Consider the following 70,733-nt stretch of genomic DNA (forward strand, 5'->3'; position numbering starts at 1 on the left):
CCGCTAGGCGCAACACCGCTAGCGGGACTTCTCCCTTCCATCTTGCAAGCGAGTCTCCGCTAGCGGAATGTCTCACTTCATCTTACAACAGTCTCTGTTGAGCGTAACACCGCTCGCTGAGCTTCAAACCAGAAGGTCCCCACGATGCTTCTTACCGCTTTTTATCAGCGGATGGACTTCCGCCAATGGCGATTCCCAAGGCAACGCCTCATTCTGACAACGACCGCCACGCGGCATTGCAGTCAAGCTACGTCCCTCTAGGCCAAGTAAGGGGACATATCAATCGTCTTCGGCGGCCCTGATCAGGCACGTTGACCCCCGACACTCTGGTATCAAAGATTGGGCTCGCTACCCAACACCCTCTGTCTAGTACAGATCCCCCTCATCAAACAATATGTCGGCCAAACGGAGGCCCATCTTAGCCGGGGAGTAGGGGACTCCCTGGGGGGCCTAGCAGGGGCCTACCCAAAAGGGTATAAAGCGTTCGCTCAGAGAATCCATGGTTAACAACGCACTGACGCTAATTATGCTATCGCAAGTCTAGCAGAAGTAACGCTTCGAACCGCTAGGCAACTCCCCAACCAAGATTGCCCTCCTTAACTGGGGACTTGGGGGACTTGTACTTACATGAGCATTTGCTAAACATATAATTAGTTATAATGAGCCACGCTCATGCTACCGCCAGCGGTACCAACTACCACCAACGGTGTGACCTACGAAAACACAGCCAAGCAGGCTACCGCCTGAGCCCCTGCTCACCCCCAGATCACCGCTGAAGCGCCACCACGCGCCGCTCCAAAACAGCACCAGAAGCTCCACAAACTGGGAACTGAAGCATATCAGTCCCACATCGAAAACAAGGAAGAGGTCAGCCTCTTCCCCACCTATAAAATGTTCACTCCTCTCTCCTCATTAATTACGCATTTACTACTTACTTACTGTTATACTGTCAACATAAATACATTGACTAACTTAGGTATCGGAGAAGAGAAGATCGCCCAACGCGGTCTCCCTTTGACATCACTTTATATTTTATTTGACAGATAGCGGAAGCTCCGAGAATACCACAAGGTCCGCCCACCGGACCCTCGTTAACCAAGATTAGGCTACTGCCCGATCTTAGATATTAACAATGGAGGTGGTTGACGTCGTCAGAGAAGGTTGGTGGTGAAAAGAAAGGTAATTAAAGATTAAAAAGAGAGAAAAAAATGGTGGAGGAATTTTTTTTTTTTTAAAGAATAGATAATTTCATTACTTATCTATGGCTAGAAGGTACGTACATCAGATGCTGTTTTATATCAAAATCAAAATGGCACAAGTCGCCAAGCAAAAGATAGGTAACCTTCACTGTTAAGAAATGCGCAATGCCACTACAAGAAAAAACCCTTTTAGAGACAAAATTATTTGTGACAAACTTAAATTTTGTCCCCTAAACATCTGATGGGCGACAAAATCCTAATATTGTCACCAAAATTTTTGTCTTATATATAAACATAATTCACCGCTTTTTCAGTGACGAATTATTAGCATAGGGGACAACTATTTTTTGTCACTGAAAGCGGAATAGGGGAGGCAATAGGACGTGTCTCCTATTGCATAATTTTTTGTCGCTAACTCTATTTTGGCAATAAGATACGATGTCGTAAGGTTTCTTGGTGTTGAGAAAACAGTTAAATAAGTTTTCTTTTTAGGAAGAGTTGTCGCGCCCACTCCTCATGTCTCCCACTAACACTGCTGAGTGTTGCCTGCTCTTTGACGAATCAACCTCGAATGCCCGTTATTTCTGATTTTCCATGTTGCCGTGATCGTCAGTTGTCTTTCCTCTCCTCTCCTCTCTCATGCTCATTGATTGTGTTGATCTTTGATTATAATTTAGTATTGTCAATTGTGCGAATTTGATTCGAAGTGGGGTGGATTTCGTTTGGGTCTGTTTAGGGCTCAAGATCTAATTTTGATTTGGTTTTCTTTCTGGGTTTTCATGGTATGATAACACTGTTTCTATGGCGTGGAAACCCATCTTGATCAAGCTCAAGGATTTGCAGAAGGATCCCCTACCTCGTGCAGTGCTTTAGGATTTGGCTCATTTGATGGTGATGGCTGCTGGGGTCTACAGCAAGTCGTTGGGTTATCGGGTTTATTGGTTTCAGTGATCAAGTTACTCCTTTCTATAATTTTATTCCTCCAAATCTTCTTGATTCAATTAGAATAATGATGCATCATGGTTTTATTGATGTGTTTTAGGATTTGGCTGGTGGAGGCTGCAGTCCGGAATTGGAATGGGTAGAGCTTCGGCTTTATTGGTTTCCACTATCTAGCTTTCAAACTTTTTTCTTGTACTTGCCTTTTTGGCTGCCTACTATGATCTGAGTTATTTTGATTTGTGGTGGTGATGATTTACAGTAGTTTTTGTTCCAGGTTTTATTGGCTTCACCATTTCAGTGATCAACTCATTCCTTCTCATTTTATATTATGCTTCCTTATTTTGGGCCACATCTTAGATTTCAGTGGATTAAGTTTCCATTGCTCTGTTTTATGCTGTTGGTTATGGTTAGTTCCATGTGCTGTGGCTTTTTTGGTTCCATTCGATAGAATTTCATCTCCCTATGCAGGTAAATATCTTGGCGAATTTGGGTAGAATTTGGTCTATGATCCTAGAGGCAGAGATCTCTTCTTCTGAGCTGACAAGTACAATGGAAAAGCTTTCGAGGAACATGGAGCAGATTGAGGGTCAAGTTGCTACCGTCCAAGGCTATGCTGTATATAATTATGGTGATGGATGATGATATGCCTAAGGATAAGGACGAGGAAGAACACGAAGATGAGGAAGTAGTTTATAAGGCCACAATTTTAATATTTTGACTTGGTAGTATCTTTTAGTGAACGTGTTTATGTTGTTGTCTATTTAGTACATTGATGTTGGATATTGGTTAATCAATGCTACATCTCCATATATTTTTTCTTGGAATAAAAGTGAACGCTTCAATTTGACTGTCATTTGATTTCAATTTTGTTAATGTTTCAAGTTAACATAAATACAAAAGTATATATGTACTGAATTAAAATATTAAAAAAATGGCCTTCGAATTCAGTTTTCCCGCAATCTAGTTTCCCGCCATTTAGGATTTCCCGGTAATTGTGAACAATTTTAGGAGACAAAATATAGGTGTATAGGTGACAAAATTTACTTGTCGTCACTGATAAGAATCTGTCACGCACTATTAGAGACGAAATTAGAGACAAAATGATTTTGTCACCCATACCAATGGGTGACAAATTTGTTTGAATGGGAGACAAAACTGGTTTGTCATTAAAGGGAAAAATTAAAGGGGTTTTCCCTTGTAGTGTGCGCTCGATTATTAAGTCTAAAAACAAGAAAACAAATCCTTACTACCTAAAACAGCAGAAATTCTTTTTATTGAATCTCTTGTAATCCCATCATCAGCAGTTCCATATATGTGCTACTAGGAAACACAATTAGTTATGCATATAACTCTCGTGCTAAGCAGCTAAGGTAAAAACCTTGGGCATTTTACTGGCAAAATTAGACTGAAAAGAAACCTTTTAACGTTTAGATTCTTCTTGGTGTTGACGTGACAGGTGACGTTATATAAAAGATTTAGCATTAATATTAAATACAAATGCTTAATGCAGTCCATAGTTTAAGCTCGAGGAGCCAACCAATTTCTGCGAAAACTTGTGATGTTGCGTCCATGGTAACAGACAAGGAGAGAGACGAAGGGTTGCTTTGCCCCTCTAATTTAAAAAAACCATTTTAGTTAATTGTATACTAATTATTATAAACCTCATCCACCACTCTAACAAAAAACTATAATTTGTTCTAATATAATTGTGATTAACTCTGTATTATTATTCTAATTCATCTTCTTCCTTGTTCTATGCTCTGGCACTGTTTCTCCACGTTTAGAAGTCAAACCATATTCTCAGATCTCTTCTCTCTCCTATTCTGAAAAACCCTTTTGATACCCTTTTGTCCCTGCAGCTCTCGGATCATATTCCATTGAAAACAAAGCTAGAGAATTTCTTTGTTACATATTTTAGGTGTTGGTAGTGATCAAGGTCTTTTGTTTTAACTGTTACATCGAAGCCGGTGTTTAAGATTTTGGTCAAGTTGGTGGAATTGCAAAACGAGATATGTTGGATTATTGATTATGAGCTTTATAATCAAATGGGGAGACTTTGGATTGTGATAAAAGGATGATGAAGCAATTAAACATTTGGGTTTTAAGACTGACAGAGTTCTTCATACTTTGCCTCTTCATTTTTAATCCATTGACTTATGCAGATGAAGGTAAGTTTGTGAGCAAAATTTAGTATCATGAAGAAAGAAGTTCTTAAGGGTTTTCAAATTTTGTATATAATTTTAGATCAGTAGAAACATATTGGTTGAACAAATTGGGGCTAGAACCCAATTATTCATGATCTGACAGATCAGTATATTATGTATTCCATCACCTAAGCATTATGCAAAGACATGACTATTTTCATCTTTCTGTTCAGATCTCGAAATTTGGTTAGAAATTTGATTTTTCTAACATGGTGTTCTTGTTAACCATGATCGTTTTAACAATAAGATCTAATTTGATTTTTTGCTAATTAAACAATGCAGGCAGTAATTCAAGCAGCTTTGTGAGTATTGCATGCTGCTCAGAATCTAATTTTACAGATAGAAGAAACATAAGTTGGGTAACAGACTTTAATGAGTTTCGTAATAGGCTAAGTTGTGAGGACAGAAAGCCAATTGCGATTGATTATGTTAACAATAAAACAAGGGTGTTTCACGTTGGTCCAGATCAGAAAAGATGTTATACCTTACCATCAAAAAAGGGTGAAGACTATCTAATAAGGGGTATTTTCGGAGGCATCTGGGGAGTGAAATTTACAGTTGCCGTTGGTGTGACCACAATTGGAGTAGTAGATACATCCGATGATTTTGCGGTTGAGGGAGTCTTTAGAGCTACCAAGGACTACATACACTTTTGCTTGGTGAGTGACGAAGGAGCACTGTATATTTCAGAGATTCAGTTGAGGCCTCTGTGGAACTTGGGTTACTATCTAGAGGACTTCTCTTCAAGTGTTCTGGAACTGCTTAAAAGAACTAGTTTTGATGATATAAGCGCAGAAAAGTTCATCAGGTATGTTTTCTCTATTTGATTTCTTTAGGTTTAAGAAAGAACTAAATATAGAAACTTAAGAGACTTGGATGAATTGTAGCTTAAGTAATCACTAAAAATGATCTTCTACAGTCTGGGTGAACCCTCATTGTGTAGTCTTGCTTTCTTTTCTATACTGGTGGCACGTGATCACGTGGCAATGCATCTGGGAATGAGTAATGAAACAGAAAGAACAATGGCATATGCATATAAAATTACGACACATTAAACTGGATCTGTTTGTTCTCTGTAGTTTTCTTAATGTAGGGGGGACATAATGGATCCTATAACAAACATTCTTCTAACAAAATCTAAATGTGTCATATCCATTTCCCCCACTTAAACAGTTTGCAGGACCATGTGATACAAATGACAACAATATTTGTGTAATAGTCATACCATGTCAATATGGTAAACAAGCTAGATCACATGCTAGATTTAGCTACTGAAAAATTAGTCATACAAAAGACTACCTACTAAAACAAGAGTAAGAAGTACACAGATGATAATCAGTTTGGTTAGAAGTATCTTCTTTTAGTAGGTAATTTTTCGTATGACTAATTTTTCGAAGTAGCTAAATCTATCATGTGAACATATTTATCATATTGACATCGTATGATGAGCATGTTCAAAAAACACATTGATGATTTTTATAAATTAGTCATGCCTACTAAAATTAATCATACAAAAAAAATTCCCTATGAATAGTTAGCTACTTCAAAAAAACATTACATTACAGACTTACAGTAAAAACAAACTCAGATTTCTTTCATACTTTACACAAAATATAAATATGTATAACCAAAGAGAGTAAGAAGTAGACCAACTATAGCTAGGAAGGAGCAATCTCTTCCCACTGAGGTGTTCAAAGTTTGAATTTTCTTCTCGAGTTATAGAAACATTTGTAGTGTTCAGTATTTGAATCTTTTTTTACGGTTACGGAAACACTTGTGTTTCTTCAAATATGATCATTTATCATATGCTTTTACATGAATCGCTTCCAAGTAACTATGTAACCTTTCTGTTTCTAGATTTTTTTTTTTTTTTGTTATTCTAATTTAAAAGGGCTACTAAAAAGTGCTTATCAAAGAAAAGCGCTAGCTCGTTAAAAAAAAAAAAAAAAGTGCTAGCTAGAAAAGCTGTTGCTTGGAACCCAAGGGCCCAATACAGGTCGGGTCGGAGTCTGTACCAATTTAGAGGAACAAACCCGCTCTAATGCATAAACTGCTTGCAAATTATTCTCATTATTTCAGGTACGAAGCTGACCCGAGTGACAGAATCTGGTTAACAAACTCAACTGTCGACCTGGGAACCTTCCACATAACAGAACCCAATGTCAACGTTCTGGGCGTCACAGATGCTCGAGTACCCATTCAAGTCCTCCAAACAGCTCTAGCTTCTTCAGACCGCTTGGTCATTCTTCACGATGGCCTGTCCTCAACAAACAATCACTACCTTTTGTTCCTGTACTTCTATGAAGTCAATCAAACTGTTCAAGCTGGGAAGAGGGTTTTTGATGTTTACTTGAACAGTGAGCTGAGACAACCCGGATTTGATGTTATGGGTAATGGGTCAAATTACAGGGAGCTTGCTTTGAATGTGACAGCAAATGAGTATCTGAATCTGACTCTGGTTAGGGCCTCTGAGTCTGAAAATGGACCCATTTGCAATGCCTATGAGATTTTGCAGGTGCACCAGTTGGTTCAGGAGACTAACACAGATGACGGTGAGTTTGCTTTTGACTGCAATGGAGTGTTTTCAAGTGGGTTTTTGCAGTATTTTAGTGGGTCTTTGATTGTTTCTTGAACTGGTGTAACATTTTGTTTCACTTATGGCACATTTATAGTGGAAGTGATTTTGGAGGTGAGGAGTGAGTTGCTGGAGAATAATCAGATGAATGAAGTTTGGGAAGGGTGGACTGCAGACCCATGTCTTCCTGTTCCCTGGAATGGTATAGGTTGTGAAACTGTTAATGGTGTCATTGTCATTACCAAACTGTAAGTTTTTTTTATTTCCCTTTCTTTTCAAATTTCTGTGTATTAAAGGTGAGGATATGGCTTTTGTATTGAATTGTGCAGTTTCAGTGTTGTGGGATGATTTGGGTTGCAAAGTTTACACCTTTATTGGTTACATTCATTAAAAGTTGATACTTTATTGGATATTGATAGTCTTTCATATATAAACTTGGTTTCTTGTGTGTATTTTCCATGTTTAGCTTAATTCATTATTATCAATTTCAGGGATCTTTCTTCTGGCATTCAGAGAGGGTCTGATGAAGAACGCAAACTTATAGGATCATTTCCTAAAAGCATCACTAAGCTGACTCACCTAAAATTCATGTATGTTTAAAGCACTTATTGTTGGGTAGTTATTGTTGCACTTTCCCTTATAAATGCTGCTCTAATTGCGGTTCATTACTGTTTTTTGCTTTTGATTTGTAGGAACCTCAGCAACAATGGGTTTACTGGCCAAATTCCAGAATTTCTTGAACGTTCCATGTTGATTTCAGTGTAAATTTCTCTTTAGACTCAAGTTTGGAATAATGGCATGCATTTGCAGTTGGTGGATTTGTATGTTTTCAACTACACATCTGACTTATACATTGTAAAAGTTCTCTAGCATCTAGTTGCATGAGCCAATGACATTATGCTTTTTAAACTGCTTAATCCCTCCATCCACCATTAGCTTTAGGCGAGGGAAGTGTCTTTGTCTTACATCCTGTGGAGGGCATATAACTAGGAAGATATACCCCTCATTATCTGTTGATAGTGAATATTTATCTTATTACTGCGGAATACTGCCTAGTATCATTTGGTCTAGTGGCATAAGTCTCCCTTTTGTAAGTGGGAGGTCGTGAGTTTGACTCACAAAAGACTAGTTGTTGATATGATCAACCGAAAAAAAACAAAATCTTATTACTTATCCAATATTCGTACTTATATGAAAACACACCATATCTACTAGAATGCCATGTAAGTTGAACTGTCAGGATGCTGTGTTTGTTTTTTTGTTTTTCATAGCAGAATTACTGTATTTAGATTTTAGATGATTGCTCGTCTATATAATTCAACAAAACAGAGATGTAAACTTAGTGGCTTATTGTTTTCTTCTTTAAGCTTGACACGTTTTCTCTACTTCTCTTCAAAAATAAGATTCAGGGCAGTCAGGTGATACAGTCGTTTGTTGGACTCTTTTGCATGTTTTGTTTTCTTATTGAGTGATTTTCCATCATATCATCAGGGATCTGAGCCATAATAATCTTTCGGGGCCACTTCCAAATTCTCTTGCCTCACAACCAAATTTGGAAACACTGTAAGCTCTAATTGTATATGGGTTTGACAAATACTCAAATCTGACCTAGCATGTACTATGTGAATTCCATTGTATGCTGTTGTAGATTCACTGTCATTTGCTTTCTCTGCAGAAATTTTGGCTGCAATCCTTTGCTTACCAAAGTTAGTCCATCAACCTTCAATGGCTTAAAATTTACAACAGAGTATGAGTCTACTTGTATCTGCATTGAAACAAACTGTGTAAATTGAAGAATAACTAAAGGTATCCAGAAAATCTGAAATTACTATGTCTATACTGCAGCCATGGAAATTGTGGTGTGACTGGTGTCCAAAAATTCTCCAAACGAGGAATCATCATTAGTGCTGCTGCTGCATCTGGATCTTTACTAGTAACAGCTGTAGCCGGGATTTTTTTTTTCATGTGGAGAAAAAAGTTTATGCCTCGAGGAAAATTTGATAAGAACCCGTATCCCATGGCAAAGAGTTAGTGCACTAATCGCTTTATTACTCTTGTTATTCCGACTTACATATTCTGAGATTCTAGGAATAAATTTCATTTCGGGTTTTTGACTTAATAAACACACCCATTCCAAATGACTTATACAGTTGTAGTTAACTTAGTATATAAATTATAAAGTCAATAAGACATTGTATTTTAAGATATGCAGACTCTGAACAAAGTTATCCTGAAATTGCAGATTTAATTTTCTCATTACCTAGCATGGATGATCTGATGATGAAATCAATAGCAATAGAGACATTTACTCTTGAGTACCTAGAGGCTGTCACCCAAAGTTACAAAACGCTGATAGGTGAAGGAGGTTTTGGGTCTGTTTACAGTGGCACTCTAACTGATGGTCAGGAAGTGGCAGTGAAGGTTCGATCAGCAACATCAACCCAAGGGACTCGGGAGTTTGATAATGAGGTGGGATATTTTATTATTTTTTAGCACTCCTGATTATAGTATTTCATACTCTTGTATAGCACTTATACAGTTCCATCCAGTTTGTGGTGGTAATACTCTAGTGGCTCATTACTCAAGTACTACTCATGTTTATGAAAGTCGTTACTTTATAAAGTCCCATCTCTAACTGTGTCTACTTGTTCACAGATCAAGAAATGACTATAACGTATTAATCTCTCCATTCTATTTAATGCCATAGTCATATATAAAGATATTAGTTCACAATGCCTGACAATTGTATGTCATTTACAGCTAAATCTTCTGTCAACTATTCGGCATGAGAACCTTGTGCCTCTTCTTGGTTATTGTAACGAAAAGGACCAAGAAATTCTTGTTTATCCATTTATGTCCAATGGCTCTCTGCAAGATCGCCTATATGGTACTGCTCATGTCAATGATATTTTTACTCATGCTTGTTAACACTAATTGTTTACTGAAAATCACTTTTTAAAAAAAAAAAAAATTTATACAAAACTGAAAACCATATATTAACAGGGGAAGCAGCAAAAAGAAAAATTCTGGACTGGCCAACAAGACTATCAATTGCTCTTGGTGCTGCTCGAGGTAATGATATGAGAATTCAATTTAATTATTGTATTCGACCTTCTTGTTTCCTTAAATCTTCAAATGTGACTAGTGATGATGAATACATAGAACTTCCATATGATTGAAGGAAATTGCGAATCCTATTAAAGAAAATAGAAAGGCAACATCGAAATCTGAAGGACCTTGGTTCCTTGTTTTGAAATTCCACCTATATTGGTATTTAAATATTTAAGGCATACCAGCTTTAGAATATTTCTGATGTGAAAATTCCATTTACTTCTTGTTTTTCTGATTCCTCCATTTCTTTTGTATAAACATTTAGAATATCAGAATGCTTGAAGTTATGCGTTCACTGTTGTAGGTTTGACACATCTGCACAATTTTGCTGGGCGTTGCATTATACATAGGGATGTGAAATCAAGTAATATACTTCTGGATCACAGCATGTGTGCCAAGGTGGCAGACTTTGGTTTTTCAAAATATGCTCCTCAAGAAGGTGACAGTGGTGCTTCTCTGGAAGTTAGAGGGACAGCTGGATACCTGGATCCAGAGTAAGATTGGTTCTCTAGCCTAAGTTTGATCTCCACGTTTCTTATTTTAACTTACAATGATGTTGGACTACAAGTACACTGATATAGTGATATCAGTCATATGAAGTATTTGCGATTTAGATTATTAGAGTTGATTGCTAGGTTATTTGAAAGTAATTTACATATTTTATCATTTTGGTAGCCTGAAGAAATAGACGGTTGCTATAATATGGTTTCTAACTTTGGCATATACATTTGAGAATAATCTAATTTTTATATTTTTATGTATTGTTCAGGTACTACACAACCCATCATTTATCAGCAAAAAGTGATGTGTTTAGCTTTGGCGTGGTTCTACTTGAAATTGTTACTGGTCGGGAACCTCTGAACATACACAGGCCACGTCCCGAGTGGAGCTTAGTCGAATGGGTATGTTTTACTGTGTTTCATGACTCCAATATGTTGATGCATATAGTTTCTGAGTTGGACGTTTTATGTAAAGACCAACGACCATTTGCATCACATAACATTGACAAACTGCTGGAAGAAACTTCACCAATGGAGATTCAAATGTCATTTTGAAAAAGCGTAATAGTCCATAAAGTACTAATTAACAAAAATACATTTTCTGCATGCAGGCAAAACCCTATATAAGAGAGTCAAAGATTGATGAAATTGTGGATCCAAACATAAAAGGAGCATACCATGCAGAAGCTATGTGGAGGGTGGTGGAGGTAGCATTGTCATGTATTGAGCCCTTCTCTGCTTACCGACCAGGCATGGCTGACATTGTTCGCGAGCTAGAGGATTCTCTGATAATAGAGAACAATGCATCAGAATACATGAGATCCATAGAAAGTACTGGTTCTAATCGCTTTTCCATAATCATGGACAGATGGATACCGCCACCTACTCCTTCGGAACCCTCAACTATTTTGACACAAATGGCCCCTCCAGAGCCAAGATAGTGAATGGTTTTATGAGTTTTTCATCAAATTGTGAATGATTATTTTAGTTGCATTGCATAAGTGATGGAAGAGAAAATGAGGATAACTTCACAAAGCTCTTTTTGAAATTATGCACCTTGTGTAATATATTTTTTCCTAACCTTCCTTTAAACTTTATGAATTTACTTAACGTTGTCATACTTCTCATGAACCTTTTGCATTGTTTGCCTGTTCTGAATAAACTGATAAAACAGCCTACCAAAATCAGTGTGGTTGACAATTTGAAAATTATCCTATAGATTAGAAATTGGTTGACCATTTGTTATTATGATTATGTTGAATGGTTTGATATAAACATTTTTGTCATTATGGTTAAATGAGTGAATGGTCGAACCCAATGCAATACTTTTGATTTACATTACCCAAAATGATGTCACCAACTAGCTTAAAATGTGCTCATTTTGTATTTAGATTCAAACATTAGGCATCACCCAGCGGTGTGATGAGAAAGGCAACTAGTATTTGAAGCTAGTTGGTGACATCATTTTGCAGTAAAATATAAGAGCTACATTGTAGAGCCATCGTTCTTTGAACTAGCTCGGGACCATCCTTGGCATTCTACTATTTCTTTGCAGGAAAACATATCCAATGTTATGGTCTTACGTATTCTTCAGTATTCAATCTTCATTTTAATGGGATCGACATAGAAATTGTCATCAAGTTTGATATCTAGCTCTTCTTTCATTTTCTCCTCTCATTCTTAATTAGGCTCGACACAGAAACTGTGATTTAGGTGGACTTGGTATTCCTCTGATATAGTAGTCTTCTCCTTCTCGTGCTTTATTTGCTCTCTTTGTACCTTCCTTTCGCATTACTTTCTCATGTCCTTATCCCTTATCCACATAGAGTTGGTCTTCCCTATTTTTCCTTTGGACATTCAATTTGGGATCAAGAATTTCCAATCAGATTAGCTTAACAAATGGTTGTTTTGATTGAGATATCGGTAAATTGGTTATATCAGATACTCGGATAGAAGGTAATTAAGGCTCAAGATAAGGAGCCTCATCTTGCGATGAAATGCATTGTTACTTGCAATGTAACAAAGAATCCTCTGGACAATGATTATATAAGCATTTATAACAACGATTATCTGTGTAGGTGCAGCTAGAAAACAATAAAGATGCACGCAAATTGCAAAATTATATAGAAAGGGAATCGATCGAATCCCATGGAAGTTACACTGAAAAGCTATGGGGGAGTGAACCACTGATCATGACCAAAGAAAAGAAGTGTTAAAAGGGAGAGTCACTGGGACAGCCGCTGATAAAGGAAACTTGTTTCTTAGTGCATGCCTGTGGTTGCGAACTAGTCCCCTGCTGCCTCCTCCTTGTGTAGTTGTTGTAGTTGATCCTCCTCCTCCCCTTGGATCTGGACATTTCACCTTGATGAATTGAGGAAGACAGAGTTCTTCCCTTCTTCCCTTGGCCAAGAAACTATCCCGCCTATAATTTTCAGCAGGAATCCATTCCCATTCTTCTTCATCATTTTGTTTTGGGGTAGACCATTCTTCGGCATCTTCACCAAAACACTTGCAACATATTATATTGTTCCGAGAACAGAAATCCCTATATTTCCAGCTTCCTTTTTATCTTCTTCTTCAGTTTTTTCCAACTCTTCTAGTAGTTGGGATACAATACAAAGCTGGGAACTGAACTGTAGTTTCGTAAAGCTCGCTTTAAACCTTCGGACTCTAAAATCCTCTTCACTCTCATAAGGCAGTTTCTGAATTACATCACATCCGAATTTTTCAAGGGCAAGTGCAACTTGATCTTCAGCATCATCGGAGCACTGAGTTCTGATACAAAAAGTTGACAAACCTAAGAAAAATTCAGCATAGCGGGACTGACTGATCATCGCCAGAAAGTTCCCAAAGTCGACTGAAACCTTCCCAATGCCAAGGAAATGTAGCTAGCAGCTCTGTAAATGTTCCGAGTCTTATGAAGGCCTCACTCTCAGCAGGTAGTCTATCGATAGCGGAATCTCCGACGTCTACTTGGCAGTAGTTCACATCATCAAACATATTATTGATAAGCCGTTGCTGATCTGTGGAGCAGAGCTGCCAGAACCACAATATCAACTCTCTGCGGAAGAACTTTATTGCAAGTTTTTGGAAGAAAACAACTCTGCAAAAGTATGGAAGTTTATCATATAGCTCTGTAAAGGTTCTAGTTCCGAAATCTTTCTCACCTGCCTCTGCAGGTGTTTTGATAACAATACCTTCAAGTTCATTCATAGACATCATTTCTTCAATCATCAGTTGTTTATCACGGATGAATAGTTGACTTAACCCATAAGTTGAAAGACGTGAGAGTATTTGAGCATGTTCAACGGTACCGGCTGAATCTGGCACCGTGTGCGATAGAGGATCCGGAGTCGGAGACGATGAATTATTGGCGTGCAACATTACAGATGAACTAGTGCAAGTCTTTTGACATAATATGCATCAACAATAACAGAGCCAGGTTGTTATATATGTGCAATTAAAAATTCTATTAAGACCTAAAAATTCTATTAAGACCAGAATCATGAAAAGTCAAGTTGGAGATATTCCAGGTGATTACAAATTCAGTTTTAAGGTAATGGTATAGCATGAATGGAAGTTTAAACCGACAGAATACCAAATACCAACTTAGGCCCCGTTTGGGATTGCTTCGCTTTTAAAAAAAATCAGTTTTTGTTCAAAATTTTAGATTTTATTGTGTTTGGTAAATAAATAAAAAGCAGGTTTAATTGAAAGTTATAGGTCACTGGCAGCAGCAGATTTTAGAAGCAGCCTAGATGTTGCTTTTAGAAGCTGCTGTGAATCAAAACACACTTTGCAGTTGTTTTACGTACTGACAACACTTTTGAAAATATTATTTACTAAACACGAAACTGTTTTAATTCACAGCTGATTATTCTCACAACACAGCAGCAGCAACAATTTTTTTTTTTTTAAAAGTCACAGTAATCCCAAACTAGCTCTTAATTATCTCATTTGACCCGAGAAACGACAATTGGAACGATATTACTCTTTGAAATGAAAAACAAAATTATATATTTTACAAGAGCTGTGAGTTTCATTGACGAGCTGGCATTACAGGTCTATCATTAAATATAAAGAAGGTCGTATATCTTTCGGCATGGCATCACCAACTAATGGAAAGTACCACCATGAAGGTCCATAGTACGCAATACTGTTATAGAAAGCTATCTCATATTAATCGGGCAATGCCTTGTAAACCAGATGCGAATATGGCCAGATTTCTAAGTAAACCACCTTAACCACAGTATGATCTTATATCAGACGCTTAAAAAAAAAAACAAAAAAACACTTGCCTTCTTCCAGCACCCCCAACGACGTTTTTAAAACGACAACCCTTCTTTTCAAATTTTATTATCTGAGAAAGGAAAACCTTCTCTCCAGCTTTCTTTTTGTCTCGTTCTCCTATTTGCGGATGGGATTTTGAGTTAATTAGTCGGGAAGAGAGCGTTCTTCTCATATCACACACATCTCGAAAGAAGTAAGCCGGGCACATAATAAGTTGTTGGGAACTTGACTTCAATATCTTGAACATGTCTGTGAACCTCCCGACTCTAAAATATTTCGCGCAGTTTCGGAGTTGGAACAAATTCAAAATTTTGGAACAGAACTTCAAATTGATCGGTCGGTGTCAACAGTGAATCGATTTTTTGATGCAAATAGTTGAGCAAGCTAACTGACAAGAAAGATTCAGGGTAACGCGACTGATGTCTGATTCTGATACTACCAGCAAGTCCCCAGAGCCGTGAAATAGTGAAATCTTCCCAATACCAAGGAAATATAGTTACCAGCTTGGTAAATATTCAGAGTCTGAAAGCAGCCTCACTCTCATCGGGCATTTTCTCAGCTATGGAATCATCAATATCCCCTGATCTTGAGTAGTTCTCATCATCAAACATAATTACGATAAGCTGGTATTGATCATTGGAGAAAAGTACCTGGAACCCAAAAATCAACTCTCAAGCAGACTTTTCCTATAAGCTCCTTGAAGAAGAGAACTCTGGAAAGTTGCGCAGGTTTATCAAAATAGCTCTGTAAAAGATTTCATTCTGAAATAATTCTCACCAGCTGACCAGCCTCTGCTGGTGCTTTGATTACAATACCCTGAACTTCATCTATGGACAACATTTCTCCAATCATCTTTTGTTGATCACCAACCGATAGTCAACTGATCCATAATTTGAAACATGCAAGAGTAGTTGACCATGATCCATAACATTCTGAATTGATTGATACTGACATCTAAGGCTAATAGCCTAATACAATATCTTCTTTTCAGGAATTTTAAAGACAAACCATGGAAACATAATTTATAATGATGAAATAATTTAACGATTTGGACTATTTGGGCAAATCCTATGCAGGTAAGAATAAACAAATAAATAGAAAGTTGAGCCTGAGAATCAACAAAACAGATAATTCAATTATTCATTAGGATCATGACAAAAATGGAAAGATGCTATCACAAGTATCCGTTATAGCAAGGTGTTCTTCATTTCATTTTAACTGGGTACATGTTCCAAATCTAGTATTGGAGAGATTATGCGGATTGGAAATACATCCCTGCCTTGATGTGTTTCTGTCAATTTGGTAATCAGATTTAAGTTACGGAACAACAAATTGATGGGATGAACCGAATTGGTTAATGGAGACAAACACAAGAACCAGATTGGGAGAGGCAAGGACCAAAGTGGCTATACCCCTAAACAGATAAAGAAGAAGAACCAAAAAGGTTGTTAAACCTCATTAAGCTGTATGATACCTGAGTTGATATTAAAAACTAGTATGTTTAGCGCTGCACCTAAGCCTACAACTCTTGCCCAATGTTATAGTAATAGTTCGAGGTAGTTAAGAATATGGTATTACATGGAGAGCGTCATACTACCAAAATACTGAGCTATTCTTGGTTACAGAAAAGATGAAGCCAGGCGGAAAAGAGACTTGGAAACACGAATGACTTCATAACTAAATGCACTGCACTAATCTAGTGGACTAAGAAGATGATGAAAGAATGCACGCAGTGAAACCTGATCACTGCATTAACTGAAGTGAACTTCACCATTAAGAATGTTGGTCACAAATAATAGTGTATGACTTGAGGAAAAGAGACTCAATAATAGGTAAACTGCACAAAGGGTTGCACATAGTTTATCAGAGGACAAGGCAACCTTAATAAAACTAACTTCCATTTTTTTTATATATTCATAATCAAGAAATTGGGATGCCTAGATTTCTAGACCTTTCATCATCGAATTGCCTAGATTTCTAACAAAAAGTAAAAGACTTTGAGCACAGAATGCTGTGTTCCAAGTGTATCTCTACAATGTAGACATATGACAGATGGAACTCTACCACTCACATAAACATGAAAATGATGGAGTAGTTTAGAACTGGGTTACAATACCAGGATATCTATTCATGTTCTCGCTATAGACAAGAGAATGCTTACACGTATATTAAAACAATGGCATGATCTTCTAAACATCACGAGCAAAAAGAGAAGGGTTAGCTGATGCAGTACCCACTTGAACTTCAAGGAGCTCTAGCTTCCGTTCCAAAGTATCAAGCTTCTCATTCAGTGATGCCAATTTGCTCTTTGTTGTAGCCTCTTCAATAAGAAACACAAAAATGAGTCCAAGACCAAGAGCGTGTAACATCAAGTAGCATTTTGCATAATTCACCCGACCTCTCAAAAACAAGAGCCATTTTCAAACTTAACAACTAACCAACATCAGGTAAAAAAAAGGTTCGATTAATTACACAGAAAGAAAGAGCCCGGCAAGCTAAAGTGTTGCATGAAACCAATGAAGTCAGTAGTAAGCAAAGCAGGATAACAAGGCCAAAATACTCAAACAAGTACATATTCACACCAGTTCTAGTAATATATACACAGAATTTTAGCCAAGGTTCCAGGTTAATATACAATGACTAGCCTAGAAACCTCAAGGCAATGTTCCAAGTCTAGAACCATCCCAATATTCCAAAATGAGAAACACCCAAATCAGCAAATTCACAAAAGCTATCAACTTTAAGGTAATCGGTCCTGAATCTCAGATGGGTCATTCCCAAAATGAGGCAGCACAATGAAACCAACTGAACAAAGTGAATCTCAATCACAAATGAGACATATACCCAAAACCAGCAAAGGCCTAAAAATCAAAAGCAGGAGAAAAGAGATGATGAAATTACCGAATTGGACAAGGAAATCGAAGAGGCGGCGGACGTTGAGAGAAATGTGGGAGATGAACTCGCGGTTTTCCCAATCAGCTTGGACGGCGATTCCTACATTCACTGCGTTTGTGATGCCTCCTGCTCGAGCCATCGTTGGTCTCTATCCGAGATCTACCAAACAAAACCTACTGTGAGTGCTCAAGTTTGTTTAACCAAAATAAAATAGTTAAATGAAAATGAATATAGTGAGTAAATATGGCAGGTGGAATCAAAAGTTGAGATGGCCGAGTTGGTCTAAGGCGCCAGATTAAGGTTCTGGTCCGAAAGGGCGTGGGTTCAAATCCCACTCTCAACAAATAATTTTTGGTTTTGTTTCTCTTGTATTCAATTTTTTTAAATTGAGATTTGCTGTTTTGTTTTTTTGTCGACAGAGATTTAAAAAGAAGAAGGTTTGCCTTGAAAGACAAGTGCCATCAACCAAAACACCAATATAAGATGTTGATGTAGCAACTAGAACCTAAATCACTCTAGTACTCATCTCTTACCAACCTTCCTGAAGAAAGGCAAACCTGCTATCAGGGGCGGAAGGACGTAGAAAGGCTATATGGGCTCAAGTCTAGACAAGATTTTGGGCTAAAAACCCTTAGGTATATATATATCTCTACCTTAAGCCCATATCAGGCCGAAGAAAAAAAAAGAAAAAAAATTATCCATCAAAGTCGCATATTCCCAGTCTCCCACAGCAGTCAGCAGCTCACAGCCTCAGTGCCTCACACAGTCACACTACTCAGACTACTGAGTCTATCCACACCCAAATTTCCTTCTTGTGGAAAATCTCACCCCTTGTTGTCCAGTAGCCTCAGTCTGCGATATCCATCAAGCTTGTTTTGTTTTCTAATTTGCTCCAAACGGGAGGTATTTATCTTCTTTTCTGCTAAATCTCTTGATTGGTTTAATGGGTTTGTTGATTGAAATAGTGTTCCTGATCAATTCTCTCTTGATTGTTGTAATGGGTTTAATGGATTTGTTGTTGATTTCTTTTCTTTTCTGATCAATTCTGTTTACCATAAGAAAAATTGAGGAGCCAAAGTCTGATTCTTGAAATCCAATGTTTATGTTTGATACAGCAAGGCTTTAGCTGTTGTTAGTCAAATGTCTCCCAAATTTGGACAAAAATGCTATACAAGGCCATTTCCTGTACCATATTTGCTTCTCCCGTTTAAGATTCTCGATAGACTTAACCGTGCAAGCACTCAACTGAAACCAATAAACTGGTTCCATTCTCAGTTATGCAAACTTATTCAAGTGTGATTTCAATTTGATTAAATTCTGTTTAGTCCCTGTACTATGACCATTTTTTCGTTTCAGTCCCTGACATTCTCAATTAATCTGAAAAGTCCCTAACGTCAAAATTTCCGTCTGATTGGTCCCTCCCGCGTCAAATTATGAGTTGGCCTTAGGTGAAATGTCCAATATACCCCTCTGTTATTTCTTTTTCCTTTTTATTTTTTTTTCTTTTTTCTTTTTCCTTTTTAATTTCTTTTTTGCTTTTTTATTTTTTCTTTTTTCTTTTTTCTTTTTTCTTTTTTCTTTTTTCTTTTTTCTTTTTTCTTTTTTCTTTTTTCTTTTTTCTTTTTTCTTTTTTCTTTTTTCTTTTTTCTTTTTTCTTTTTTCTTTTTTCTTTTTAATGACCATCGTATCCTGCTGCATCGGTAGCGCCACGTCGGCGAACCAATCCAGATCGACCCGAAACCCCAATTATTATTCTCCACGCCGGCGGCTATTTTCCTTTTCCATCACTATTCTTCTTCTGCACTTCTGGTTTTGGTCAACTTGGCCATCAAAAACCATCATTTCAACCAGACCCAAAATCCAAATCACCATTTTGAGCAAGACCCAAAAACCTCAGGGTCTGAAAAAATGATAGTTTTCAGTGAAAAGTTTCCAGATTGAGGCTTAATGTGGAGAGAGAAAGTGAGATTTGAGTGGGAGAGAGAGAAGTAGGCTGTGAAAACAAGAGGGGAGTGGTTTAGCGACGAATTTCCGAGCTGATTGGGATCTGCTTGTGTTTGGGAGATGGCGTCGGCGATGATGGAGGCGAGGGCGGATCCCAACAGAGGGAGATGGCTTCAGAGAAGGTGAAGAAGTGATCGATCATGTAATGCCCCCGTACCTTAAAGTTTTTACTAGTTACTTTTTACCGTAGTTGACCGAAAAGTGACTTTTTCTTTAGTCCGGTAAATTAGGAAATTTCTTTGAAAATGTCATAGAATACGTAAAATCGAGTTCGTGGACATGTAGTTTGTTTAAGTCGGAGTTTCTACGGAAAAGTTATGATCAAAAATAGAAATTACTGTTCATAGAATGTTTTTTTTTTTTAAGGTGAGTTTCTATTTGTGGAAAGGAGAAGATAAAAACAGAAAAGGAAGAGAGAGAAATCGGGAAACCCGATTCCAGCCCCCCTTTTTCCTTCTTCCTTCTTAATTTCTTTTTTTCTTCTTTCTTTCTTTCTCTTTTCTGCAAAACCGGAACCCATTTCCGGCGAAGTCACCGCCACCGGCCGTACTACCGGCCATTAGAGGATCTTCTCTTCCTTCTCTTGCATCTAAGGTTGTTTGGCTCCAATTTTGCTGCAGCTGGTCAACAGTCTCTTTTCTGCGCGGGCGTGCCAGCACCGTTCGGGTGCGGTCGTCGGGGGTGTCCCTTGACCTGACATCTATCAAGCGATTGTAGACCAGGAAAGAACCAACCTCGTCGTGGGATTCTTTGTGCCTCGTGGTGAGGACTTTTGCTGAGCTTCTTGAAAATCACAATCGATACTCGATGTTGTAGATCGAGCAGAGCGAGAACCACCGGGAAGTGAGGAGAACTTGCTAAAGCGTGACTTTAGCTTGGCTGGGTTGCTAGGGCGTTACCCTTGCTTGGCTGGTTCTGTAACCGTTGTGGTCGCGGCACTACCGTCGGCTCCCGAGGAGACTAGGACCGAAGCACGTTGACAGAGGGTTTGGTGGCACTGAAAGTCGGCTTCTGAGAAGACTAGGACTAGGAGTGTGATCACCGCTAAGAGAAAGAGAAGGAGAGGAGTTGCTCTTAGAGAGGTTGCTCTAGAGAGAACTTAGATCATCTTAGAGATGTTTTGATGTTGTGTTGTGAATGTGTCTTTTAGAATGAGAGGAGAAGGTGTTTATATAGGGAAGAAAAAGAAGAGTGAAATGATGAGTGGAAGAAAAATAATGAAAGTAGATCTAAGTTCACTTGTAAAATATGGAAAAGATAGAGAAAAGATGAAATGAAAGCAAAGCATGAAGGTGCAGCAACATGGAAGTGGTGATGATCTATTAAAGAGATTGTAGAAGAAAAATATATCCAAGGAAAAAGAGAAAAGCATCTAGCTTTCTTCATGTGGGTAGGAAACATGAACATATGAATATTGAGCTGGTTTTAGGTCAGTTTCTGCCCCTTAATTCCTTCAATTATTTCTCCAACAAGACTTCATTATATGCCTTCGACTTCTTCATATGAAATGTTCCACTATGAGTGTAGATCATTCTGACAAATTTTCAGATTTTTATTCCATGTGGTTGGGCCGAAAATGCTGCTGGACCTCTTACAGGTCCAGTTTTCCAGTTTTGCTTCTGTAGAAAATTGGGCTGATTGTTTGAAGGCCTTCCACTCAAACAAATCTCTGGCACTCTTCATAAGAAATGATCCTTGGGCTGTCTAGAATGGATCTGCAGAGTTTCAGCTCATTTCAAGTTCATTTGGTCAGTCTGCCGCCCCTCCTTCCTTGTTTAGCTCGGTTTCTCCTAGCCGAAGTAGGAAAATGTGCTAGAGTTGACTTTCCATGCTTCCATGCTTCCATAGTAGGCTTTATTTAGCCTCTAAATATATATTTCGAGCTTGTCGACAATATATAGCTTGAGCCACTGACATTGACTCAATTTCTCCAACACATGCCTTGTCAGGCCAAAATGTTCATTTTGGGTCCAAACATTGCCCCCCAGACCTCGAAGTCAAAAGGTCTTCGTCTTGACTGAAGAGGTCTTGAATCAGCACTGCTCTTATAATGTTGTTGCTCCAAAGCCACTTGTATTGGCTTGACTGATATTACTTGAACAGTAGCCTCTCTCCCTCTTAATTATACATAGTTAGCATACATATATTAATCGCCAGTCTTCCTTCGCGAACCATCCTTTGCGAGGCCATGTAATTAAAACCACTTCGCTGCCAACAATTCGCAACCCAGCTTTCGCCACAATTATTGGCAAAAATATTGATTTGACCTCCTCCACTGCTAATACCATACTAGGCATATTAAATGCCTCTTGTATATGTGCCCAGACCAATACCAATGACCTCTTAAGTATATTAGCAAGTTCCAGCCACTATTAGGCAAGAACACAATTTTTTGCATCCTCCGCGACGCACAAATTTGAAACTCTTTTTGTATTTTTGTATTTTTGTAATTTTTTTTTTTTAAAAATTTTAATAAGACATTGTGAATCAAGGTTTAGACATGCGGCCCAAGTATAGTCGTCTAGACACAAATTTTCTTTCAAATCCTTTGGGCAACCTTACTGAAATGGCCAGGTGGGGGAGGGCGAACAAGAGAGGCAGAATCCATTTTGGCATGAGCTACTCCCACATAGTGGTTTAGGCCCATTTGCACGCACTTCTGGATTCAAGAACCTGTCATGAACGTTGTCCCCTTTCTAGACACCATTTCACATAGGCTATACTTACTAAGATGAGAAAGGTCATAAGTGTGAAGACAGTTCAACAAGTGTTAATAAAAGCCGCCCTTAACCTTAAGGGACCTGAACTAGGCACCAATAAGGAGTTTAGGCCAATATTAACAAAAGAGACTTCACCTATTCCGTTATGTTTCACAAATGACGAAAATAAAAATGAAAACTGAAAATTGACAGGAAATTTAAAAACAAAGAAAGAAGTTAGCAGCACTATATTTGGCTAACCTCCAGAAGGCCACGGGGGAGGCCATCTATGCTTCACTCCAAGCTCCGATGTATCAAAATTTGTAGGGTAAAAATCCCTCCTTTGAGAGCTTGTAGAAAAAGAACAAAGATACTTCTCGTTGAAGAATTTGGAGGAATTTGGCTCGTGAGAGGGGTATTCTTGCCCCCCAAGTATCTTTGTTGGTTGACGAGACATGATCTCCAATTGTAATTTGGAAGATGACGGTGTCCCAAGATCGGCTTTGTCGCCAACTGTCGCCAACTTCTCTTGATCAAAGGGATGATCATGGGTCATATCTTGCCCCCCATGCATCTGATCAGTAGCCACATATTTGGCTTGATCAGTGGAGACATCAGATATTTGTTTAGAGACAATTTTCTTGTCTGAAGAACAATCTTGTTGATGACGTTCTCCATAAGTAGCCTCTATGTAAGGCTGTGATTCACCAGTGAGGCCATTAGGTTGATTGCCACCTATAGGCAAATCAGCCTCATAAATGACCTCTTCTCGAGCGTTCTGCTCAATTTCTAGGTCCCAATCGCGAAACCTCTGCTTTGTTTTTGCGATCAAACTGGCCATGTCCCTGGCTTGCTTTTCTTTATTCCTCTCGATGTTGGCCATGATGATCGCGAGCTGTTCATCAATGCTTGCCCCCTCTGGGATGGGAATAGGCATAAACTCATCATTAATGGCGGTATCGCCAATGGTGGCAACATTGTCCATCAATTCACTTTAGGAATTTCTTTTGGTAAAGATTTTCCCCTGGCATCTCAATGATGACAAAAAAAAGACTCTAGTATAGTCCCACTGGGCGTGCCAAAATGTTTGTTTTGAAGCCCGGTGGTTGAATGTCTTCAAGAGAAAAAAATTCTAACCTTGTCCCACTGGGCGTGCCAAAATGTTTGGCTCCAATTTTGCTGCAGCTGGTCAACAGTCTCTTTTCTGCGCGGGCATGCCAGCACCGTTCGGGTGCGGTCGTCGGGGGTGTCCCTTGACCTGACTTCTATCAAGCGATTGTAGACGAGGAGAGCACCAACCTCGTCGTGGGATTCTTTGTGCCTCGTGGTGAGGACTTTTGCTGAGCTTCTTGAAAATCACAATCGATACTCGATGTTATAGATCGAGCAGAGCGAGAACCACCGGGAAGTGAGGAGAACTTGCTAAAGCGTGACTTTAGCTTGGCTGGGTTGCTAGGGCGTTACCCTTGCGTGGCTGGTTCTGTAACCGTTGTGGTCGCGGCACTACCGTCGGCTCCCGAGGAGACTAGGACCGAAGCACGTTGACAGAGGGTTTGGTGGCACTGAAAGTCGGCTTCTGAGAAGACTAGGACTAGGAGTGTGATCACCGCTAAGAGAAAGAGAAGGAGAGGAGTTGCTCTTAGAGAGGTTGCTCTAGAGAGAACTTAGATCATCTTAGAGATGTTTTGATGTTGTGTTGTGAATGTGTCTTTTAGAATGAGAGGAGAATGTGTTTATATAGGGAAGAAAAAGAAGAGTGAAATGATGAGTGGAAGAAAAATAATGAAAGTAGATCTAAGTTCACTTGTAAAATATGGAAAAGATAGAGAAAAGATGAAATGAAAGCAAAGCATGAAGGTGCAGCAACATGGAAGTGGTGATGATCTATTAAAGAGATTGTAGAAGAAAAATATATCCAAGGAAAAAGAGAAAAACATCTAGCTTTCTTCATGTGGGTAGGAAACATGAACATATGAATATTGAGCTGGTTTTAGGTCAGTTTCTGCCCCTTAATTCCTTCAATTATTTCTCCAACAAGACTTCATTATATGCCTTCGACTTCTTCATATAAAATGTTCCACTATGAGTGTAGATCATTCTGACAAATTTTCAGATTTTTATTCCATGTGGTTGGGCCGAAAATGCTGCTGGACCTCTTACAGGTCCAGTTTTCCAGTTTTGCTTCTGTAGAAAATTGGGCTGATTGTTTGAAGGCCTTCCACTCAAACAAATCTCTGGCACTCTTCATAAGAAATGATCCTTGGGCTGTCTAGAATGGATCTGCAGAGTTTCAGCTCATTTCAAGTTCATTTGGTCAGTCTGCCGCCCCTCCTTCCTTGTTTAGCTCGGTTTCTCCTAGCCGAAGTAGGAAAATGTGCTAGAGTTGACTTTTCATGTTTCCATGCTTCCATGCTTCCATAGTAGGCTTTATTTAACCTCTAAATATATATTTCGAGCTTGTCGACAATATATAGCTTGAGCCACTGACATTGACTCAATTTCTCCAACACATGCCTTGTCAGGCCAAAATGTTCATTTTGGGTCCAAACAAAGGTAAGATTTCTGACTTGGGTAGCCTTGATTTGAGAAGAAATCGGTGAGGGATTTCAAGAAAAGGGAAAATCGGATTTTTCTTTGATCTTTGGTTTCCGGCCGGATTCTTTGAGGGTTTTGATTGTTGGGGAGGTGCTGAACGTGTTCCTAACCTTGTTGCAGCTCGTTTTGATCGGTGGAGGAAGATTTGAAGGTGTTTGAGACTGTGAACAGTACCGTGAACAGTAACTATCGAATTCTTGGGTTCTTGTTTGATTTTTCCGGACATTTCTACTTGAATTTGGTTGTTGTTGCAGGTATAGAAACTGTTAGATTTAATCTATGAATTTTGTGTTAGATTTAAGGTTGTTTGGTTAGTGAGTTTCCTTGGAGTTTTGATGTTGGATGTGGTTCTAAGGGTGTTAAGATTTTAATCTTGGGTTGAGAATTTGTTGTCATATTTTTAGTGATGAGTTGAGATTGTTGAGAGGTTGGAGAAGTAAAATGGGTTTCGAATGTCAAAAGAGAAATTGGAAATTTGGAAGAAAATGTTTTGTTGTAACCTTGTTGGCTAATTGTTGGTGGAGAAATTGGAGAAAGAATTTGGAGATTTTGGAAAGAGAATTATTTATAATTTGGTGGTTAGTTTTAGTTAAGAACTTGAAATTGTAAGGAATTCCGAAATTCGAGAGTTGAATCCTAAATTGAAGAATTGGTTGTTAGAGGGAATTTCTTTTAAGTAATGAGTATTAATTTCCAAAGGATTAAGCTTTGACTCTTAGATTAATTTCTTATCGAGGTTAATTATATCCTGTCCATTTGCTACAGGACGTACTGATCCCTCGAGCGAGGACACTGGCAAGCACCAGGGTTAGCTGCGGGACTCACCAGTGAGTGGACTTTTATTTTATTTAAATAATGCATGCAGACACTATTTGAGTAAATGTGGTATTATGGAAAGAAATGGATTTAAAGAAAGGAGTTGACAAGGAGGTTATCTTTGGCGCATGCGTATATTACCTAGTTAGCAGTCCCTTCTAGGTAATAGTCTGGTTGGCAGTCACTTCCAGACTATATTCCGGTTGGCAGTCCCTTCCGATGCGTCATCTGGGTGGCAGTCCCTACCAGATGGCATGAGATGGTTAGTTGGCAGTCCCTTCTATCCACCGCCTCCTATTCCGGTTAGCAATCCCTTTCGATGCGTCATCTGGGTGGCAGTCCCTACCAGATGGCATGAGATGGTTAGTTGGCAGTCCCTTCTATCCACCGCCTCCTATTCTGGTTGGCAGTCCCTTCCGATGCGTCATTTGGGTGGCAGTCCCTCCCAGATGGCATGAGATGACTAGACAGCAGTCCTTTCTAGTCATCAAATGAGTTTTTCTTAAAAAGGAATGAGTTGGAAACATTGTGAAATCTAGCTGCATGTTGGTTTTGTTAACATGAGAAATGGGGAAGCATTCAATTAATTGTTTCGTAACTTGTTTCAGTTTTGTCCACTCACTCTAACGGTTTTTTAAATGTTTTCCCCTAGGCCCTTCGTTTTTCAAATGCCCATATTTCAGTTTGGCCGAGATCGCGTCCAGGAACTAGAGGCTTGGAAATCAGCGCTTCCGTTTTGTTCGTAGGTTATTACTTAACCTACCTTGTATGATATCGGCTTAGTTATGTAGAATTGCTCTAATAACCCTTTCAAATTTGGAGAATGTTAATGCTGGAGATTATGTTATCTTATGGAAGTTAACGTGGAATTCGTACTTCCGGAATGTAATATATACGCTTGGAATGTAAATGTTAGAATGTATCGTTGTGTGTGAGTTTAGTTTTAAGCTTGTCCAGGTTTTGCAAATTTTTGGGTCGCTCATTTTAGGGGAGGTTCTGCCGATTTTTCGTCAGGATTTCCTTTAAATGGGTCCCGCAGGCTCGTATCCGGGTTTCGGGGTGAAACTTGGGTCGGGTTCTGTCAGATCAGCTCATAGCCTCTTGCTTTTGCTCGATGTCCATCTCTGCACCGCCAAGCTAGGTATTTGCTGGATTTGGTTTCAATTTGGGGAGAGAAACAGATGGGTTGTGGAGTTTGATCGGAATAGGATTGGTGGGTTGAGGAAGGAGAAAGTAGGCAAAATGAAAAAAAAAAAAAAAAATTAAAAAGGAACAAGAAAAAAAGAAGAAAAAGCAAAAAAGATATTAAAAAGAAAAAAGAAAAAAAGGAAAAAAAGAAATTAAAAAGAAAAAATAAAAATAAAAGGAGAAAAAGAAATTAAAAAGGAAAAAGAAATAACAGAGGGGTATATTGGACATTTCACCTAAGGTCAACTCCTAATTTGACGCGGGAGGGACCAATCAGACGGAAATTTTGACGTTAAGGACTTTTCAGATTAATTGAGAATGTCAGGGACTGAAACGAAAAAAGGGTCATAGTACAGGGACTAAACATAATTTAATCCATTTCAATTTACTGTGATTAATCATAATCCAAAATTTTGTACTGTGTGGCTGTGTGGATCATTAACTGAATATATATATATATATATATATATATATATATATATATATATGGGTGAAATTTGCACACCCAAATTTACAAACCACACACCCTTTCATTTTTTTAATAATATTTCATCTCACATTTTTTTACACTTCCTAAAATACCCTAAGTCAGATTTTTTTTTTTTTTTGGGGTCCTCTCTCTCTCCTCTCCAAAACCTGCACTTCCCTCACGCACTTCCTGCTTTTCCGACATCTCTTGGATCGGCGGCGGCGGTGAGATCGACTGGGCTGTAGAGACCCAGCTCGGTGTCGAAGACCAGCTTCTTGGCCGGGTCGGAGAGAAGGGCCCATGCATCGGCGACGAGCTTGAAGGCGTGCTCAGCGAAGGCGTATTTGTTCTTGTCTTTCTGCGGGTTTCAAATAGAATTTAATCCACCGAAGGTTGTTGCTAGCTAGATTCAGCAGGGATGAGAGGGCAAATGGAGAGCAAGCTGTTAACTTATCTGATCTGCAGACCTTTGGTTTGGTTTGGTTTGGTTTAAGGATCAGGGATTCATTGACCAACTTTATTTATCGCCGCCGTCCACGGTGTTGCGGTCACCAGCAAATTCAAAATCGCTCGCTTGTGACTGGTGGTGGATTTGAAGGTCAGAAATACTCCAAAACCCAGATGAGAAAAGCTTCAAGATTCAAACTTTTCTCAAAACCCAGATGAGAAAAGTTTTCCAGATTCAAACTTTTCTCAAAACTTAGATGAGAAAAAGCTTCAAGACTCAATTTTTTCTCAAAACCCAGAATAAGAAAACAGAATTGTGAATACCCAGATGGAAAAATGGCTTCTTTTTTCCTTTTTCCAAGGTCCCCAGATTGAATCTATGGACTTTGACGGGTTACAATTCCATTACAATTGATATTCAATAACTTGACAAATATTTAGCCTCAGACCCTCAACAATCCATATCATTACATGTTCTAGCTGGATTCTTAACAAACACCATTAACAAGTTGATCAGATTCAGTAATCGCAAATGCTAACATTGAAACCAGTACAAGCATAAAAACAATCCTGGAGAGAGAGAGAGAGAGAGGACCCAAAAAAAAAAAAGGAAACTCTGATTTAGGGCATTTTAGGAAGTGTAAAAAAATGTGAGATAAAAAATTATTAAAAAAATAAAAGGGTGTGTAGTTTGTAAATTTGGGTGTGCAAATTTCACACCCCATATATATATATATATATAGAAGAAGTTCATTCGACAATATAAAACTACAATTGGTGCTGATTTTGTCACAAATGAACCTCATATTGATGACAAATTGGTGACTTTGCAAGTGAATAATTAAAGCATTTACTAGATTATGTATTCTCTATATATACACCTGAAACATCAATTAATCTTAGTTCTGTTTGCCACATCTGTGCTATTGTATTTGACAGATTTGGGACACAGCAGGACAAGAAAGGTTTCAAAGTCTCAGCGGCAGCATTTTATGTGGAGCAAATTGTTGTGTTCTTGTTTATGATGTGAATGCTCTAAGATCATTTGAAACACTTCAGAACTGGCATGAAGAGTTTCTCAAACAGGTCTGTTAAATTTTTCCTCTTCTGCGGTTCTGCACTATCTAGCTTGTAAGGTTATCCTGATTATCTTGTTGTGGGGAAGCGGCAAATGAGTCACACACACACGGATCCAATAATGCCGATACCCCCCCCCCCCCCCACTTTAGCCACCCGATGCAGAACGGGTATGGGGTTTTAATACAAAAGGCCTCGGCATTAGTGTGTGTGGTACCATTCCTTATAACCCAAGGATGACTCTTCACCTTTCTGATGTGGGATTCCAAATGGCTCTAATCTAAGCCACACTTTTCCAACAATCTTCACCTTTGCGTGATTCGAGCCATCTTCAATTGTCTCATGATCCGAATTCCAATAACTCCACCTTGACCACAAGCATCCAATTCCAAATCTTGTGATCCCAATCCAAATGGGAGCTCCTCCAAATTGCAACTCGACCGTATGAGACACCAAGTCCCAAGCGTAACCTGGCAGAACGGGTATGGGGTTTTAATACAAAACTCGACCGTATGAGACACCAAGTCCCAAGCGTAACCTGGCAGAACGGGTATGGGGTTTTAATACAAAAGGCCTCGGCATTAGTGTGTGTGGTACCATTCCTTATAACCCAAGGATGACTCTTCACCTTTCTGATGTGGGATTCCAAATGGCTCTAATCTAAGCCACACTTTTCCAACAATCTCCACCTTTGCGTGATTCGAGCCATCTTCAATTGTCTCATGATTCGAATTCCAATAACTCTACCTTGACCACAAGCATCCAATTCCAAATATTGTGATCCCAATCCAAATGGGAGCTCCTCCAAATTGCAACTCGACCTTATGAGACACCAAGTCCCAAGCGTAACCTGGGCTCTGATACCAGTTTGTAGTGCGGAACCGTAACAAACACAATATTGATATGGAACTAGATGAGCAACCGAACAACGAAAAAGAAAGCAAACACAAGAACACAAGAATTTATAGTGGTTCACTCAATCAATGTGATTGAGCTACGTCCACTTCGGAGCCGGCGAGAAATTCCACTATAATCAATTGGAGAGAATACAATTAGAGTTTGATGATAAACTCTCTACCCAAAATCCCAATACACCAATACCTAGTTAACTCTCTCTCTCTCTGCAATACTGGCGGCATATATGTGTATTGCCTAAATAATCTAGACATACATATATATATATATATATATATATATATATATATATATATATCCTATCCTAATTAACCTAGGGGTGCCTTGCCCACGTGATCACCATGGGCCATTCAAATTGGATTTTGTCCACCAATATAATAAAGCCAATATTCAATAATCTCCACCTTGGCTTTACTTGATGTAAATTCTTCAAAGTAGAACTTCAAAACCAATCACCGCTCCGACATCCCCGTAGGGAATTTCAAATTCTACAAATACCAATCAAGTTCAAGAAATGCTTGAACTTGCTCAATGGAACCGACTTTGTCAACATATCAGCAGGATTATCTGCAGTTCCAATTTTGAGGAGTTGAACATCACCATCCTCCACCATCTGACGAATCTTGTGAAATTTGACATTGATATGTTTAGTACGAGCATGAGTAACTTGGTTCTCTGCTAAATGAATAGCACTTTGACTGTCACAAAAAATATCCACATATTCTTGAATAATTCCCAAGTCCTCAAGCAAACCACGAAGCCAAACTGCTTCTTTTGCACCCTCTGTTACCGCCATATATTCAGCTTCTGTAGTCGACAAAGCAATTGTAGGTTGCAAATTCGACTTCCAACTCACCGGTCCACTAGCAAGAGTAAACACATAAGCTGTAGTAGATCGGCACTTATCCAAATCACCTGCGAAATCAGAGTCCACATATCCAACAACACACTGACTCGTCTTATCCTGCTGAAAAACCAATCCAACATCCACAGTACCAAGAATATACCGTAGAATCCACTTCACTGCTTGCCAATGACCTTTACCTGGGTTATGCATATATCTGCTCACCACACTTAAGGCCTGTGAAATATCCGGTCTAGTACACACCATACAATACATCAAGCTACCAACAGCACTAGCATAAGGAACTTTGGCCATATATTTCATATCATCATCTGTGCTAGGAGACATAGTAGATTTAAGCTTAAAGTGAGAAGCAAGAGGTGTACTTACAGGTTTAGATTTATCATTCATGCCAAACCGATTTAGTACATTCTTCAAATATTGCTTCTGTGACAAACAAACTTTGCCTCTTGATTTATCTCTTTCAATTTCCATGCCCAAAATCTTTTTAGCTTCTCCCAAGTCCTTCATCTCAAATTCACCACTCAATTGTGATTTCAATTTATTTATCTCCATCTTGCTCTTAGATGCAATTAACATATCATCAACATATAAGAGCAAATAAATGAAGGTCTCATCTTGTAGCTTGCGAAAATAAACACATGGATCATAAAGACTCCGAGTGTACTTCTGACCGAACATAAATTTATCAAACCGCTTGAACCACTGCCTTGGAGATTGTTTCAAACCATATAATGATTTATGCAGTTTGCAGACCCAATTTTCTTTACCAGCAATTTTAAACCCTTCTGGCTGAGTCATATATATCTCTTCTTTTAATTCACCATGTAAGAAAGCAGTTTTTACATCAAGCTGTGCTAACTCAAGATCAAACTGTGCAACCAAGGCCAATAAAATACGAATAGAAGAATGCTTAACAACATGAGAAAATACCTCATTGTAGTCAATTCCTTCTTTTTGTGCGTAGCCTTTAGCTACCAATCTAGCCTTATACCGTGATCCTTCCTTTTTAGCAAACACCCACTTGCAACCAATTCCTCTCTTCTCATGCGGTAACTGAACCAACTCCCATGTTTTATTCTTGTGAAGAGACTTCATCTCCTCACCCATAGCTTTTTCCCATTCTACACAATCTGCATGTATGACAGCTTCTTCATAAGTAGTAGGAATTTCTTCTTCAGTAACTGGGAGTGCATAAGTCACCATATCATTAAGACAAGCTGGCTTTTGAGCATTCCTTTTTCCCTTTGTAGTTGCAATTGGTCCATCTTGCTGTGTAGGCTATTGGGTTGGAGCCTCTACTTCAACACTCATGTCCTCAATATTTAAATCATCTAAATCAACAATAGGACTCACTGGATCAATTGGAGTTTCAACAATTTTTTTCTTTAACTCCACCTGCTGCAAACTCTCTACGGACATTCTCTGCTCTTCAGAATTTTTCTGCTTGTTCTGATCAACCATAATAGCCTCATCAAAAGTCACATCTCTGCTTACAACAACTTTCTTCACATCTGAACACCAAAGCTTAAATCCCTTAACACCCTCATTAAATCCCAAGAATATAGCTTTCTTGGCCCTTGGATCAAGCTTGCTTTCCCTGACATAAAAATAAGCAGGACAACCAAAAATATGTAAATAGTGATAATCAGTAGCAGGTTTACCAGACCATACCTCCATGGGAGTTTTTCCCTCAAGTGCAGCAGTAGGTAACCTATTAATGAGATGGCTTGCATACACAACTTCCTCAGCCCAAAATTCTTTGCCTAATCCAGCATTAGACAACATACACCGAATTTTCTCCAATAAAGTCTGATTCATGCGCTCTGCCACCCCATTCTGTTGTGGTGTCTCTCTAACTGTGCAGTGTCTCACAATGCCCTCATCTTGACATAGTTTCAAGAACGGATCAGATTTGTATTCACCACCATTATCTGACCTGAGCCTCTTAATTTTTCGACCGATCTGAGTCTCAATCATCTTCTTCCACTTCACAAATATATCTAAGACTTCATCTTTATGCTTCATAGTGTACACCCATACTCTTCTAGTGAAGTCATCAACAAAAGAGACATAATAATGCTTACCTCCCAAAGATGCAGTTTTGGTAGGTCCCCATACATCAGTGTGAACATAATCTAGAGTACCTTTAGTCTGATGAACTGCGGTGCCAAATTTAACTCTAGTCTGTTTTCCCAAGACACAATGTTCACAAAATTTTATTTTTCCTGTCTTTGCGCCTTTCAATAGACCTTGCTTCACTAATCCCTGCATTGCTTTCTCACCAGCATGTCCAAGACGCATATGCCATAATTTTGTATTGTCTGCATCATCATCATCTGTAGTCTCAGATATTGCTGTTTCACCTGTCACTGTGCTCCCTTGTAGAAAATATAAATTTCTGAACCTTTCACCTCTCATCATCACAAGTGAACCAGAGACAACTTTAGCAACTCCACTTTTCAATGTAATTGTGTGCCCTTTTGATTCTAAAGTTCCCAAAGAGATAATATTTTTCTTCAAATTTGGAACATACCTGACATTAGTTAACTCTCTGACTACTCCATCATGCATCTTGAGACGAATTGTACCAATCCCTCTTGTTCTGCAAGGACTGTTGTCTCCCATCAAAACTACTCCACCATTCAACTCCTTGAAAGTAGAGAACCATTCCCTATTAGGACACATATGATGTGAACAACCTGAATCCATAATCCACTTGTCAGAATAACCAACTGCAGATGAATTAGCCAAAGCAAACTCAATCTCATCTTCTTCAAAATCTTCAAAAGCTGATGAACAACTCAAAGCAAAATCAAAGTCGTCATCTTCATCATCTCTTACAACATTCACTTCAGAACCCTTCTTGTCTTTGTTCTTCAACTTAGGACAATCTTTCTTCCAATGACCTTTGTTGCGACAAAAAGCACACTCATCTTTTGCAGGAAATTTACTTCTTGACTTGGAACGAGATTTACTTCTTTTTCCAGTAGGTTTTCTCTCATCAGATCTGCCCCTTACTACAAGTGCTTCACCTGACACATTCTGAAGTTGCTTCTCTTTCTTTCGGCACTCATTATTTATCAATGAATTACACACATCATCAAATTTCACTTCATTCTTTCCATGCAACAAAGTTGTAATCAAATGCTCATACTCGTCAGGAAGAGAATTTAGCAAACACAAAGTTTTATCCTCATCACTAATTTGCACATCCAAATTAGCCAAATCTGCAAGTATCTTATTGAAATCACTGATGTGTTCAGAAACAGAAACACCCTGTCGATAATTAAATCGGAAAAGCCGCCTCTTCAAGTGAAACCGGTTTTCAGCACTCTTGATCATATATTGGTCTTCTAATTTCTTCCACAACTCTTTTGCAATTGGTCTTCTAATTTCTTCCACAACTCTTTTGCAGAAGTTTCTTTCATGACAAAGAATTTCTGATCTTTAGCAAGACACATTCTGATAGAACCACAAGCCCACTTGTTAATTCTCGCCCACTCCACATCATCTATATCTGCAGGTTTATCTTCCAGAGCTATATCCAATTCTTGTTGACACAAGACATCCATCATCTCACACTGCCACATGCCAAAATTGTTGGTGCCATTAAACTTTTCAACTTCAAATTTGGCATTACCAATTGATGGCCTGGAAGTCGACCAACGCGAAGAACCTGAAGACTCAGCCCCTTTCTTTTTCTCGTCAACCATGATTTCCAATCAATGAATCAATTCCCAATTCAGAACCAGAGCTCTGATGCCAGTTTGTTGTGGGGAAGCGGCGCCAAATGAGTCCCACACACACGGATCCAATAATGCCGATACTCCCCCCACTTTAGCCACCCGATGCAGAACGGGTATGGGGTTTTAATACAAAAGGCCTCGGCATTAGTGTGTGTGGTACCATTCCTTATAACTCAAGGATGACTCTTCACCTTTCTGATGTGGGATTCCAAATGGCTCTAATCTAAGCCACACTTTTCCAACATATCTGAATTTCTAATTATTGACATTATTTCACCATCGGTTAGCAGGTAGGTCTAGCTGACACTGAGGCATTTCCATTTATACTACTCGGCAACAAAATTGCTATAGATGGCGGAAACAGCAGAGCAGTATGGACATACATAAAATATATAGAGGCTGAGGCATTTCATCATTATTTTTATGCCCCCCCCCCCCCCTGTTATATGTTTTGATTGGAAAAAATAATAAAGGCATGAGGATGAGCCTCCCATTGGGTTCCAAACCTCAAAAAAAAAAAATATATATATATATATAGAGAGAAATTTTAAAATTTTTGTGCACTTGTAATTAGCCTAGACGGGTTTCGGATCCTGGATCCGCCATTGCCTGCTATCTTCATTACTATACAATTCATAAGCACCCCAAGAAAAGCAAATCTTACTGTGATGAGTGATGGTTCATACAAGACAAGGTCGTTGTCCTGGAGCAAAAGACAATTGATCCATGGTTCAACTTCAGCAGCACGTACATGAATTTGAAGACCAAGTTAACTGTTTTTTCCCCGGCACAGTAAAGCAGAGAGTAATGGCATCATCATATTCATGCAGAAGCGACTTGTAATATGCCATTGTGACTGAGCAGTGGCTCCGGTGAAGGCTCACGTCCTTGGAATTCCACAAAAACCTGGAAACAAACCACAACATGTTTAAAGAACATGCTTGGATTCACGGAACCCTAAAGTGCTTTCAAGGATGTAATTAACACGAAGAAAGTTGGCTGAGATAACTGTGTCCAAGTCAATTGATCGACAATATCACCATCAACTACTTGAAGCTTAGACACCTGAGCAGATTAAAAGATAAAATTACATGTATACTTGGACTGCTACCGAAGCAGCACGAAGCTCCGACGAGTCCTAAACACCTGTGAGGTGGTCAACTACTCCCCAAACAACACTCAATCGGTCAACGATCTTCTCCAACAGCCAAATCAGATTCCTATAGAAACTTGGAAACACCGGTAGAATTTTCGAAAATTAAAATATAGGTCGTACGAGTTTCTTCAAAAGGGTCGAATCCCAGGTCGCACGTGCAGGGCATCGAATTCGAAGGGAAATCAAAGAGGCAGAGGCAGCTATTTTCGTAGCAGATCGAGAAGAGAGCGAAGAAAATGGTGCAAGACGCCAAAGTATGGTGGTCTATGACTTCCTTCCCACAATAGTTTTAGAGGATTTACTTTTTATATGTGCGGGCTACGGATCTACTGTTCAAATCCCGATCATTTTATCATCTGCAATTCATTAATCTGTATCTTCACAACTCTATACAACTAGGAAATAAACTCTAACCTTGCACTAGCTTTGTTTTCTTCTATACCAAGTAGTTCGGATCAGCGCCTTTTTCAACCCAAACAAGATGGTACTTTCTTCTTGTTTTGATTAGGGATGGGTTCAAGTTGCTATTTCCATCAAAATACAGAATAAAAAGGAAACAAAAAAGAAAATTGCTAGAAGAGTAAAACCCAGGATCAACGACTTTTCTGTTTTTTTTTTTTTTTTTCTTTCTTGCAATTTTGTAAGTGTTTGTTGAGTAAAAGCAATCTTATTGAGATGAGTGATGTTTCATACAAGAACATTTTCTGACAGTAACTGCCAAACAAGTTCCCCTGGGCTAAAGACAATTGATGGGTGTTTCAAATTTAGCAGTGCCTAGACTGGTGTAATCAAGCCTGCAAGTCTTTCCCCGCCGTCCAGTAAAGCTTGTTAATGACATGATATTCATGCAGTAGCAACTTGTAATAGACCATTGTGCCTGAGCAGTGGCTCCGGTGAAGGCTCACGTCCTCGGAATTCCACAAAAACCTGGAAACAAACCACCATAACATGTTATAAGAACATCTGTATGACTGGCGCCATAATCTAGTAAGAGAACAACAAGAAAAGGAATAGTTTGTCTTACGTCCAGTGGTGCTTTCCCGCCTCCAAGAGCAAGGATCGTTTCTCGGAACTTGCTTCCGGTTTCTTTTACAGCCTGTTGCAAGATATAAAGATCATCATTGATATGGAGGATCATGTTCGGTACACTTTAGTGACTGACAACGAAGATAAGTCACCTTAACTAACAAGCCTTAAAAAATATCATTACATATGGCAGTATTTTGTATGAAAGCAGAAACATTTGGGAAGATATAGCAAGCACCAGACAAGTGTAAAAATTTTGCACTAGTAATATATCAAGGGACCAGATAAGCTTAAGGACTATGACCATTAAAGAAGGCCTTCCCTCCCATTTCAGTCACAACTTGTCACCAATTTTCTCAATAGCAAGCATCCAAATTCAATCTCACATTTGTTTGTTGACCGTATAGACAATCCATTCAAGAACTACAACTCTGTTATACTATGTACTTGCAAGACTCTGTGTCCGGTTCTTTCCAACTTACCTTGCTATTATCCAATCCAGCATCCTCAAATGCAGAGAAAGCATCAGCAGACAAGACCTCAGCCCACTGCAGAATAGAGCAATGTATCAGAATGAATTTCCGCATGAAAATGAAACTAAACTTTCGTATTAAGACCACAAATTACTGGAGATAATAAAATTATTAACAAATATCTGATCGCTGAATAAACTTGAGCTGGGGAAAGACTTGACCATCAGAATAAGACATACCTTGTAACTATAGTACCCAGCTGCATATCCACCTGATATCCACAGAAAAGCATTATATTGATAAACAAATCTGTTTAACTAAAGGAAGAATTCAGAACATTGCTGGGAAATTGAAAGCCAGAAAGTGAAAGCAAACCTGCAAAGATATGGCTGAAACCACAAAGGAACCTATCTTCTGGAAGTGGGGGGATCACTTGTGTTTTTTCACTAACCCTCTGATCAACATCATAAATGGATTCTGACCCACCAGGTATGTAATCCGTGTGCAGCTTCAGATCTACAATTGCAAATCTTATCTGCAAAATTGATAAAAAAAACATAAACCAATGACAACTGAAAACTTTTAACTACTGATAATTATACATGAAATGAATAAAGTAAAAAAAAAAAAAATGTAATACAGAAAAAGCAAGGAAACAGTATGGGTATTTACATTTTATATGTTAAGTGCAATCATAGTAAAGCAAAGCAAAAAAATTGGCATAGTAAAAGTTGACAGCTATAATGACATAACAGAAATATTCAATATATTCGCATCGTTGAGTAGTTCGTAGTTGGAATAAGATCGTCATGAATGTCAGATTCAAACATACTAACAAGATGCATTTCATAAGCCCTTCGAGATACCAATACATCACTATTTCTCAAAGCTATGTACCAGAACCTCAGAAACAAATGATAAGTTACTATCACAGTTCAACTGCTAAAAAATTACTAAAGCTAATTAGGCTGAAGAAAAGGTTAAGGTGTCATATGCACTAACCTGTCGAAGGCTTAGGGAGCCGGCACGAAAAGTCCTAGCTGCAAGAAGCTTCAGGAATACTTCTTCTGGAAGGGTTTCCGCACTTTCATAATGCTTAGCAATGCTCATTAAAGTGTCTCTACAACACCAATTAAGGAAACAAATCACTAACAGAGTGAAAGAAAATAGTGGATCATACCGTCTCTTGGTACTGCATGGAAAGAAATGGGAACTACAATTTGGGAAATAAGAAAACAGAACTCAAAAAGGTATAGGCAGCTGTATCTTGAAGGCCAGTTACCCCTGGGTCAAATAAGTTTTAGTGTCTACGAGCACAAAAAAAGAAGTTCAAGTGTTCGACGACAGAGCAAGTCCATAATTTATAAATTTATCCCTTCAGCCCAACCAGCACATCTATATTTGAAAAATCTAGAAGAAATAAATGCACAATAGTTCAAAGGATTTTGGCAGACAAATTACCTGTGGTAACACCAATTTTCCATGAACTGTGAGGGCAATTCAACAGCATCCCACTCTACCCCTCGAATACCAGCAACAAGACCCTCATCTTGCTTAGTCAGCATATGCTGAAGTGCATGACCAAATTCATGGAAGACGGTCTCAACCTGCAAAAATGGACACTAGTCTGTAATTTGCAGGACAATAAATACCCAAATTGTGGCATACACTATGCAATCACACAACGCCTTTTTAATTTATGAACTCTTCGTGGCAAGAATAGCAGAAGCCTAGGTCTTGCCATATTTGCATGAATTCAGGCAAGCAGTCACATATCCAAACTAAGAGTTTCTTTGTTCAATTTATTCCCAATGGAACCTTTGTTGATTAGGTACAAAATTTGGCTGTCAGATAACCCAATTGGCACTTCTTCAAGCTGAAGGAATCAGGACCAAAGTAATGCTATCCACCGATCCTATCCCATAATCTCAATATGAATGTGAGATCATAGCATATTTTAGGACTCTCAACAAATCCTCTGCGCACTTGCCATTGAACAAAGATCTTTAGCATATATTGCCCATCAACAGGTATTTCACCCAAACATATGTAAGATGTGATTAAACAGCAGATGGCATGGATGGGGCGTGGATGGTAATTGGTAGCCGCACTGGCACCTCGCCACTAAAAGGAGACCCCAAGTTCAGGTTTTCCCACCCTTCCTCCAAATGTCTTAATTCACCCCCGTACTAATCATATAAACCTCATCACAAATGTTTGGCTACAGAAGTGAGGCTTGGGGGGAGGAAAAAAAATGGAGAAAGAGATGGAAAGCAAACCTTCCTTACCTGAATTTGGTTATCGCTTACTTTCCTTCCCCATTCTAACCAAAAGATCCTTGGTATGTTTTAGCTTTTGGTCATAATAATATGATTTTTCCAGTAAGCTGAAAAGAATTGCATTTTATATTTACCTCGCGGAAGGTCATCAAGCTGGGTTTGTCTCCCACTGGTGGTGATTGATTGCATACCATGTGTGCCACAGGCAACCTTGGAGAGGTACCATCACGTGACAATACACGGCTCCTAGCAAGTACTTCATCCATCCACGCACCTCCCCTTTTCTCAGATGGACGAGTATAGGGATCGAAGTAAAAATATGCAATAGGATCCCCAGAAGAATCTTTGACACGATAGAATCTAACATCATTGTTCCAAACCTGAAAAATTACACATGTATTTATGTATAGGATGCTTATTATCATTAAATTAACCAATATATACCCCACAGTGAGGAAAAATATATACCGGAGCTAAACCATCGGCTGGTTCAATGTCAATTCCAAAAATCTTGTTCGCTAGGCTAAACAGGCCATCCATAACCTTTGGCAAGGAGAAATAGGGGCGCAATTCTTCCTGTAGAATAAAAGGGCTCTAATATAAGTGGTCTTCACTTAAGGAAAAACAACATGAAAGCATAGTTTATCTACAGAGAAACTAATCAAGTAATTCTTTCAGATTCTATCCCACTATTATACCGAACATATTTAAGGGAGAAAAACAGAGTTGCAGATACTAATTACACCATTTGATGTTACACATGTAATACTAAACAGATGAATATGAGAGAACCTCGTTGATATCAAATTTGGACTCCCGAAGCCTCTCACTCCAAAAGCTAATGTCCCAGTGGTTCAAATCATCAGCTTCTGGAGCATCTTGGCTTTTGCAGAAATTCTTAAGGTCTTCCATATCTGAACAAATGAATACATAACTCAGTATGTGTACAATGTAAAACATTTACTGAAGATGGTTGCACTAACAGTTTACAACTGGCAATTCTAGGCAAGCTTTTTCATTTCCTTTTTAATCTTTGACAAGGTATCCAAAGATACATATACATCAGACAGTGAAGAATAGAATGCAATCCTTCTAGAAACAAAAAAGAAACGTAAAAGAAAATTTTGAATACATCAAAAAACAAAGAGTCTACTCTTCAAGTCCATCTATAGAAAGATTGACTAAAAAAAATCAGATTCATCTAATGGTTAAAATTCATTGAAAAACTTTACATGAAGTCAGGTTGCTTTCCAACAGTTTACCTTGAACTCCAGCCTTCCAAGAAGCACTTCGAAGTTTCTCTAGAAGCTCTTCAGCTTTTTCAACAGTAGCCATTTTGGTTGCCATGCTTACCTGAAACGTTCTATCTCAGTATATCTTCAAAACAAATAACATGTAAATCGATAGACTTACCTCAGCATAGTTGTTGTAATTCAGAAGCTTAGCCTTTTCCAACCTAAGCTTCAAGATTGAGTCAATAATTGCAGTATTATCCAGCTCTCCACTAGATGCACGAGTTACATAAGCACGGTATATTTCCTCACGCAAAGACCGGTTTCGAGCATGTTGCATAACAGAGAGAAAACTTGGACCGTCTAATGTAAATACCCAAGGCCCATTCTCAGCAGTCGCATTTTCATGCCCCTGATGAAATGCACAAATCCAGAATATGATACTAGGCAAGATAATAACAAAATGACACAAACATACACCACACGAGGTATTTGAATACCTTTGACACTGCTGTTTGTGCAGCCAATCCTAGAGCAGTAGCTGGCAATCCATCAATTTCTTTCTTATCGGTGATTAACTTTTCAAATTTCTTTGTGGCATCCAGAACATTCTCCCCAAATTTTTCAGACAGTCTTTCTCGTTCCTGGAAATAAAAGACATCAATATCAAGTAATGGAAAAATCAAACCAAAATGTGAAAATCATTGTTACAAATCAATAATTAGTCTTTGTCCAACTGAAACGATTCAACTTCAACGCCCAACATTTCAAAATTTAAGAAAACCGGCCCAAAAGAAGCTCACTGAGAAAGTTTAAGTACACCTTCACCCCTTCCCTTCTCAAAATACAAAAAAAAACATATTAATCAGTACGCTCTTACAGTCCCACCTAAAGATATGTATCCCAGAAATAACATATCATAAATTAGCATGCCACTATAGCTCTAACAAATCTTATAATGATGTTTATTTATGAGCTACACAAGACTTCTTCCTAAGCGAAAAATTATCAACACAGTTTAAGATGCTGTTAAAAATAATGCTATTGTGACAGTTTAATTTTCTCCTTTATCAAGAATGTTGAGGATGTTGTCAAAAGTTATCAACGGAAAATAGCATAACCTGTTCAATTTTGTTAAAAGCCTCTCTTTTATCATCTTCAAGGGCAACTCCACTAAGAACTGCCTCCTTTATTTGGTCTGCACAACAAGGCAAAGAGATATGTCAGACAAAAAATGTAAGCTTTAGAAGAAAACTGCACTCCACATCAACATACGTAAAAAGTTTTAGCAGGATGCAACTATGTTAATTTGAAAGCTCGTAAAAATTTGATGTAGCTTATATATCGAGAATTCACAAAACACGCATAAGATAATAACATGGTTTGCATCTTTCCCAGTACTACATCCTATTCAAGCACCAAAAGCAAGTCTCTTTTCTTCTTTTTGGTACAAAAGAAAAGATGATAAAATAAACTTTGAATACTGACTTTCAACTATACGTTTCTGAGCATCACTCAATGTCTTCCAATCAGGAGAGTCTTGAATTGCTTTAAACGCATTGTAAATCGGCTTGCTTTGCCCCAACCTAAGATAAAACTTCATTTTCTCCGGCTGCAAAACCACCAAGAAACAACTCAAACACCAAACAAGACACCAAAGAAAACGCAAAAGGCTAGCTTGGATTCCAAAAGTGTATTCAAGGATGTTAACACCGAAAAGTAGAAAGTGTAACTTCAACAGTCCAAGTCAAGACAACATCACCATCAATTATCAATTTTCAAGAACTTGAAGCTAATAATACTCGCAACGAAAATCCGAAAAGGTAGAATTTCATACTTGCACTTCTTCAACAGCAGCACGAAGCTCCGACGAGTCCCTAACAGCTTTGAGGTGGTTGACTACTCCCCAAACCACAGTCAACCGGTCAACGATCTTCTCCAACGGCACCACCAGCTTCGGCCAGTTAGGCTCCACCGTGCGCTCCAACTCCTCCAAATCAGACTCCTACACATTCATTCCACCACAATCAGATCGAAAATCCAAAACGCAGACCGGAATCAAAATCATACAAGCCCTAGAAACTCAAACAAGATTTCCAAAAGACTAAGATAGAATAATCTTACGAGCTTCTTCAATAGGGCTCGAATTCCAGGTCGCACGTGCGAGGCGTCAACGACGTCGAAGGGAGGGAAGTCGAAGTCCCGGAGGAGAGGATTGGAGGAGAGAGATTCGTCGACGGCAGCAGAGGCGGCCATTGAGAGGGAAGAGCGAGGTCGTCGGGAGTTGAAGGGAGGGGATGTGGGGGTGGGTTTAGGGAGGAGAGTGAGGCAGAAGGAGAAGGAAGAAGACCAGAGGGGACAGGGATGGGATTTGGGTAAGCGTTTAGGGGTAAAATGGGGATAAGGAGCTCGCTTGAGGAGGAGTGGGGAGACTGAGCGGGAGAGAGTGACGCGAGTTGCCATGAGCATGTTGAGTATAAGGAGAGAAGCCAATAGGGGTCTCTTTGGAATTTGCAAGCCCAGGGCTAAGGCTAAGGGAGGAGCATGCTTCATTTTGTTTTTATTTCTTTACATAAAAACTTGGAGAGGGGTGTAGTGTGGGAGAACAAAAGACTATAATAACAAAAGACCAAAACAGTGGGGCCATCCCTTATACAATTGTTCTTAGAAGACTATAATAACAAGGTCAAATTTTGTTAAAAACAAAAAAAAAATTGTATTTATTGAGAATGAATCGGAGTGAAATAAAATGGGTGAAAAATGAAGACTTTGTAGGAGAGACAAATGAACCACTTGAAATAGGTTTAAACTCACAATTGTTCATCTGATTAAGGAACTGTAAGAGACAAATAAATCACTCAATATCCTTTTACCCACGCAATTTTGTCCACATATTTTTTTACTAGTGAAATTAGCATATCCTTCTACCAACGAAATCTCTTGTTTCTTTTGCCCACAAAATAATAAAAATCTAAAAAACATGCACTTCGCTAACAAAAATTTGGTCCACAAAGTCCTCTTACTAAAGAAATTTCGTCAGTAAATTCTTTTACCAACAAAATTTCATCCATATCCCTGGTAAAAGTCTTTCACATAAATAATAAATAGTAGTATGAACGGATATTACAAGGTTGCTCCCTCAATTTGATGTATTTAGATTTCTTCGAAATTACCTGAATTCTGTAATTTGACCTCACCAATATTTGAATGAATCTATAATATCTTTAAAAAAAAGCATGTATATGGGTTCCAATAATGACCGAGATATATCGAAATTTCCATAAATTTGAAGATTCGAAATTTTCATAAAACTGAACTACTAGAAAATTTCGAACCTTGACGCATACAGACTCCAATAAATACTAAATGGATCTTATATATATTTGAATATAATGATAAAGACAATTTTTTGCAGTAAAGCTGATGTTATCATGCAATAAATTTGCTCATTGGACATAATATAAGAGTGTTTCATGCTGACCAAATCATGGTGAAAGTACTTTTCCTTTTCTTTTTTCCATTTCAATAAGGCAGGTTTATTGCATTGTAAATCCTCAAACTGATACATTTATATACATTCATCAGGTTTTGCTGAAATTTAATAAACTATAGCTCGATGGAGCTTCATCTTGACATGATCCTTCTCCTTCTTCATTCAAGAAAACTCTGATGATGCCTGCACCATGCCTGTTCCACATACCGCATAACTACATCAGCAGCTAGTCGAAGAGAGCTAGCAGTACAAAGCAATTGATCCTTAGTTTGTATCGATCTGTTTCAAGACTATTACACACAGCACAAGTCCTAAAACAGTATCTGTTTCATCCATGCTGATAATTTGTTTAATTTCTTTGGGATTTAAGTTTTCAATGTAGAAACAACTAACTGAAAGTTCAACACCTCAAAAGCTTCATCTAGCAATACATATATATGACTTGAAGAGTATTCAGGTGATCCCGTACCTAACACAACATGATTTCTTTCAGTTCTTGTACTTCATCGTTTCCTTCTCAAATCCAACTGTAGGAAATTGCTTGGCATACTCCTCGACATCATGGCGGAGCTTTGCAATTTCAGACTGAAAGTGAGGGGCAGGCAGTGCTGCCAAGAAGTCCTTCAACTTCGTTCCTGGCATGCGGAAAATGAAGAAATGTATTCCATGTTAGCAGATGCAAGAACTAGGAGTGCCAACAGCCAACTATGATAAACAGTACATGTACGTTAACAAAACTTTGGTGAGAAATAATTTATGTTATGATATTAAAGATGCTAGTAACCTTTGGCTTCCCCCTTGACCTTCACTGCCAACTTCACAGCAGCATCAAAAAAATCTGCAACTTTAGCGAAATCCTCCTCAACAAATCCCCTAGATGTCAGAGCCGGAGTTCCTGAAGTTGCAAGAAGAACCACGAGATAAGGCTACTGAAAACTGAAAATTTAACAGGCTCAGAAAAGGAGTACAAGAAGAACCAGAATCGTGAGAAGCCTTTACCCATCCTGATGCCACCAGGAACCATGGCAGACACATCTCCAGGAACAGTGTTTTTGTTGGCTGCAATGTGAACAGCTTCCAACACCTTTTCAACCCTGGAGCCGTCAATGCCCTGAGATTTTAAGAAATGGTGGTGTCAGCAGATTTTTCATGGTAGAGAAAACTATATGCTACACTACACCATTAGTACTTAATTGCATCCCAACCCAATTATTAGATTTGCATTTATAACTACACAAACAAATTATAGAAACCCAGAAACTTCTCTCTAGTATTCCAAAAATGAAAAGTTGTCTCAGTTACCTTGTTCTTCAAATTCACCAAAACTAAATGGTTCTCAGTTCCGCCAGAAACAAGTTCATAGCCCTTCTCATTCAATGACTGCATGTTTCGACAATTTTACCGATTAGAATGCTGGAAGTAAATTTTAGAAACATGTACTAGTCAGAGAACAACATGTTATTGAGAATTCACTGTGAACAAAGGAAATCTGGAAATGTCTGATACTGTTTTCTCTATCTTTTTTTTCTCCCCTCATAAGACATATATAGTTTTAAGAAGAATAAATTTATACCTGTGCAAATCTGGAGCAATTACTGAGAACTTGCTCTTGATAGGCTTTGTACTCTGGAGTAGTAGCCTGCATATTACACAAGAGGCGAAAATATGAACCATTAGCAACCAGCATCATATGGGTGGAAGAGTTGAGACTCAACTCACATAACAAACACCATTCTCAACAGTCAACACAAACAATTCCCACTACATATCACTCATTGCCATAAATGAATGTAAACATTGCAGTGGCAGTGGCAGTGGAATTGGCTTATAAAAACAAAAATAAAAAATGTGATGGAATCTATCTTAATCCACATGCCTACCTGTTTCAGTGCAACTGCCAAACCAGTGATGGTGTGGTTGTGTGGACCACCTTGAAGCCCAGGAAAGACAGCTTGATTGATTTTGTCTTCGTAGTCATAAAACACCTTTGGGACAGTTAAAACATTCAGTTAACTTTTCAAATTATATTCAATATAGGGGACAACAGATATCCCCAAAATATAAGTAACACTATAGTTTACTAGGAAAGTCTAAATAAATTTTGAATTGTGATCTTGAACATTCACCTCTTTCCCTTGTTTGTTAGTCTCTTTTAGACCCTTCCTGAAGAAAATCATGGCACCACGAGGGCCACGAAGTGACTTGTGTGTTGTGGTGGTCACTACATCTGCATACTCAAAAGGAGATGGGATGACACCAGCTGCCACCAACCCACTGATATGTGCCATATCTGCCAACAGGATAGCTTTTTGTTTGTCGCATACCTGCCAATTACATAAAATGTAAACTTTGGCCAAATAACATGATTATACTCTAAGCCTGTTATGTCTGGGGCTGTCTCCACCACTACTGAGAGCCCAAACATGGAAATCAAAGTAAACTGGGAGGTTGCAGTTGAAGGAATTAAAACTTGGGATCAAAAGCTTAAGCTGTTAGGATGTGGGACACTAATACTATAGATCAATCCAAAGGAGTTTACCTTGCGAATGCGTGCATAATCGTACAAACGTGCATAAGCACTAGCACCAGCAACTATTAATTTTGGCCTGAAGAGAGTGGCACTTTTCTCCAACTGCAAGTCATTGTTAATCATGTCAAATGAAGCTTCTATTAAGATAGGTAACAAAACATAAACCAGCTGTTTCTGTATCACAAGCAAGACCTCTATTGGTAAAGTATTGTGGTTTAAATCATTCAACACAATTCTGACTTAAATAACTGGTTTTTTAGGATATTTAAAAGATATCTTTACTATTCTTACTAATGAACTACTAGGTTTTAATTTGCAACATGTTAATGTTTGGTTTTTATTGCTCTTCATATAGTCCTCTTTTGTGCAATAGGAGCATCCACACATCATGACATCTTAACAAGCATTATGTTGACTAAACGGCACAAGACAACAATGTAACAATGCAAGAATCATTTTAATTACAAATCTCCAAGCTACCTGGTCGTAGTCAATGTAACCAGTGCTCTCATCCAATCTGTATGGCATTGTCTCAAAAAAGATTGACACAGCTGATATCTTTTTGGTGTCAGTCTGCACGTCGCCAATAAAACAGATGAAAAATGATCATGAACTGATATTAGTCACAGCAGAAACCATATAATGGAAATATTAAGTACCTGATAACCATGAGAAAGATGACCACCATGAGGAAGATCAAGAGCCATGATTCTATCATGAGGTTTTAACAATGCAGTGTAAACATGAAAATTAGCTGGAGATCCTGACAAAGGCTGCACGTTGACTGCGATAAAAGAAAGATGACAATCATGTAAAAGAAAAGGTTGTAGCCCCTGTTAATATATATGTATATTAGAGACATTGCTAAAACTATAATTCAGAGATATAATTGATGGGGTGAATGCTTTATTAAGTAACAGCTTAGATTCTGTTATAATGCAGTGCTTCTAGTATACCAATGCAAGACAAATACTGACAACTACATCTTCTATATAATTTAGGGTGGAATATGAAGATATGGTCCTGCTGAATGTTGAGATGAATGGTGCACATGTATGCTACTTTCACTATCATAACAAATAGACCGAGGCTGCTCATGCCATAAGAATTTACCTCCCCATTTTGCTGGGTCCAACCGAAAAGCTTCCAAAGCACGTTTCTGGCACAAGGTTTCTGCCATGTCAATGAACCTGAAAAGGCAAAGTTACTTGTTAGTTTTTCTCTTTTTCATTGTTCTTCACATTAGAACTAAACGGAAATGGTTGATAAGATTTCACATACTCATTTCCTCCATAGTATCTTGCCCCAGGATACCCTTCACTGTATTTGTTGGTCATGACTGACCCAACTGCTTGCATCACAGAGACTGATGTGAAGTTCTCTGAAGGTATCAGTTCTAGGCCCTTTAGGAAAAACAAAGAATTCTAATTAGAGATAAAGTTAAAGAACACACCATCACTTACCTATAAATGCTGTAAAGAAACTTTCATCATCATTGACCTCTCACCAAGAAATCATGCAAAAATGAACCAAAAACTTTTCTGAATTATGGCCTAGATTATTCAAGTTTTTCTCAGCACTCATATAACAGAACATTAAACTGGTTTCAAAAACAGCACACATTCTTCACTAAAAAATAAGCCTCAAATCCTTTCACTAGGAGTCTAGGAATCAAACAATTACTATATCCATCATAACAAAGTCTTGATTTTGATCATATACTAAAAAAATCATACCTTCCATTGCCTGGCTTTCTCGTGCTCAATGATGTCAGCAATCTCAGGATCCACAGCCTCCAATGGAGCATTCAGTTGCTTAGGCCACTGCAAGAAAACAGCTTTTACTATGTCTTTGCATAAAAACTAATATGGGGACAAAACCCACCAACAAAAACAGAGACTCAAAGCAAGGAAAAAACTAATATTGATAAAACCCGGTATATAACAACTTACACTGACACCGTTCTTCTCCTTCTCATAGACAGCTTCATTGGGCAAAGATGACTGTAAAAGTAGCACACAAAAAAAAAGGGGTTCAGTGATTATATTTTCATGCATTCAATTCTAGAACAGAACAGATATGAGAAATAAGGACCATGTAATAGTGAGAGGTGGCATTGAAGAGAGGACGAATGGGCTTGTCCACAGAAGAGGAAAGCCTGCGAAGGGCCAATGCCAGTGCCATGGTTCTGGGTTCAGTTTCAGTTGGGTTGGGAGAGATTTTGGTGGTATAAACACAAAACCTTTAATCTTGTGTTCCGGTTTTGTCCTTGTCCTCCTACTACTAGGTGTTAGAGTTGAGGTTTCATAATCAACGATATGGTGACACCAAAACCATCACCATGAAAGGCCTATCCAAAGTTCTCGTTTCTTAGCCACAAAGGGACTCTTTCATAGATATGGCATGATCGGTTTTGGGGTATTCTGTGAGACAAATTTGGCCACCGAAGCTTTTGAATGGTTCCTCAGGAGGATTTTCACCAGCTCGAAGTCATTGTCAGACTGTGAGGTTGTTATTTGAGTTGGGGTAAGAGTATTTCTTTCTAAATGCACCCCACAATTAGCTCACTAGACCCCTATTTCTTCAAGATTAGCACATTGTTGGTTGATTGACTTCCGAACATTTTTTCGTAAGCCGGCGTCTTTTTTATTTTTATTTTTTTGAAATAAGGATTCATTACATTATTAATTATTTAACCAGCTAAAAAGTCAGAGTCTACATACTCTTAAAAGACAGAAAAAATAGCGAGGTAACAATCAAGTTCCTATCTAAGTACTAGTCCGTGTCTTCTGAGGCAAAATCATCTTCTAGCCAACCATTCACCAATCACGCAATTATGGTACGAGATAGAAAGCTACTTCCCAACAAATAAATAGGAGCCAATTCCTCATTCAAAGCCGCTTGAAATACACCAGTCCAACTCGAAATAATTACCAATTTCGCCGAAATCATGATCTGAATTATACTAGTCTTTTAAAGACCATAAAAAATGCCTAATCTACCCAAATAGGTCAAAATTCTCAAGTCAGGCCAGAGCAAGGCACTAGGTAATGAATGAGGGTGTCAAAGTATCCTCCAAACTGGCCCAATCCTATAGAGAATCAAGCCTGCTCAATTGATCCCATGGGTTAATGAACCCACATCCCAGGCCCATATCCAAGGGCCCAAATCCAATCAAACCGGCTGGCAAGAGCCCTTTGTCGCCCCTGATGTCAGCTTGTCACCACCGTTCTCAACTCCGGCAGCTTGCCTCGCCAAACAAACATGAGAGCTACACTCAAGCCATTGTAATCTGGAGCAATTCAATCCAGAAGCCCAGATAAAGCAAGAAATTTGATCGAAGCCTCTCAACCCCAAATCCACCAACACGACCAGACCTCACAGGGCTTTCCCCACAAACTGAGAACCAGTACTATCTTTCGATCACCACCACATGATGATCAACTCCGATCCAAAACCTCCACAATCTGAGACCGTAGAAACCCGGAACCCAAACAAAACTAACCACCTCCGTTGTCGAATTGAAACATACCCTGACACCTGCTCTTCAACCCAAGCGACGACCACACTCCTCTGCCTCCCTCGTAGACCACGTCCACTGCCGACGAGAAGCCTCCGCTGCTAGATCCGACGAGAAGGCGATGTCGCTCTCTCTGCTAAAAACCCTAGGGTTTTTCTTTCATTCTCTAGTTACCTACTACACACATATGAATCATGCACATGTTATGATGTCTATTGTCAGTTTGGTGGCTATATTTGTTATTTCATGATCTATTGTCAGTTTGGTGGCTATATTTGTTATTTCATGGTGTATTATTTAGTGTTTAGACAAATATATTCTCAATTTAACGACTTTTAACGAGAGATTTAACGATAGTGAGTTAAGGGTAAGATAACTGTACATACCTCCAATAATATGGAGTATTTGCTATCTCACCAAGCATAAGTAACCCCTACTTTGGGACATCCACGAGACATGGCAAGGCCCAAACACGACATCCATCGTGTAGCCCTATGTTCAAGTTACACCACGGTATCCGGAAGTCGCAAATCCGCCTCCGGGAAGCCACGTTCCCGCCCTTGCCAAGATGCCCTCACAACTAGGCTTTTTAGACTAGAATTGTGTGGTTGCTTATCCCACATCGAAAAACATGTAGAGGAAGAGCATTCCTTCATCTATAAAAGGATTGCTCCTCCCACTTAGAATTCATTCCATTACATACTTTGTAATCTTGTTAGGCCGCAAGGCTCGACACACTAGTATAGCTTTCAAGTGGACGTAGTCTCCCGCACATGCGGAGGCGAACCACTATACATCTCGTGTCAATCTCTCTCTCTCTCTCTACTTATCGTTAATTAGATCCCCACGGGTCAAAGCATTAACAATAACGTTAAATATAAGTGAGCTAAGTAATATTTAAAAAAAAAAATCAGTGAGTTAAGTGTTGAACATGTCAAAACTCAATGTCGCAAAGTCATTAGTGATTTTTTACCTTGTTTTTGTGTTATTAGATACATGAAGGCATGTTCGGATCAGTTGATCTGACTTTGAGTTAGTAGTAAACTCATTGTATAGTAACCCTACTTGTAATTTTTCTTCCTATTTGAATGAAAGTGAAAAAATAAAATAAAAAGACTAGCAAACACTCTTTAAAATTGCGCGAGGCATTGACATTTTTGATGGTCAAATTTGAGTAAATTAACCAAGCCAAATCCTAAGTTAATATTTGGTTTAGTTTTCTTTGAGTTCTTTTAGCTAGTGTGCGGGGCAAAAATATAGTTTTACTCGTATGTTTGGCTAGTTTTAAAGTCTCATGACGCCGTTCAATAAAATCGAACTTGATTAAACCGAACAAAAGAAATAATGAGGTCACTTCTCTAATTCTCTTTGTGTAAAATATAGTTTTACTCGTATGTTTAGCTAGTTTTAAAGTCTCATGATGCCGTTCAATAAAATCGAACTTGATTAAACCGAACAAAAGAAATAATGAGGTCACTTCTCTTTGTGTACTGTCAAGCTTGGCAGTTGGGCACCAAAAACATAAAGAGAAGAAAAAATATTAGGACGCGCTAGAAGGAGGGCTTGAACCTCCGACCTTGTGGTTAACAGCCACACGCTCTAACCAACTGAGCTATTCCAGCTTACTGATAAATTGCCCCATGTTTACAAATAAATAATTCAAAATTAGTGAAATACAACAAAGAAATTCAAAATACAATGCGGTGAAGGTGGATCGAACACCTGACCTTCAGATCTTCAGTCTGACGCTCTCCCAACTGAGCTATCCCCGCAGATGCTAATGGTTTGCTTATGAAAACATCTTAATATAATGAAAAATTAATGATAAGATTCTAAACTCGGGGTCTGCTACACTGTCGCCATTGTCCTCTGCTTCTTATCTCTTCTCTTAGAAATTACAGAAACACGACAAGTTCCGAGTCCCCACAAATTTTGGTGGTGGGTGTGGATTTGAAATCAAATCAGAACACACATGCCTACACAGTACGCCTAACCAATTTCTCTCTTTCTTATCTTGAAAAGTTTTCATGGCTGTCAACAATTCCTTTTAATCATTTTGGTTCAGTTTGCTTTTTCAATTTGTCTACGAGCTAATCATTGCTAACTATGTGCTTAATTTCTTACTTGTTTTTTTTTTCTCTTTCCTTCGTTCATATTGATCTCATCATTAAGGTAGACATGTCAATGAACATGATATCAGTTGAATCAGCCAACACACATCCGAACTTGCGTACATCAATCGTGCTATGTGTGTGGTACGGCTGACCAATCAGTGTATATGCATTATGTGTTTTGGGTATTTTACTTTAATAAAATGTGGGTAATTTCATAAAAAAATTAAGGTTTTGTGAGTTTTAATTAGGCATCCGTACTAGCCACGTGACAAGCATGTCGTATGCAAGTCTTTGTCTGATTATATATCATGTAAAATTGGATTCCCGGCCAATTCCTACTTGATCCTTTAGCGAGAAAAGAGTTGCAAAATGTAATTTGAGGTAGAGTTTGTATATGCTTATAAATTCTTGAATGTATAATTGTAAGGAGTTCGCTCGAAGTTTTAGCAAAAGAAATTGAATTAAGGTAACAAACAAGCCTCACCAAGTTTGTTTGCAGGGTTGACACCCCGTCGGGCATAGGCCTCATATATACTGTTTAGCTCAATTTTTAACTCATGACACCTAATTGAATTTCTTAAATTTCTTTTGGGTTATTATCACAAATGGTACCTGAATTATACCTCAATCTTATCGATGGTACCTGAACTTCAATTTTGATCACAACCAGTACCCAAACTTTTCGATTTCATTTTAAATGGTACCTAGAGCCACCTCCGGTCACTATTCCGACTAAAAACAGCATGTAAGGCGATCATAGTGATGATCTTTGATGATTTCAAGGGTTGCGATCATATATAGTGATGATCTTTTTGGTAATAGACTTGCCTTGAACTTTTTTTTTAATTTTTTTTAATTTTAGATTTGGCTTTTTTGGCTGGAATAGTGACTGAAGGTGGCTTTAGGTACCATTTAAAATGAAATTGAAAAGTTCAGGTACTGGTTGTGATCAAAATTGAAGTTCAGGTACCATCGATAAGATTGATGTATAATTCAGGTACCATTTGTGATAATAACCCATTTCTTTTTTATTCCGTTTGGTTATGCTCCATTATGTTTTTTTTTTATAAAAAAGGGTTATCATCATAACCCTCTTTCTACATGTTCTCTTCTTCGTTTCTTTTAATTTCAATAAAATTCCTCTTGCTTAAAAAAATTATAAGTACGTTCAAATCTAAGATGAGATTTCAAATCTAAATTATATCCAAGTTTGTCAAGAGAAAGAAAATAAGGTAAGTTTGAAGTTTTGGTAGATAACATAAAATCCCCAGCCTTCTTCTCACATCCATGCTTAGAATAACCCACCAAAACAATTATTCTAGGACAATTGGTGTGAATATGCTTTTGGGACATGTGAGGTTTTGTCTGTCTCTGCAATGTGCCATCATTTTCATACTCAAAACATGTATAAGGCCCACGAAATCGGTGGTAACCGATAACATTTTACGTTGATCATGCTTAATATAATCAGTACCTACATATAGATATACAGGTAGCATCATCTTCCCCCAACTCACATTGCCCAAGCTCTAGTACTGGCAACAGCTGCAAACCTATACACCGAGAACTAGCTTGTTCGGTAAAACTACTCAATGGAGGGGGATCTTCCTCCCAGGCGATCGACTTACCTTCCGGGGTGCATGATGTCGCCGTCGTGCTTCCCGGTGCAGGAAGAAATGGGATACACTCGCATGGAGAGCTGTGGCGAAAACAAGAGAAGCCGGAGATGGCGAAACTTTCTCAGGAGAATGGTGAGCGATAGGCGCAGAAGCAGAAGCATATATGGATCAAGCAAAGCTGTGTCATTTCAGTATGATGCGGTGAGCTATTCGCAGAACTTCGACGAAGGGTGTCACTTGTACGAAGAGCCCGGACGCCGTTCAAAAGTGTTTAACGATGTCAGGTGGGATGGTGATTTTCCGATGACTAGCTAGAACTAGCTATGTTATAAGCTAGCTAGTTGTGTATGTATAGATTCATCAACATTTTGCTCAAACTTATTCAGATCTATGGAAATCTGAGTGTTGTGGTTTTCCCCTGTCATGCTCAGTCGTCATTGATATATTGCCTATTTCGTTTTCCTTTTCAAAATTCATATCCTGGTAGTACCAGTTTGAACGTTAATTAAGATGGAGAAAATAGCTGTAGTTCTAACTACCTTTGAGACTAAAACTTTATAGGTTTCAATCCGTTTTTTATTAAAGAACAAAAGTTTTTTATAACGATCTGACATGAATAGATCGGGCATCTGCACACACACACACATTTGAAACGATTAGCTGGTAAGTCAATTCCTCACATCCACATATTCATGTGAAAAAGAAAGATTGAAGTATATATTGAACTGTTTTATTTTAGCTATCCTGGTGACATATATTGTTGGATCTTAAACTTGATCCCTAATGTCTTTAGTGGCTGAGGTGTTAGGCTACTGTTACCTTTGTCTCTCTTTTCGTTTGGTTCTTTTTTTTTTAAAAGTGAATTCATTGAAACTTTAACGATTACAATCGTTTAGAATGGCATCCCGAAAAATCTTGGGAGCAGACACAAGCCACAAATGACTTAAAGCTAGAGCTAAGCTAGAACAAACCAGAAGGTGTACCACACCAACAGGTTGTTCATGTACAATAAAATACTGCTCTGAATCACTTATAGAGAAACTAGCAAACAACTGAGGGTAAATTCCCAGCCTCCTCAAGATAATTACCAACAATGAGACCATTGCCACGACCTTGAGATTTGGAGACGAAACCAGCAGAATCTGCAATCCGGGTATACAAGAGATCGATAGACCAATCAAAACTATATTCGTCCCAGCACAAATAGCACTGTTCGCCAGGCACGCAATTGTGGTACTCACAACAATATTATACTGAGATTTCTTATAGAATGTAGAGATGAACAATCCACCTGCACATAAACATGGTACACCCGAAATAATATGGATAACACAATTGATCAAGAAGATACTCAAAATACCTCCTGGGTCCCAAATCCTTGGAGAACTCAAGCCCAAATGGACTCCACAATAGACCCAGAGGCAGCCCAGCCATATCACCCAGTTTTCTGATCTGGACACCCAAACGCTAGGCACCCAGACATGAGTTACCGCCATCATCATCTCTGACGCCGACCAAATAGCCGTCATCAGAAACGTTGCCGCCATCAAAGACGTCGCCACTGTTAGACGCTTCGCCGCCATCAGAGGTCGCAGCGCCAGCAGAAGCAAATAGTCGCTCACTACGACGACCCACCACTGGATCTGCTACCTTTCAGGCCAGATCTGATTCCACCAGCCTCCTCACACAACAACGATCAGCCTTGGCTTCCTTGCCGCCCGTGCTCTTGCTCGACATTGGTCTCGGTGTCCAGGCACCGCTGCGTGCCTTTGACGGCGCTACCAAAACGCTGCTGGGGAGAAAACCCTAGCAGAGCGTTTACTCTGAATTCATAGTCCATTTGAAGTAGTTGAGAATTCGCGTCGTCATTACTCTTGACATTCTTTTCGTTTGGTTCTTATTGCCAAGAAAAGTTTTTGGGGCATTTTATTTTACACCCAAATTTGATTACACCTATTAGATTAAACTCATCTATAATTTTTTTTTAGAGAAAATTAGATAAAAACCCAAAAAACAAAGCTCCTATTAAGAAAAACCCATCCCTATATTTTCTTTTAATCTACACCCAATTCACATAATTGAACATTCCTTATAGGTTTTAAATCTATAATTAACATTTTTCACATTTTTTAGTTTGATTTTTTTGCCATTCTGATTGAATAAATAAAATATTCCTCAAATATAGATGTTGACTATTTTTTGAATTTAAATATTTAGAATTTAATACAATCAATTTAATCATTGATTTTTCTCTTATTTAAAACGATTAATTGCCTTAATTATCCTATATTTCTTCCTTTCTGATGTGATCTATATATTTCCTATTGTGTATCATCAGATTCTGTTATATTCCTATTATATAAATATTTCTCTTTCTCGACATGATTAAACATCCTCTCATTAAGGTATGTTATTTTGCTTATCCGTTCTAATAGGTGTAGTTATACAATCATTCCATATTCATTAATTTTCTAAAATGGTCGAGTTAATGTAATTAGCCCATGTAAAATGTACTTGATGTAGATTGATTGCTTCAAGAATTTTTTTTTTCCGCCCCTACATTTTTCTCCACATAGGTGCCTGATTCTATGGGGTGGTCAAGGACCACATAATAGTTGTGTAACTGTAGAGTTTGCTTAATATATAATTATCCCTTAATTTTGGCACATTGAATAATTTTGAATGTGCAAGAGTTTTTGCACTATAATTTAGCAAACTCATTATTATCATTCATTGTTTTACAATTGAAAATGAACTTTACAATATTAAGAAGTTTATTTCTAATATCAAGGTAATTTAAATACACATTCTTTTTGAAGGAATAAACCTAAAAATTTATTGAAATAGGGACAATGAGTATAACCGTAAATGATGTTCATCCAGTATTGAAATAAACAATTTTAAATTTGTTTTTACAATTGAAATATAAACTTTACATTTTCGAACCTAATATAAAGAACATTATAACACTTCATCCGTCATCTCGACTAGCACTTTGCAATGTAGTCTTCATAAATCTCTCAACTACTAGTGCCCTGCATGTTGTGATTCCTTATACAATTGCAAATTACCTTCATAGATCTATTTCAAAGGTAAAACTCTATTAGGATTTAAATACATATATCCAAAATATATTATCTAAATTATAGGTATATTAATTGTCAATACTATAGGTTATGGAATAAACAACCTATGATATAGAGTCACACAAATAATTTAAAACTACAAAAACAAACATCTAAATCATAGGTATTACATATTAAAGCAATCTAAGTATCAGGTAATTAGAAACAACGATTCTATTTTGAAGGAATGAAACTAAGTTTTGTACCAGATTCATAAATTGAAATTTCTAATTACTAAAAAACCATCCAATTCAAGCTTTACACAAAATCAAAAGATTAACAAAGATATTATACTACATAAATCTGATGAATAGGTAATTTGAATTACGAATATGATATATGTACCTATTTGAAAGAAAGTCTCTAACCCATAAGAAAATGATGAAATAAACCTCATGAATAGGTCGTTTGAAATCATCCTTTGAAATCATATGCAACTTTGTGAAACGTCTCCACCCAAAGAAAAAATGACGAATGAATTCACTAGCTTCTATATATAGGAAGAAACATACCAAAAATTCATCATTATATGATAATAATGACATTAATATAAACACCTAAAATTAAGTACTGATAAAAACCTAAAGTGAAGGTAATACCAACAATAACGTCAATCAAACTCCATAATATTTGCTAGATGATTTTGACTATTAATCCTATTTAATAGGTGAATGGGGAATTTGATAATGGCAGCTTTAGTAATTCTTAACAACATTGGGTTTTAATATTTACCCTATTTAATAGGTTTTTTTATTTTGAATAAACCTAATTAATTGGTTTGGGTGTATATTAAAACACTCTTATGGATGTGTTTATTCTAAAAGGGGTGTGTGAATTTGGGTGTAGAATCAAATTCCCCTTTTTTTTAATATACACCCAAATCTGTTGATTAGGTTGATTACATAAATAAATTCTCATTAAGTGACATAGAAAATAAAACATGTTTTTGTCAAAAAAGTCTTAATATGCTACAAGCTCTAAACAAATACACTTGATGAACTAGACCATTGATTGAAGCTCTGGTAATCAATACCTAGATCGAGGTTTATATTTGATTTTTTCTATTTTGTGGTCTGTTTTTTCTATATAAAAGGTATGTTATATTTTTCATATAAACACTTGAATGGAAAGCAAACATAGGTTAATAACATATTATACAGTTGTTCTATTTGTAAGGTATGTACTAAAAAGGTACTTGATCATTAGAATACCATTTTTTTTTATAGATAATTTGATTTCAGGTATGTATCTAACATATAGGAGGCTTAGTTTTTGGTTTATACATTCGATTACAGCCTAAATGTTAATGGGTTTCGTATTTTTTTTTTTTTTTTTGAATCGGCCCGAGGGGCAATAATATCATTCATCACAAGCCAGAATATGCTGTTACATACCCTTCCGCTGCCAGTTAAGGACATAGGCAGACAAGAAGATAGTGGTAGTACCCACAATGGTACATAGAAATAGACATACTCATTAGACATCAAATACGTAGAGATAGCGAGGATCCTCCATTGGTACTACGCCGGAGGCGCTAGAGATCTAGGCTCTTAATACAAGAAACATTATTGTAATTAGACAAAAGCTAAAAACATAGGGTTGGGCCAAGGGCCTAAACCCTAGCCCAAATAGCAATGGACTAGGGCAAAACCCTAGCCCAACAGTTCGCGGCCCAACATGGGTAGTCCACCAAGGAAGCTTGCTCCAGGCCCAGCAGCCTGATTCGGGCCCAGTCCACCATCTTCTTCCATTCCCTTGTCGTCTGTCACCTTCGGGCAGTGTTCCAGCGGATCCATACCGCCGACCCCCGTAGACGCGATCCACGCCGCTGACCATCGTCTTCCTGAGCCACACCGTCGATCTGCATCATCATGGAACAACCCCGTCCTCGTTCTGGGTTCTCACAGCCCCACACCACTGTCGATTGAAACTCCAGGCGGCGCCGACGATCCAAGAGACCCATCGCAGGGACCGGTTATCGATCGGTAACAGCACGATCTGATCCTCCACCACAAGCCCAGCCGAACCGAAACTAACCAAACCGGGATCACAACCCCTCCGACAAAATCCTATGGGTGTTAGATATTGATCTCCCGTCCGGCAGCAACCCTAGGACGGTGGGGAGGCCGGAGGCCACCCAAACATCGAGGCTCCACCGAACGAGCACAATGTTGCAGCAAACGGAGAACTCCCGACTTTAGGGTTTCTCAACGGGAGAGAGTTGATCGTAATATTTTTATTTTAATGGGTTTCGTATAACATCTCTGTATTAGAATTTATTATTATTTCCTGTATCATACCTCTTTGTTAGCACTACAGGAAAAATGATCATTCACGACACGTGATTTACGGCGTGTATTTAATACGTGCCGTAAATGAGTATAATTTAAGGCGTGCATTTAATACACGCCGTAAAACTCGCAATTTTAGAATAAAATTTAAGGTGTGCGTCGAAAGCACTCCATGTTTATGTAGTAAAAAGCGTTAGAAAATTTGTTAATTATCTCTCCCTCTCATGTCAAAGGTTTAAACTATAAACCTCTCTCTCTCTCTCTCTCTCTCTCTCTCTCTCTCTCGTCCTATAAAGGACGAAGATTAAGCCGTCGAGAGCCATCGATTTCTTCTTCTCCCAAAAGCCTTGAGAGCCGGACCTTCCTTTGTCTCATTTCTCCTCCCAAGCGCCGCCGTGATGACTTCGATTGAGACGGAGGACGTCGTCGCACCGCCATCACCGATTACCTCAAGAGCTCGAGTCCTGAGTTTGAGGAGGTCATATTCATACTCCAAATCTTCCTTATTCATGTTCGATTCTGCAACCGGAGAGCGTTTCTTTCGCCATCGGCGAACCAGTTCACAAGCAATTCGAAAGTCCAGAGGTAAGCTTCAATTTAGGTTTTTTGATCTTTCTGTTGAATTTGATTCTGTATTTGGATTTTGCATCTTTGGACCTTGAAATTTCCTTGTTCATTTTCGAATAAATCGATTTCTGCTCTCTCTCTCTCTCTCAGAGCTTCATCTGCGCCTGAAGAAGTGAGATCTTATCATTGACGATTCAGCTCTCGCAGGATCGGAAGCACCATACAAATTCAAAGGTACGCCTCTATCTTATTTTATCATGATCGGAATTTGCTTTTTTGGAATTTATGTGAGGCCATTGATGTTGCTATTGATATCTTTGTTGGTTGCTTAGCTAGAGTCTGTGTTAAGAGTTTGTCTGAATTATTGTTACTCTCCACTCTAGAATCGTTTTCTTTTTCAATATGTTTTTGTGGAAGTGGGTGTTTATCGTACACTAGATGTTCGATTAAATTCCCCTTAAGCTCTGTTTGGGGTTTCAGAATAGAATTATCAATTGAAAGACTTGTGCTTAGATGCTATTGGAATTATCAATTGCAATGCCTTAGACATTATATTGTGGTATTCTCTTAAATGGTTGTTCTCTACTAGCTTTGCATCAGAAGGCATGTAATGTTATATATTTAATGTTCTCTAACATAAGCTTAATAAAAATGAGAAATGAATATTCATTCCTCAAAATAGTGGAGTTGCAACAAACTTTTTCTCTCTAGACCTAGGTTTTCATCGTCAGAACTTTTTCTCTTCCGGCGGCGTACCCTCGTCGGCGCGTGGCGCGTGCAGCCGGATGGGCTCTGGCCTTTGTGGTGATGTTTCTTCCAGATGGCAATGATGGTGGTGGCCGAGATTGGGCCACTGTTGAGACTGAACCACTCAATCCCGATCGGATCCAATCGGATCTCAGGTTGAGTGGGTTGGATGGTCGGATAGGCAGCGGTGCTTGGCAAGGGATGGATGGGGATAGGCAGGTCGGAGGGAGGAGATGGAGGTGTAGCGTTGTTGCAGCTATGGCGTCGAGCTGTGTTTCTGGTTTTTCTTCTTCTTTGCTAGTGTTTTGACTGCCTGGGTACAGATCGGTTGGCGATCTGCCTATTAGGGTGGGTGGGCTCTGGACGGAGGTAGGGACAAGGCAGAGGTGCAGTGATGGTGGCGCTGTGGTGGCGGTGGCGTTCGTGGGGCTGAGGTGTCGGTTTGGGCTGGATTCCTGTATGTTCCTTGCTGGGCCTATTGGTTATTGGGTCTGGGCTTGGCCTGTGGCTCCAACTTTATTTTCATTTATGTTTTATTGTTATTTTTGTTTACTTACTTGTAGCTTTATGCTAGCAATAATCCCCTATCACTTAGTGGTAGGGCGATGTGGGCTTGGACCCAGCATGCACCTTCAGTGTGCCTTGTCTGGCCTAGAAAGGTGGCAAGCTGTTTACGTCAAATGGACGCAACCTCCTAAGGGCAGGATGAAATTCAGTGTCGCCGGATATATCTCTGTGCGGCAACATATTAGGAAAGCTGTGATATTTGTCATGATGCTTCTTCGTTTTAGAGTAATCTTTTCATTATGTCACCGCTTTGTTAAAGCAAATAGAGTAGCCTTTTGTGCACTCTTTGCTAATTGGTGCTTGTCAGAATACATAGACTCCCGATATTATTTCAGGAGGTTCTCTTTATGCTTATGTGTATTGTAATCAGGGGTTTAGGCTCATTGTCCCCCCCTTGTATTCGGCAGTTTCATCAATCAATGCTTGAGGGTAGCCGTACAAGCCCTTTATTTTCAAAAAAAAAAAAAAAAAAGAGAAATGATACGGAAGTGAGACAAAAGAAAATCTAGTTCTCCTTTTTATGTCTTCTATACCATACATGCTTTGAGGTAAAGTCACCTGTCAATGATAGTTACCTTAATGATTTCTTGATAATGATTCGCTGATGATTAGAATAAGGTAGGTATATTTGGCAAAGATACCAGTGTACATCTTATATATCAGACCGTGCAGTTTATAAAGGTAGATGGATAAGAAGTTTTAGGAAATGAGTGTCGTAGAAAGTTGTATCTTTATGCATCTCTAAAATTCTGTAATTTCTAGGACTAGTATAATAGCAGCTGGTATGAATTACCACTTTGCAGATTGACAATTCTTCTAGTAGTATGTTTCTAATCTCATGTGTGAATTACCACTTTTTCGTTGTGCTAATGCTTTTATTCGTATCACATACATTAGTTTTCCATCATGTGAATCATTACAGATTGTTGCTCGTTCATGATTACATAATTTATTTGTTATACATTTCTCTTATTTGTAGCCCTTGAGAAGTTGCTGAAGGATTTGCTACTGGAAATGAAGTACGTGTATATGGTCTCTCGTATTTACATCCCTTTAGCTTCACTCCTACCTAAGTCTTTGGTTTAACCAATATGAACTGATAAAACTGGTTTATAAGACATTGTGAGATGACATCAGTTAGTTGCAATAATGCAATAGTTCGATATCTATGTGAATGAACCTTTTTGAAATTGCTTATTCTGAAGCAATAGAAGAGACTTGATTGTTGTTTTTTTTATATATTTTTTCCCCAAACTATTTGAACTCTTTAAAGCAAATCTGATCAATTAGATGTTTCTAATTGCAGACTGACGTGTTCTTAGCACCACAGATTGCTATAACTACAACAAGGGTCAATATAAACACGGTAAACTCTATTCAATCTCTATATTCTTTTCCTTGGTGTTAATTTGCCTTTTGACTTTAGAGCACCAATAGTTTCCTCCTGATCTTTTTTTTTTTTTTGAGAATTGAGAGCTTTGCATTATCTAAAAATTCTATGAAATAACTTCAGGGTTAAACTGAAATAGTAAATTTTGTAGCTGTTTATTAATGTCATTCAATATTGTCCAGTTCCAACTTCAATAGGGAAGCAAGAGGCATCCGTAAGTGTTGAATTTATGATGAAGATCTAAGTAAAGCTGTTCTTTTAAGAAACAAGATGTATTTGAAGTGGAATGTGGCAATGTGCAGTGAATGTTTTGAGGCAATCCACCCCAGTGGCTTTACACTACCACTTTAGGTTCATTTTATTTGTATTGGTTTTGCTATAAGCTTCATTTGTGATTGCTTCCACAGCATTTGTTTGTATACTGCTTAACTTTTTATACAAGTGAAGGTTCTCTTATGAAATTGCAACAAGCAAAGAATTAGACATATTTGTTATTCGTTTTTATTTATAAAGTTTTTGGGTGTCATTAGAACAACAAAGAATTTTGTTTTTTGTTTTTTGTTTTTAAATTGAATTTACAGCGTGCAAAGCATGCCTTAAACCAAAATTTACGGCATGCTTTAAGGTCATTTATGGTGTGTGTACCAAACTTTACGGCGTGCATATCAAGTTTAACGGCGTGCTTTTAGGTCATTTATGGCGTGCATACCAAATATTACGGCGTGCTTTTGGGTTATTTATGGCGTGCATTTGCACGCCGTAAAAAGACAAAAAAAATTTGTTTTTTACGACGCGGTCTATAAGGGCGCATTTTTGCCCAGTTTGCACGTCGTAAATTGTCATTTACAGCGTGCTTTGCATGTCGTAAATGGCTTGTTTTCCTGTAGTGTAGGTTTTCTATTATATTATATCTATGATTGTATAAACAAAAATGTTACACCTATTATTGTGGTATATATCATTGCGTGTCGATCTCTATTAAGCTTGAACGTTTCTATTATTTAAGTCCTACCTACATATACATATTTAGTAGGTACATTAGACATGTATTATTTGAGAGAATGTAAAAGGGCAAATTAGATATACATGAAACTAAGGAAAAATATTGATTATATATAGGCCTACAGTTTATATGGAAGGTTTTTTATTTTTTTATTTTTTTATTTTTATGAATCACTCTATATAGAAGGTTTATCAATGTAATTTGGGTGTAAATTAAAATAAATATATGTACGAGTTTTTTCTAATAGAAGGTTGAATTTTTGGGTTTATATCTAATTTTCTCGTTTTTAGTGGTTTGGAATAGAACATTGTACATAAGAAATTTTAAGGTGTAGTACTGTTGGTGTATCTTGCTTTTGTGATCCATCATCCATGATTCAGTATGGACTTCGACTTGAACACATTCATGTCGATGTCTTCTTTGGTAAACTTGTGCTCCGACATGTTTCCTAAGTATTTTGGGTAAAAGGAAATTCTTCTGCCCTTTTAAGAAGGTGCTCATTTGCCATCAAACGTTTATTTTTGACTACACTATGGACAGAAGTACCAAATGAGGCCCATGCCATGATGAAGTATCATTTTTTCCCGATCGAGTCAAGATAATACAAGTATCATGTTGGAAGTTAATCCTGAACACAAAAGTATAAAAAGAAAAAATAGGCCAGCTAGAATTTTGGGTCTTGCCACATGCCGTCATCTGCTGATAATATTTGGTCGTAGCTAAAGTTTTATTAGAACAAAATAAAGACTATGCATGGGCTAGCTTGTCCATAACATACAACCAATCCAAAGGACCAAACGGTCAAAAGACGAGAGCAACAACTAAAGTTTAGCCAAAACCATCATTTGCTGATGACTTTAACTAAATTCATATATAGTTAAACATATATCAGTATCATAAGTTTCGTTGAGCTGTTCTTCTTGTTCATCTCCATAAAAAAAAAAAAAAGGATCGGAAAAGCACTCTTCTGTACTTGCTTGGGACATAAGGTATGTTGTTAAGGGCAAGTGGGTTAGCATTTGTCCAAAATCCTCACACACTTCTTTGATATATAGACTGCTGCAGAGTTTCGTAACCATATTTCAGATAAAATTTTCAACCAAAAAAAGAAATTCAGATAAATAACTCTCATAGCACTCGCTTAGAAAAAAAATGTGAAAAACGATTTTACATACCCCCATTCTGTTGCTCTTATGTGTGCCTCTTAAGTTTGTTGGTCAGCTCGGCTTAGCTGAAGGTGGATGGGGAGATGTGACTCCTCACTTGTGCTCATGCCAAAGGGAATACAACCACTTCCACTTTCGAGATTCAGAGCGCTTGTGCCAAAAACCTGATATAAGAAACCTTATAATTAATCCTGCTTATTATCGTATCTTTTTCAAATAAGGTAATGAGGCCTTATAATTTCTTGAAGGATAGCATGTTCTAACTAAAGCAGAATATATATTCTTCTTCTTTAATTCCAATTTTTCTTGAAAACTGAGGTTTATTACCTTCTTGTACAGTTCCATATTTTGTTGATGAATAAAATTTCCCTGTAAGGAACAGATAAGAAGGAAACACTGATAAGGATTACAGTAGCACTTGGTAGGTACTAGGAAGTGTAACAAGGAATAACTAAATATTTGTTCTGGGAAAAACCTTTTTATTTAGGTCTTCAATTTCATCGGTCAATATTTTTTCCTGCAAGAGATTAAATTCATGTTATTTATCAGACTTACAGTATACTGAAAATCGATAGTCCTATGGGATTCTGCAACATATCCAAAAACAAATAAAGAAAAGAAGGAAATGAATATATTTAGAGACTGAAGCCTATGAACTGACCTTTTTCAGACGAATTCCCTGCAGACTGATTTCTAATTGATTTTCTAGACCCTTTAGCTCTTTTATAGTCAAACCGCCAAGCTGTTCTCCCATGAACTGCCTGCATAGATATCGGAATCTGGATTAGTCTAATATATAGGTATTGATCTTCAATTTACTACAATGAAACTAAGATAAGCAGTTTGGATCATATGCTCACTTGTATCTCGCACCTGGTTATATGTTGTTCAGAAGATTAGCAAGTTATTGGAACATATGCTCAATGATATCATTTTCGCTTGAATACATATGCACATTATACATTATTGTCTTTATGTGTATTTTCAAATATAATTGTAAAATTATAAAATGAAGGAGAAATATTGTACCGGTGGTTTTCTCGCAAGTTCTGTAGTTGCTCCCGTAAGATGGTGACTTCCCCTTGCCAAAACTAGCAAGTATGATAACTCAAGTTATATGCAACATTTTAAAAAAGCATTAATATATCCTTTTGAATAAAAAGAAATGAAGTTCTTTTAGATATATGGCTGAAGCATGTGACAGCTGAAGAAATAACCTTCAAACCGGTTTCAAAAGAAGCAAAAATCAACAGTACAAGCTATCCAGCCCCCTTGGTTGCATATATGCCATTGGAAACTTACGTCTTGCTCATCAAGATCATCATTTAAATTTTTTTAGATTAGTAATTTTTCACATCGCTACAAGGGTAATTTGTTTACTAAACATCTTTCTTGCAGCATGTGTACAATTTGGTTTAGCTGATTGTTCCAACATATTCTACCAGTACGTCTTAATCAAGACAAACGAACTATCATATAATGGAATTATGTTACTTCAGTATTCCATCATCAGGACTCTGTTTCAGAAGATAACATGTACAGCTCTACATCCCTGGCAGCTGAAATTTCAAAGATGGTTTAACTTCTTTTAGGTGGAGAATGCAACTAACCCCTAATCTTATCTCTTCATGGTGGAGAATGAATACTTAACATGCATGTATTTGGTATGCCAATGTGTGTTAGGACACAACTACGTTACTACATATCTTTGTAGTCAATCGAGAAATATATCCATATGTATATAACAAACACAAGTTTTTGCTCCGAACATAACCAAATGTACGAAGTGATCACAATCAGGTTGAAGTCAAACTAACTTAGTTAGTTGATCAGTGCCAAGGAAATTGATATACTATGTTATATTTTCTCTTCATGCCTGATGGTGGGGTAGAATGTAAGCTTTTCTGACATCTAGAATTTTTTTTTTAAATCTCAAAGAAATTCTGATATATATTCAAGATTCAGGAAAAACTTAAATCTACAGATTGACATAATTCCATTAAAGAATAGTTCGTTCGACTTGCTCAAGCAGGACTCTAGAATATTGTACTATTTTCTTTGTTTGTGATCCATGGAAGTACAAGCAACACCGGGAGTTGATTTCGTTTTTATTGAAACCTAACAATACATATTCGGTGTTGAATGTCTAGAATTATAAGACATGTCAATTCTTTTTGTAGATTGGTAACACAAAAAGGTTTATAGTTTTCTCACAGATCTATAAGATATTTTCTACAATGTTGAGGTAGATACTAGAGATATGGTCCATTGTATTCATGACGATATGATTAATATAGCTGGATAAAAAAATTATTAAAAAAAGTGATTAACTCATGGAAAACCTTTTTTCTTCAAAGATAGGAGATAAAGAATAAGAAATGAAGATTCATCAAGAATTCACCCTTGGTTGATGCAAGGAGGTTTTAAGATGGGAGAATTTTAATTTGATAATTATTTTAAGCTCAAATAAATAGGGGAAGAAAGAAAAAGAAACATAAACAATAAATTAGTAGTGATATGCTGGAATATAAAATTGTTGGAGAGAAGTTAATGAGTGGTAGACGGAGAAGACCTTCATTTCTGATGCTGGATTAAGAAGATGGTTTTCCTCCTTGGTTTTGTTATATCTCTCTATGACTAATTTCATGCTGGAGGAAGGACATCAAGTAATCAGATGTTGCACAGTTGTTAAATTAACAAAATAAAAAAATAAAAATAAAAAGTTTCCAGAGGACTTCTGAGAAAGTTGATGCAAAGTTGCAAACTCAAAGCCATGGTAGTACACTATATTACGAAAGTAAATTAATGATATTGTTGAGACCCTATATATACTCGTAATTTAAATACGTAATGTATCATTATGACAGTACCTAGAGAGACTTAGACATAGTCTAATTCTAGTTATTTGGAAACCCTAGTTGCTTATATCTAGTTATAAGCCAATTGGTTTAGAACTGTAATAGACGGAATCCCAACAGGCAACAGTGAAAATGAAACCTTTCATATTCTATCCAGAATTACATTTTAAACATTACCTATGCAAAAATTCATTCAATAAATGATTCATTTAATCATCTAACTGATATCGAATAAATAGAGATTTTTGTCACAGCTAGGTTTTCATGATGAATTTTGATAACAATTAGATCATAACTAAACAATTTTCCATCATTGTGCAGTCAAAAAACACTTGTTAACCAATACAATAGCTAATATCTACTTATAATATGACACAAACATTGTGATAAAACATTATTGAGACAACTAATGTCATAGGAAATATTACCATCCTAAACACTATAAGAGAGAGCCTGCTTAGCTTAGACATATGCAGTTGACTTCATGACTAATGTTCTTTCGAGCTTCTAGCATCTTCATACATACCAATAATAATTCAACCAAAACAATTTGATACATGCTTGTCATCCCATTTAGAAACTTCGATATATATTCCACAAAAACACATATTGATAGTGACGATCATATATTCATATGTATGTTACTATATTTTCTTTATGCTGCAGCTGTTCTTTTTAGTTTCACCTAATCTTTGGAGAATGGTGTTTAATCTCTTTTTGGACTACACTTAAATGATTTTGTTATTGCCCTTGAGGCTTTATATTATATTAATCACTTCAAGCTATAGCACTAGCTAGGCATGATAATATTCAAAAGAGTAAATCTTACCTTTATAAATGTATAACTGTGTGACAAAACATTGGTGTAGTCTGAAATTTTAGTAGATCATGATTACCAATATTTTTCTTTTCCATATTTTCAAGCTCATCAATTTTTTTTTTTTTTTTTTTTTTATGAAAATCAAACTAGAAAATTTCTAAGCCAATTATGCTTTAAACTGAATATATCAATTTACTGCTAATCTTTAAATCATTGGGAAATTCTACAGTACCTGCATGTATGTGATACACTCATTTACAGATATAACAACAATTTTGTTGTCATTATGGTAAATAGAGTTATTTTTTGGGTAATTTTAGTTCTATTAGAGGTAATTACTCCACCTACGATATTTTTACAAGTTTATAAACAAATTGTTGTTGATATGGTAACTTAGTTCAATTATATATAAATGTGTAAAACAAATGTGATAACTTTTTGTTGTCAATGTTGTAAATTTTGTTTAATTAAATTGTAATTTTGGTTCAATTAGATGTAAAATGAGTGTATGATAAACATTCAAGTACTGTAGACAACCCCTAAACCATTATCCTCTTTTTGTTTCTTAGATGAAACAACATGCATGCATACTTAATTCAACCTTAGATAAAACATTGATTAACCTAAGTATCTTTCCACAAACATTAATATATGCATAATACATCACATACTGTATATAAATATATGCATGATATATCCAGAAAATTATCAGATATGTCGCTGGTGAAAGAATCTTCAAAATATAGAAAGAATAATGAAATCACATAAAGCATGTAAACTAGCTGCAGTAACAAGAACCAAGGGATCGATATTTATACAGATCAAAGAATATTAATATTGGTCAAACCTGTTACTTGCACATTCATAAAGCTTCCCAGTGCTTGAGAAGATCAGAAGTCCAACTTCTGCATCGCATAAAATCGCCAACTCCTTCGCCTTCTTAATCAAACCCTTCCTACGCTTTGAGAAAGTCACTTGCCTGCTCGTACAATTATCAATCCTTCGGATCACGATCTTCCCTCTTCCCATATCCCTTATGTTCCTTCTGTAAATTTAAGGTTTCTGCAAAAAAGAAAAATTAGAATATTAGCTTGATGAATAGTGAAACTATTGTTAGCGTAAGGATTAAGGAGATAACTAAGAAGAAAAGCAGTGCATTGAGCTGAAGAACTGTAGTACTTACGGTATTGATCAATCTACGGTTTCTAAGCAGCTAGCTTAATTTGTGTTCGATTTGACTCACTAGGAGCTTTATATATAGACGAAAAGGTGGTCTAAGGGTGAAAGTATATTTTTAATACCTTGATAAACCCGGTGGTTCTAATTAGTTTACTAGTATTAAACTTACATTAGTGGCTTGCACCATGTATATATAATTAAGTAATAAAGAATAAATATAATTATATATATGTAGCTATATGTAGTACTACAGATCTTTTGTTTCTAGAGAGATTCTTACGTAGGGCAAACTTAACTTACCACGTGACTGTTAGGGCAGCCCAATCAGTGAACATATAAGGGAGTGTTTTGTGTATTTAATTTTAATAAGTAAGGATAGGTTCGGAACATACTTAAATTTTTTTGGGTTTTGATTAGGCTGCCCCACCACCTAAGAATTTCTCTTGTTTCTATATGCTCCTCGCGTCATCGGCCATATTAGTCTATGACGCGTGTGGGTATTGTTGTTGTTAATGATGTTTTTTTTTGTGGTTCTTGACCCAAAGCACTAAAATTGGCCAAAATTATCTTACTTACCTCAGCAACAGATTTTTATTCCAATTAACCCATTTTAGAGAGAAATGACAAATTTACCCTCAACTTAATTAAACAACTACATCGATCAAATGCCACTCAATCTCCTCTCTCTCTCTCTCTCTCTCTCTTCACTCCGGCACGACGCCAGACGCAGGATTTCTCTCTCTCTCCCCGACGCTCCACTGTTGACGACGTTGTCACCAGCGAAGTTGCCTAAAGTGACGGCGACGAGAGCCTCCAAATGCAGATCGAGCCTCAGAGCGACGTGTAGTAGCTCGAGAAGTGGCACCGGTGTCTTATCCGCCGTTGGTGCGACGCCGTGAAATGATCAGATACAGAAGAACCTCTTAGAACAGAGCGACGATGTGAGGGGGGAGAAGCAGTTTGAAGACAACGTCGTTGTGGACGAAGAGGATCTCAGCGACGACGGAATGAACGAGGGAGATGACGGCGATGACCTGC

The 70,733-nt window shown here is 37.8% G+C and overlaps 5 protein-coding genes, 3 non-coding genes and 1 pseudogene across 10 annotated transcripts; 3 read left to right on the plus strand and 6 right to left on the minus strand.

Moving 5' to 3' along the window:
* The first annotated feature begins 3,853 nt into the window (after positions 1-3,853).
* LOC133722768 (nodulation receptor kinase-like) lies at positions 3,854-11,662 on the plus strand. Its single transcript, XM_062149642.1, has 15 exons — positions 3,854-4,309; positions 4,628-5,153; positions 6,425-6,897; positions 7,018-7,168; positions 7,412-7,510; positions 7,613-7,681; positions 8,412-8,483; positions 8,596-8,667; positions 8,766-8,947; positions 9,163-9,389; positions 9,681-9,807; positions 9,924-9,992; positions 10,336-10,525; positions 10,801-10,933; positions 11,143-11,662. Exons 1-15 carry the CDS (start codon positions 4,216-4,218, stop codon positions 11,470-11,472), a joined length of 2,814 nt encoding a protein of 937 aa, XP_062005626.1. The 5' UTR covers positions 3,854-4,215; the 3' UTR covers positions 11,473-11,662.
* A 5,210-nt stretch (positions 11,663-16,872) lies between these two features.
* LOC133722785 (protein BRICK 1) lies at positions 16,873-17,897 on the minus strand. Its single transcript, XM_062149657.1, has 2 exons — positions 17,723-17,897; positions 16,873-17,141 (listed from the first exon to the last, which is right to left on the minus strand). The coding sequence occupies exons 1-2, from the start codon at positions 17,853-17,855 to the stop codon at positions 17,011-17,013; spliced, it is 264 nt and encodes an 87-aa protein (XP_062005641.1). The 5' UTR covers positions 17,856-17,897; the 3' UTR covers positions 16,873-17,010.
* An 81-nt stretch (positions 17,898-17,978) lies between these two features.
* Positions 17,979-18,059, plus strand: TRNAL-AAG (transfer RNA leucine (anticodon AAG)). The gene has a single exon. It is a non-coding gene; the product is annotated as a tRNA-Leu (tRNA).
* Positions 18,060-28,671: 10,612 nt separating this feature from the next.
* On the plus strand, positions 28,672-35,216 carry LOC133721301 (ras-related protein Rab7-like; annotated as a pseudogene).
* Positions 35,217-36,277: 1,061 nt separating this feature from the next.
* Positions 36,278-43,274, minus strand: LOC133722777 (probable cytosolic oligopeptidase A). The gene is made up of 17 exons (XM_062149650.1): positions 42,831-43,274; positions 42,544-42,711; positions 42,195-42,318; positions 41,828-41,904; positions 41,207-41,350; positions 40,888-41,118; positions 40,737-40,827; positions 40,267-40,388; positions 39,943-40,050; positions 39,609-39,854; positions 38,657-38,802; positions 38,198-38,315; positions 37,571-37,730; positions 37,435-37,466; positions 37,205-37,270; positions 36,721-36,792; positions 36,278-36,623 (listed from the first exon to the last, which is right to left on the minus strand). The coding sequence occupies exons 1-17, from the start codon at positions 43,257-43,259 to the stop codon at positions 36,540-36,542; spliced, it is 2,418 nt and encodes an 805-aa protein (XP_062005634.1). The 5' UTR covers positions 43,260-43,274; the 3' UTR covers positions 36,278-36,539.
* Positions 43,275-44,194: 920 nt separating this feature from the next.
* LOC133722795 (serine hydroxymethyltransferase, mitochondrial) lies at positions 44,195-49,154 on the minus strand. 2 transcript variants are annotated; one of them, XM_062149670.1, is made up of 16 exons: positions 48,824-49,154; positions 48,682-48,732; positions 48,466-48,552; positions 48,011-48,132; positions 47,843-47,919; positions 47,389-47,513; positions 47,210-47,302; positions 46,739-46,831; positions 46,326-46,523; positions 46,080-46,184; positions 45,773-45,838; positions 45,502-45,579; positions 45,199-45,310; positions 44,984-45,094; positions 44,669-44,834; positions 44,195-44,439 (listed from the first exon to the last, which is right to left on the minus strand). In XM_062149670.1, exons 1-15 carry the CDS (start codon positions 48,911-48,913, stop codon positions 44,689-44,691), a joined length of 1,554 nt encoding a protein of 517 aa, XP_062005654.1. In that variant the 5' UTR covers positions 48,914-49,154; the 3' UTR covers positions 44,195-44,439; positions 44,669-44,688. The 2 variants fall into 2 exon arrangements, with proteins under 2 accessions (XP_062005654.1, XP_062005648.1); XM_062149664.1 differs by having other exon boundaries at positions 44,195-44,393; positions 48,824-49,153.
* A 2,643-nt stretch (positions 49,155-51,797) lies between these two features.
* TRNAN-GUU (transfer RNA asparagine (anticodon GUU)) lies at positions 51,798-51,871 on the minus strand. Its single transcript has one exon. It is a non-coding gene; the product is annotated as a tRNA-Asn (tRNA).
* Positions 51,872-51,948: 77 nt separating this feature from the next.
* On the minus strand, positions 51,949-52,021 carry TRNAF-GAA (transfer RNA phenylalanine (anticodon GAA)). Its single transcript has one exon. It is a non-coding gene; the product is annotated as a tRNA-Phe (tRNA).
* A 12,335-nt stretch (positions 52,022-64,356) lies between these two features.
* On the minus strand, positions 64,357-69,724 carry LOC133727510 (MADS-box transcription factor 23-like). 2 transcript variants are annotated; one of them, XM_062155107.1, is made up of 9 exons: positions 69,700-69,724; positions 69,364-69,578; positions 67,411-67,486; positions 65,868-65,929; positions 65,500-65,599; positions 65,314-65,355; positions 65,166-65,207; positions 64,848-65,002; positions 64,357-64,728 (listed from the first exon to the last, which is right to left on the minus strand). In XM_062155107.1, exons 2-8 carry the CDS (start codon positions 69,543-69,545, stop codon positions 64,877-64,879), a joined length of 630 nt encoding a protein of 209 aa, XP_062011091.1. In that variant the 5' UTR covers positions 69,546-69,578; positions 69,700-69,724; the 3' UTR covers positions 64,357-64,728; positions 64,848-64,876. The 2 variants fall into 2 exon arrangements, with proteins under 2 accessions (XP_062011091.1, XP_062011090.1); XM_062155106.1 differs by having other exon boundaries at positions 64,357-64,731.
* Positions 69,725-70,733: the final 1,009 nt, after the last annotated feature.

Source organism: Rosa rugosa, chromosome 1, assembly GCF_958449725.1.
Source record: "Rosa rugosa chromosome 1, drRosRugo1.1, whole genome shotgun sequence".
NCBI classification, from domain to species: domain Eukaryota; kingdom Viridiplantae; phylum Streptophyta; class Magnoliopsida; order Rosales; family Rosaceae; genus Rosa; species Rosa rugosa.

Coding starts and splice junctions, on each gene's coding strand:
- LOC133727510 (XM_062155107.1), bottom strand. CDS start 69,545: ATGGGAAGAGGGAAGATCGTGATCCGAAGGATTGATAATTGTACGAGC. Junction 65,930..67,410: donor ATCCAGCATCAGAAATGAAG/GTCTTCTCCGTC, acceptor CATACTTGCTAG/TTTTGGCAAGGGGAAGTCAC. Junction 65,003..65,165: donor ATATGGAACTGTACAAGAAG/GTAATAAACCTC, acceptor TTCTTATATCAG/GTTTTTGGCACAAGCGCTCT.
- LOC133722785 (XM_062149657.1), bottom strand. CDS start 17,855: ATGGCTCGAGCAGGAGGCATCACAAACGCAGTGAATGTAGGAATCGCC. Junction 17,142..17,722: donor CGATTTCCTTGTCCAATTCG/GTAATTTCATCA, acceptor TTCTTATTGAAG/AGGCTACAACAAAGAGCAAA.
- LOC133722777 (XM_062149650.1), bottom strand. CDS start 43,259: ATGAAGCATGCTCCTCCCTTAGCCTTAGCCCTGGGCTTGCAAATTCCA. Junction 42,319..42,543: donor CTGCTGTTGAAGAAGTGCAA/GTATGAAATTCT, acceptor GTGGTTTTGCAG/CCGGAGAAAATGAAGTTTTA. Junction 37,731..38,197: donor GCTCCCTAAGCCTTCGACAG/GTTAGTGCATAT, acceptor TCAATTTTGCAG/ATAAGATTTGCAATTGTAGA.
- LOC133722768 (XM_062149642.1), top strand. CDS start 4,216: ATGATGAAGCAATTAAACATTTGGGTTTTAAGACTGACAGAGTTCTTC. Junction 4,310..4,627: donor ATTGACTTATGCAGATGAAG/GTAAGTTTGTGA, acceptor TAAACAATGCAG/GCAGTAATTCAAGCAGCTTT. Junction 8,484..8,595: donor CAACCAAATTTGGAAACACT/GTAAGCTCTAAT, acceptor CTTTCTCTGCAG/AAATTTTGGCTGCAATCCTT.
- LOC133722795 (XM_062149670.1), bottom strand. CDS start 48,913: ATGGCACTGGCATTGGCCCTTCGCAGGCTTTCCTCTTCTGTGGACAAG. Junction 48,733..48,823: donor CCACCTCTCACTATTACATG/GTCCTTATTTCT, acceptor CTACTTTTACAG/TCATCTTTGCCCAATGAAGC. Junction 47,514..47,842: donor GGACCCAGCAAAATGGGGAG/GTAAATTCTTAT, acceptor CTTTTATCGCAG/TCAACGTGCAGCCTTTGTCA.